Here is a 72,089-nt window from a genome sequence, read left to right on the forward strand (position 1 = left end):
TATTCCCGTTAGCATGCCATCGGAGCACACCTATTCCCGTTAGCATGCCACCGGAGCACACCTTTACCATTAGCATGTGACCGCAGCACATCTTTACCGTTAGAATGCCACTGGAGCACACCTTTACCATTAGCATGCCACCGGAGCACACCTTTTCCCGTTGGCTTGCCACCGGAGCACGCCACTTTCCCGTTGGCTTGCCACCGGAGCACGCCACTTTCCCGTTGGCTTGCCACCGGAGCACGACACTTTCCCGTTGGCTTGCCACCGGAGCACGCCACAGTCCCTTTGGCTTGCCACCGGAGCACGCCACTTTCCCGTTGGCTTGCCACCGGAGCACGCCACTTTCCCGTTGGCTTGCCACCGGAGCACACCACTTTCCCGTTGGCTTGCCACCGAAGCACGCCACTTTCCCGTTGGCTTGCCACCGGAGCACGCCACTTTCCCGTTGGCTTGCCACCGGAGCACGCCACTTTCCCGTTGGCTTGCCACCGGAGCACGCCACTTTCCCGTTGGCTTGCCACCGGAGCACGCCACTTTCCCGTTGGCTTGCCACCGGAGCACGCCTCTTTCCTGTTGGCTTGCCACCGGAGCACGCCACTTTCCCGTTGGCTTGCCACCGGAGCACGCCACTTTCCCGTTGGCTTGCCACCGGAGCACGCCACTGTCCCGTTGGCTTGCCACCGGAGCACGCCACTGTCCCGTTGGCTTGCCACCGGAGCACGCCACAGTCCCGTTGGCTTGCCACCGGAGCACGCCACAGTCCCGTTGGCTTGCCTCCGGAGCACGCCACTTTCCCGTTGGCTTGCCACCGGAGCACGCCACTTTCCCGTTGGCTTGCCACCGGAGCACGCCACTTTCCCGTTGGCTTGCCACCGGAGCACGCCACTTTCCCGTTGGCTTGCCACCGGAGCACGCCACTTTTCCGTTGGCTTGCCACCGGAGCACGCCACTTTCCCGTTGGCTTGCCACCGGAGCACGCCACTTTCCCGTTGGCTTGCCACCGGAGCACGCCACTTTCCCGTTGGCTTGCCACCGGAGCACGCCACTTTCCCGTTGGCTTGCCACCGGAGCACGCCACTTTCCCGCTGGCTTGCCACCGGAGCACGCCACAGTCCCGTTGGCTTGCCACCGGAGCACGCCACAGTCCCGTTGACTTGCCACCGGAGCACGCCACTTTCCCGTTGGCTTGCCACCGGAGCACGCCACTTTCCCGTTGGCTTGCCACCGGAGCACGCCACTTTCCCGTTGGCTTGCCACCGGAGCACGCCACTTTCCCGTTGGCTTGCCACCGGAGCACGCCACTTTCCCGTTGGCTTGCCACCGGAGCACGCCATTTTCCCGCTGGCTTGCCACCGGAGCACGCCACAGTCCCGTTGGCTTGCCACCGGAGCACGCCACTTTCCCGTTGGCTTGCCACCGGAGCACGCCACTTTCCCGTTGGCTTGCCACCGGAGCACGCCACTTTCCCGTTGGCTTGCCACCGGAGCACGCCACTTTCCCGTTGGCTTGCCACCGGAGCACGCCACTTTCCCGTTGGCTTGCCACCGGAGCACGCCACTTTCCCGTTGGCTTGCCACCGGAGCACGCCACTTTTCCGTTGGCTTGCCACCGGAGCACGCCACTTTCCCGTTGGCTTGCCACCGGAGCACGCCACTTTCCCGTTGGCTTGCCACCGGAACACGCCACTTTCCCGTTGGCTTGCCACCGGAGCACGCCACTTTCCCGCTGGCTTGCCACCGGAGCACGCCACAGTCCCGTTGGCTTGCCACCGGAGCACGCCACAGTCCCGTTGGCTTGCCACCGGAGCACGCCACTTTCCCGTTGGCTTGCCACCGGAGCACGCCACTTTCCCGTTGGCTTGCCACCGGAGCACGCCACTTTCCCGTTGGATTGCCACCGGAGCACGCCACTTTCCCGTTGGCTTGCCACCGGAGCACGCCACTTTCCCGCTGGCTTGCCACCGGAGCACGCCACAGTCCCGTTGGCTTGCCACCGGAGCACGCCACTTTCCCGTTGGCTTGCCACCGGAGCACGCCACTTTCCCGTTGGCTTGCCACCGGACCACGCCACTTTCCCGTTGGCTTGCCACCGGAGCACGCCACTTTCCCGTTGGCTTGCCACCGGAGCACGCCACTTTCCCATTGGCTTGCCACCGGAGCACGCCACTTTCCCGTTGGCTTGCCACCGGAGCACGCCACTGTCCCGTTGGCTTGCCACCGGAGCACGCCACAGTCCCGTTGGCTTGCCACCGGAGCACGCCACTTTCCCGTTGGCTTGCCACCGGAGCACGCCACTTTCCCGTTGGCTTGCCACCGGAGCACGCCACTTTCCCGTTGGCTTGCCACCGGAGCACGCCACTTTCCCGTTGGCTTGCCACCGGAGCACGCCACTTTCCCGTTGGCTTGCCACCGGAGCACGCCACTTTTCCGTTGGCTTGCCACCGGAGCACGCCACTTTCCCGTTGGCTTGCCACCGGAGCACGCCACTTTCCCGTTGGTTTGCCACCGGAGCACGCCACTTTCCCGTTGGTTTGCCACCGGAGCACGCCACTTTCCCGTTGGCTTGCCACCGGAGCACGCCACTTTTCCGTTGGCTTGCCACCGGAGCACGCCACTTTCCCGTTGGCTTGCCACCGGAGCACGCCACTTTCCCGTTGGCTTGCCACCGGAGCACCCCACTTTCCCGTTGGTTTGCCACCGGAGCACGCCACTTTCCCGTTGGCTTGCCACCGGAGCACGCCACTTTCCCGTTGGCTTGCCACCGGAGCACGCCACTTTCCCGCTGGCTTGCCACCGGAGCACGCCACAGTCCCGTTGGCTTGCCACCGGAGCACGCCACAGTCCCGTTGGCTTGCCACCGGAGCACGCCACTTTCCCGTTGGCTTGCCACCGGAGCACGCCACTTTCCCGTTGGCTTGCCACCGGAGCACGCCTCTTTCCCGTTGGCTTGCCACCGGAGCACGCCACTTTCCCGTTGGCTTGCCACCGGAGCACGCCACTTTCCCGTTGGCTTGCCACTGGAGCACGCCACTTTCCCGTTGGCTTGCCACCGGAGCACGCCACTTTTCCGTTGGCTTGCCACCGGAGCACGCCACTTTCCCGTTGGCTTGCCACCGGAGCACGCCACTTTCCCGTTGGCTTGCCACCGGAGCACGCCACTTTCCCGTTGGCTTGCCACCGGAGCACGCCACTTTTCCGTTGGCTTGCCACCGGAGCACGCCACTTTCCCGTTGGCTTGCCACCGGAGCACGCCACTTTCCCGTTGGCTTGCCAACGGAGCACGCCACTTTCCCGTTGGCTTGCCACCGGAGCACGCCACTTTCCCTTTGGCTTGCCACCGGAGCACGCCACTTTCCCGTTGGCTTGCCACCGGAGCACGCCACTTTCCCTTTGGCTTGCCTCCGGAGCACGCCACAGTCCCGCTGGCTTGCCACCGAAGCACGCCACAGTCCCGTTGGCTTGCCACCGGAGCACGCCACAGTCCCGTTGGCTTGCCACCGGAGCACGCTACTTTCCCGTTGGCTTGCCACCGGAGCACGCCACTTTCCCGTTGGCTTGCCACCGGAGCACGCCACTTTCCCGTTGGCTTGCCACCGGAGCACGCCACTTTCCCGTTGGCTTGCCACCGGAGCACGCCACTTTCCCGTTGGCTTGCCACCGGAGCACGCCACTTTTCCGTTGGCTTGCCACCGGAGCACGCCACTTTCCCGTTGGCTTGACACCGGAGCACGCCACTTTCCCGTTGGTTTGCCACCGCAGCACGCCACTTTCCCGTTGGCTTGCCACCGGAGCACGCCACTGTCCCGTTGGCTTGCCACCGGAGCACGCCACTGTCCCGTTGGCTTGCCACCGGAGCACGCCACAGTCCCGTTGGCTTGCCACCGGAGCACGCCACAGTCCCGTTGGCTTGCCACCGGAGCACGCCACTTTCCCGTTGGCTTGCCACCGGAGCACGCCACTTTTCCGTTGGCTTGCCACCGGAGCACGCCACTTTCCCGTTGGCTTGCCACCGGAGCACGCCACTTTCCCGTTGGCTTGCCACCGGAGCACGCCACTTTCCCGTTGGCTTGCCACCGGAGCACGCCACTTTCCCGTTGGCTTGCCACCGGAGCACGCCACTTTCCCGTTGGCTTGCCACCGGAGCACGCCACTTTCCCGTTGGTTTGCCACCGGAGCACGCCACTTTCCCGTTGGCTTGCTACCGGAGCACGCCACTTTCCCGTTGGCTTGCCACCGGAGCACGCCACTTTCCCGCTGGCTTGCCACCGGAGCACGCCACAGTCCCGTTGGCTTGCCACCGGAGCACGCCACAGTTCCGTTGGCTTTCCACCGGAGCACGCCACTTTCCCGTTGGCTTGCCACCGGAGCACGCCACTTTCCCGTTGGCTTGCCACCGGAGCACGCCACTTTCCCGTTGGCTTGCCACCGGAGCACGCCACTTTCCCGTTGGCTTGCCACCGGAGCACGCCACTTTCCCGTTGGGTTGCCACCGGAGCACTTCACTTTCCCGTTGGCTTGCACCGGAGCACGCCACTTTCCCGTTGGCTTGCCACCGGAGCACGCCACTTTTCCGTTGGCTTGCCACCGGAGCACGCCACTTTCCCGTTGGCTTGCCACCGGAGCACGCCACTTTCCCGTTGGCTTGCCACCGGAGTACGCCACTTTCCCGTTGGCTTGCCACCGGAGCACGCCACAGTCCCGTTGGCTTGCCACCGGAGCACGCCACTTTCCCGTTGGCTTGCCACCGGAGCACGCCACTTTCTCGTTGGCTTGCCACCGGAGCACGCCACTTTCCCGTTGGCTTGCCACCGGAGCACGCCTCTTTCCCGTTGGCTTGCCACCGGAGCACGCCACTTTCCCGTTGGCTTGCCACCGGAGCACGCCACTGTCCCGCTGGCTTGCCACCGGAGCACGCCACTTTCCAGCTGGCTTGCCACCGGAGCACGCCACTTTCCCGCTGGCTTGCCACCTCAGCACGCCACTTTCCCGCTGGCTTGCCACCGCAGCACGCCACTTTCCCGCTGGCTTGCCACCGCAGCACGCCACTTTCCCGTTGGCTTGCCACCGCAGCACGCCACTTTTCTGTTGGCTTGCCACCGGAGCACGCCACTTTCCCGTTGGCTTGCCACCGGAGCACGCCACTTTCCCGTTGGCTTGCCACCGGAGCACGCCACTTTCCCGCTGGCTTGCCACCGGAGCACGCCACAGTCCCGTTGGCTTGCCACCGGAGCACGCCACAGTCCCGTTGGCTTGCCACCGGAGCACGCCACTTTCCCGTTGGCTTGCCACCGGAGCACGCCACTTTCCCGTTGGCTTGCCACCGGAGCACGCCACTTTCCCGTTGGCTTGCCACCGGAGCACGCCACTTTCCCGTTGGCTTGCCACCGGAGCACGCCACTTTCCCGTTGGCTTGCCATCGGAGCACGCCACTTTCCCGATGGCTTGCCACCGGAGCACGCCACTTTCCCGTTGGCTTGCCACCGGAGCACGCCACTTTTCCGTTGGCTTGCCACCGGAGCACGCCACTTTCCCGTTGGCTTGCCACCGGAGCACGCCACTTTCCCGTTGGCTTGCCACCGGAGCACGCCACTTTCCCGTTGGCTTGCCACCGGAGCACGCCACTGTCCCGTTGGCTTGCCACCGGAGCACGCCACTGTCCCGTTGGCTTGCCACCGGAGCACGCCACAGTCCCGTTGGCTTGCCACCGGAGCACGCCACAGTCCCGTTGGCTTGCCACCGGAGCACGCCACTTTCCCGTTGGCTTGCCACCGGAGCACGCCACTTTCCCGTTGGCTTGCCACCGGAGCACGCCACTTTCCCGCTGGCTTGCCACCGCAGCATGCCACTTTCCCGCTGGCTTGCCACCGCAGCACGCCACTTTCCCGCTGGCTTGCCACCGGAGAACGCCACTTTCCCGCTGGCTTGCCACCTGAGCACGCCACTTTCCCGCTGGCTTGCCACCGGAGCACGCCACTGTCCCGCTGGCTTGCCACCGGAAGCACGCCACTTTCCCGCTGGCTTGCCAAGGGAGCATGCCATCATCCATTTAATAAAATGGGCCACACTTAGCTTTTTTTTTTATATAATGGGCCCATATAGTTTTTCATTGAATATATTGGGCCCTACATAACCTTACATTTAATATATATAATCGTCTTATCATGTCTGTCTGTCTGTCCTTCTGTCCAGGAAGTCCTGCGTCGCTGATTGGTCCGACCGTGGTCAATCAGCGACGTGGGATTTCAGAAAAAGATGGCGGCCATTAACAGCTCATCTGCCGCACGGAGGTCAGCGGCGATGTAGCCGGGAGATGACCGGCGCTAGCCGGTCAACTCCCGGTTGCTCGCAGCAGAAGTACCCCGACCAGCGGCGCCGCTGACCTCCATGCGGCTACCGTCGGGAGATCAGCGGTTAGGGCCGCTGATCTTCCGACGGAAAGTGTGAAGGGAGGACCGGGGAGCGGCGCCACCGGTCGGGATACTTCTGCTGCGATCAGCCGGTCATTTCCCGGCTGCTCGCAGTGGAAGTACCCGCACAGGCAGCGCCGCTCCCCTGTCCTCACTAATACGATTCGGCGGCCACGACCAATCACCGATATTGGCTCCAAATTTAAACACCGCTCTGCATAGAGGTCAGTGGCGATGCAGCCGGTCATCTCCCGGCTGCTTGCAGCAGAAGTACCCCGACCTGCGGCGCCGCTGACCTCCATGCGGCTACCGTCGCTAGATCAGCGGCTAGGGCCGCTGATCTCCCGACGGCAAGTGTGAAGGGAGGATCGGGGAGCGGCGCCGCCGGTTGGGATACTTCTGCTGCGAGCAGCCGGTCATCTCCCGGCTGCTCACAGTGGAAGTACCCGCTCCCCGGTTCTCACTAATATGATTCGCTGATTGGTCGCGGCCGCCATCCGTGACCAATCACCGGTTTTGGCGCCAAATTTAAACATGCTCTCCGGTCCTCACTAACACGGCTCGCTGATTGGTCGCGGCCGGCCGCATACATATTCTAGAATACCCGATGAGTTAGAATCGGGCCACCATCTAGTTTAATATAATGGGCCACAAATTGCCTTCTAGTTATTACAAGAGGTCCTGCATAGTCTTCCATTTATTTTAATAGGCCCCATATAACCATTCAGCATCTGAAACAACGGATACTGAAAGCCTGTGCTAGCATTTCTTCTGCGGTGTTGCTATCAGTGTGTCAAGAGTGGGAGAAGAGGGTTGCATTGACAATCCAACACAATGGGCAGCACTTTAAACACATTTTATAAGTGGTCATAAACTTGTAAAAAATTCATGAAAGAATAAAGTTATGTTAAAACCAAGCACACCATTGTATTTTCTTATGAAATTCTCAATGAGTTTGATGTGTCACATGACCCTCTTCCCATTGAAAAAAATAAAGTTAGATCCAAAATGGCCGACTTCAAAATGGCCGCCATAGTCACCACCCATCTGGAAAAGTTTCCCCCTCCCATATACTAATGTGCCATAAACAGGAAGTTGACATCACCAACCATTCCCATTTAATTTAGGTGTATCCATATAAATAGCCCACCCTGTATTATTACCATTTTTATTATTGCTGTACATACTGTAGCTTTTCATTTAATTTATTGGGCCCCATATAGGCTTCCATTTAATATAATGGGCCCCACATAGCCTTCCATTTAATTTAATGGGGTCCACATAGCCTTCCATTTAATTTAATGGGGTCCACATAGCCTTCCATTTTATTTAATGGGACCCACATATGTTTTTATTTAATATAAAGAGCCCCACATAAGCCCCTAATTAATATAATGGGCCCCACCTTGCTTTCCATATAAAATAATGGGTCCCACATAGCCCTCCCTTTTGTTATGATGAGCCTTACATATCACACCATTTCCCGATGGTCTGCCACCGAAGTACACCATTGGCTGCTGGGGTGCCACTGGAACACACTCTTTACAGTTGGGGTGCCAACAGAGCACACCTTTCACCATTAGCATGCCACCAGAGTACACTTTTTGCCACTGGCATGCCACTGAAGCACACCCTTTACCATTGGAGTACCATCGGGCACACCCTTTACCGTTGTTGTGCCATCGGAGAACTCTATTTCCCGTAGGCCTACCAGAGGGGCCCAATATGTGACCTTTTTTGCTTACCACCGGAGCACCCATCTTGGGCTTTTTAGCTTCCACCGGGGTGCACTCTTTGGCCTTTTAGCTTACCACCGGGGCACCCAACTTGGGCTTTTTAACTGCGACCGGGGTACACTCTGACCATTTTGCTTACCACCGGGGCACTCATTTTAGGCTTTTTTAGCCTGCCACCGGGGTGCACTTTTTGGCCTTATTGCTTACCACTGGGGCGCACTCTAGGGCTTTTTAGCCTACCACCAGGGTACATTCTTTGGCCTTATTGCTTATCACTGGGGCGCACTCTAGGGCTGCTCAGTCTGCCACCAGAGTCTACTCTTTGGCCTTTTTGCCATTGGTGTGCCACCAGAGCACACCCTATGACGTTGGAGTGTCACCGGAGCACACCCTTTAACTTTGGAGTGCCACCGGAACACACAATTTGCCATTGGCAAAAGTATAATGGACCCCCACATAGAATTCTATAAAGTATAATGGCCCCCACATAGCCCTCTATATAGTATAATGAGCCGCACATTGCCTTCTATGTACTATAATTTAATTTATTGGGCTCCACATAGCTTTTCATTTAATTTATTGAACCCCACATAACCGTCAATTTAATATAATAGGCCGCACTGGACTCCATTTAATATATTGGACCTGACATAGCCTTCCATTTAATAAAATGGGGCCAAAATATCCCTCTATTTAATATAATGGGCACCAAAAAGCCTTCCATGTTTTATATTGGGCACCACATAGCCCTCTATTTAATACAATTGGCCCCACTTAACCTTCTATTTAAAATATTGGGCCCCACATAGCTTTACATTTAATTTACTGGGCTCCATATAGGCTTCCATTTAATATAATGGGCCCCACATAACCCTCCATTTAATATAATGGTCCCCACATTGCCTTCCATTTATTATAATGGAGCCAAGATACATCTCTATTTAATATAATGGACAAAACACAGGCTTCCATTTAATATAATTGGCGCTACATAGCCCTTTATTTGATAAATGCGCCTCACATAGCCCTCCATATAATATTATGAGCCCCGCAACGCTTTCCATTTAATTTAATAGGCCTCACATAGCCCTCAATTTAATACAGAGGACCCCACAAAACCTTCCAGATAACATAGTGGGCCCCAATATAGCTTTCTTTTTAATGTATTAGTCCCCACATAGCTCTCTATTTAATATAATGGGCCTCACATAGCCTTCCATTAAATATCATGGGCCCCATATAGAATTTATCATATACGTAGATGTCCCTTTAAGATAACGGGCCCCACATAGCTTTCTCTTTAATAAAATGGGCCCCACATAGCTTTCTCTTTAATATAATGGGCCACACATAGCTTTCCCTTTAATATAATGGGCCCCACATAGCTTTCCCTTTAATATAATGGGCCCCACATAGCTTTCCCTTTAATATAATGGGCCCCACATAGCGTTTTCTTTAATATAATGGGCCCCACATAGCTTTTTCTTTAATATAATGGGCCCCACATAGCTTTCTCTTTAATATAATGGGCCCCACATAGCTTTCTCTTTAATATAATGGGCCGCACATAGCTTTCTCTTTAATATAATGGGCCCCACATAGCTTTCTCTTTAATATAATGGGCCCCACATAGCTTTCTCTTTAACATAATGGGCCCCACATAGCTTTCCCTTTAATATAATGGGCCCCACATAGCTTTCTCTTTAATATAATGGGCCCCACATAGCTTTCTCTTTAATATAATGGGCCCCACATAGCTTTCTCTTTAATATAATGGGCCCCACATAGCTTTCTCTTTAATATAATGGGCCCCACATAGCTTTCCCTTTAATATAATGGGCCCCACATAGCTTTCTCTTTAATATAATGGGCCCCACATAGCTTTCTCTTTAATATAATGGGCCCCACATAGCTTTTTCTTTAATATAATGGGCCCCACATAGCTTTCTCTTTAATATAATGGGCCCCACATAGCTTTCTCTTTAATATAATGGGCCCCACATAGCTTTCCCTTTAATATAACGGGCCCCACATAGCTTTCCCCTTAATATAATTGGCCCCACATAGCTTTCCCTTTAATATAATTGGCCCCACATAGCTTTCCCTTTAATATAATGGGCACCACATAGATTTATTATAATATAATGGGCCCCACATATCCGTCCCTTTAATATTATGGACCCCACATAGATTTATTATAATATTATGGACCCCACATAGATTTATTATAATATAATGGGCCCCACATAGATTTATTATAATATAATGGGCCCCACCTAACCCTCCAGTTTATACACTGCAGTCGCTCTCTTTCTTCTCTTCTTTACCTAGTCCAGTCTTTCGTGACGACTTCCCGCCATGATTCGTCTTTGCAGTTTGCTGTCCAGGTTTCGGCTGCTCCGCACTTTTCAGCAGATCACCGCACTCCTGAAAAACAAAAATGTTACAAATATAAGCGACTTAAATAAATAATGCCGCCCACTGTGCCACCAAATGCAAATATGTGCCACACTGTGCCCATGAGTATATCATTCACCGCAATGAAGTCTGCTCCACTGAGAATATAAATCAGTCACTAGCTTGTGCTCCCATTATAAATAGTGTTGAGCGAGCACTAAAATGCTCGGGTGCTCGAAGCTTGGCCCGAGCTCGCCGTGATACTCGGGTGCTCGACCTGAGCAACGAGCCCATGTTAGTCTATGGGAGACCCGAGCATTTTTGCGGAGGCACCCCCGGCAGTCTGTAGAAAGCCTAAAAAGTGCCCAAAATGATAGTGACAGTGCTCAGATGACATGGGGACAGCATGGGGATCGCCCCAGGAAGCATTTCTGACCCCCAGGTCACTGTTGTCAACAACGTGGTCAGAGGTATTAAGCCACTTTTACAGGCTCATAAGAAAATGTTCAAAAACGAAAGTGAAACTTTTTTCCTGGGAAATATGTTAAGGAATTTCTTTTCCAGGGTAAAGACTTGTGTATAAGGTAAAATAAATAACCAAAAACAAAAATACTCCTCCACACCTTGGGCTATGTTCACAAGTAGCATTTTTTATGCGTTTTTGCACTTTTGTATTGCTTTCAACTGTGACAAATGCATTCACCGGGAAATGTCATTTTAATATTTTACAACCTTATCTGGCCATGTGCTGTGTGACACATGCATATAGTGCTGAAAAGACATGGGAACAGCATGGGGAAGACCCCTGGACGGATCTCTGACTCCCAGGTCACTGCCTAAAAGTGTGCCCATCAGAAGTGATCCTTGCCGCATCAGAAGATGCAGACTTGCAACTATCCCCGTGCAAGTCCTTGTCCCAGGGCAGTGTTCAATTGTACCTCCCCCATTCCTTGCAATGCAAGCGCAAATATGCAGCCAACCACCCACCCACCCCCAGGCTGCAATACCATACTGCTAGCTTGCACTTGAAATTGGGCTTTTTAGTTTTGAGGAGGCCGAAACTGGCCACTACCTCATGGCTGCTTCGGCAGCGAGGTATCCATACTCAGTCCCCAGCCGCCCGGCGGCCGGGTGTCCACACCTGGTCCCCAGCCGCCTGGGGGCGGCCGGGTGTCCATAGACGGTCCCCAGCCACCCCGATTTCTCCGCGGAACATCCCCACACACTTTTCTTAGACTGGCCTGCTTTAGGGCAGCATTGGACGAGCCCACTAGAGAACCCGACTCCATCAGGGGAGGTGAGAATGCCAAGGTGAGGAGCATGATGATGATAGAAGTTAGCATCTGCTTTGTTTTGTTGGAATGCAAGCATAAGTGTGCAACCTGCCACCAACCCACCCCGAGGCTGCAATACCATACTGCTAGCATGCGTGCACTTGAAATTGGGCCTTTTAGGCATGTGGAGGCCAGAGCTGGCCACTACCTCATGGCTGCTTCGGCAGCGAGGTATCGATACTCAGTCCCCAGCCGCCCGGCGGCCGGGTGTCCATGCTCGGTCCCCAGCCGCCAGGGGGCGGCCGGGTGTCCACACTCGGTCCCCAGCCGCCCCGCGGCCAGGTGTCCATAAACGGTTCCAAGCCGCCCCGATTTCTCCGCGGAACATCCCCACACACTTTTCTTAGACTGGCCTGCTTTAGGGCAGCATTGGACGAGCCCACCAAAGAACCCGACTTCTCCGGTGGGCCCTGGCTTCTCTATCAGGGGAGTTGAGAGTGCCAAGGTGAGGAGCATGATGAGGATGATAGAAGTTAGCATCTGCTTTGTTTTCAAGGAATGCAAGCGCATGTATGTAGTAGCGGCTAGGCCTGAGGTGGTCAGCGTTTTGGCGCATATCCTACCTCCTCCGAGGATTGCTGGATGTTTTCCTGCTACTATCCAAGTTCTATGACTCTCGTTAAAACAAAGCTTCAAGTGATAAATGATGGATGAGGTAGTGGCAAAGGAGAAAGAGCAGGAGGAACAGGGACCATTCACATCAATATCAGGCCAGTCAACCACATATGTCTTGTAGGATATGTTTCTGTAACAAAAGGAGCGGTTTGGCTACACAGTTATAGGACATACAGTGAGTGCAATGCCTACCAAAACTTTTGAGGCACTCCAATGCCCCTTGGAAATGACATGGAGGTCAGAGGGCCTTAACTAAACCTTTTTTTCCATTTATGGCAACTGGGTCTCCTGTGCACTGTTGGCCTAAGCAGTGAATGGAAGGCTTTCCAAAAATTATAAGGAACTGCAATGCCCCTGGAAACAGACGTGGATTGCAGCGTACTAAAAACCTTCTACCCATTATTGGGGAGTGTGTCTCCCTTAGTTTTCACCTTTGCATTGAAAAGCAAAAGCTGACTAAAATTAGGAGGAAATGCAATGCCCGTTGGAAGAGTCGTGGAGATTAGAGGTAAGGTAATTAAAAACAACATTTCAATGCCCCTTGGAAGAGCTGTGGAGTTCAGAGTGGCTTAAGAAGACGCTTTTAATGCCCCTTTGAAGAGACGTGGAGGTCACAGTAGCTTAACAAGACGGTTTTAATGCCCCTTACAAGAGCCATACAGTACAGCATCTTAAAAACATTATTCCCATTATTGGGGAGTGGGTCTCCCATAGTATTTGCTTATGTCTTCCAAGCAAAAGCTTCCAAAAATTATGAGGAAATGCAATGCCCGTTCGAAGAGTCGTGGAGGTCCCAGTAGCTTAAGAAGACGCTTTTAATGCCCCTCAAAAGAGAAGTGGAGGTCAGAGTGGCATAACAAGACAGTTTTAATGCCCCTTACAAGACACGTGGAGGTCAGAGTGGTATAACAAGACGCTTTTAATGCCCCTCAGAAGAGACGTGGAGGTCAGAGTGGTATAACAAGACGGTTTTAATGCCCCTTACAAGAGACGTGGAGGTCAGAGTGGTATAACAAGATGGTTTTAATGCCCCTCAGAAGAGACATAGAGGTCAGAGTGGTATAACAAGACGGTTTTAATGCCCCCCTGAAAAGACATGGAGGTCAGAGTGGTATAACAAGACGGTTTTAATGCCCCTTACAAGACACGTGGAGGTCAGAGTGGTATAACAAGACTCTTTTAATGCCCCTTACAAGAGACGCTCATTATTCTGGCATTTGGCAAATATTAAAAATGATGGTAATCCTAATTGACCTAAAATGGGAAAGGTTTATTCTGATTTCATGTCAGATATTGAGAAAAACATGCAGATGTGTCTATTTATACAGTGTATGGAAACTTCTGATTTCAACTGTGTATATATATATATATATATATATATGTGTATAATATATACACGGCGAAGCTCACACAACACAACACCCACAGCAGAGGAACTGGCTGCACACACACCTGCTCCTGTCAGTGCTGTGAGCGCTCCTCATATCGCTGCTGGCTCCGCCCCTCATATCGCTGCTGGCTCCGCCTCTCATATCACTGCTGGCTCCGCCCCTCATGTCGCTGCTGGCTCCGCCCCTCATATCGCTGCTGGCTCTGCCCCTCACATCGCTGCTGGCTCCGCCCATCAGCCGCTCACAGTCCTCAGCAATATGGAGACATCCGCACTGATCAGAATCCTCGGGGGCGTGGCCTGTCACTGTAGTCACACAAGGGTTGTCATGGAGATCTCAAGGGAAGGCAGGTGGGCGGGGCTTAGAGCAGGAAGTAGAAGCCGTGCAGTGTGATTGGCTCCTTACCTTCTGCCAGTAATGGAGCAGATATATGGCTCCTATATAATGGAGGGGGCTCAGGAGGGGTTCCCCACCCTAAAGGTCAGGGGATAAATAATACTGGACATGAGCGAGGGCAGGAGGACATTATTCTATATTGTAAGAAATCTGATTTCTTCTTTCCTCACAGTTTTTCCTGTACAAGGCCACATGTATTGTGCGATAATCTGTGAATATGGGGGGGATCTGCTCCTCACATCCACATCAATCCCCCCACATCTGAGCTCTCCCTTACAGGGGTCTTCTGCTCCGCACACTGATGCCGTATCCATGGAGATGACATCATGGCCGGTACATGCGGATCTCCCCGATGGGACCCTCATGTATCTGGAGGACGAGGCACTGCTGCTCCTCGGGGAGAGGGGGCACAATTCCTGTACACATGATACAGGGGCTTCTGCCATCTCTGGGCTGAGAATAATGCTGGCAGCGCGCAGTCTACATGATGTGAGGATTACAAGTCTGCAGTCACAGAGAGTCACACAGATGACTGCAGCCTTCAGCTTCACACCGGACAATCCCTTTAAATACATGTATATTGGTCTAAAAATACTTTTTACTATTTTGCTTCATGTAACATTTGCTCTGTTCGGCCTTTACCAGCTTTTTGTTTCCCAGCAGCACATTGATGGCTGCAGAATGAGTTAACTTGAGATTCAGTCAGTGAGCTCCTTATGATGTGGAGTTTCCAGCGCTTTTATTTCTGCGATGATTTATGACTGCATCAGAGATCAGCCCAACTTTCATGCTGGTCTGTGAACATAATCAGCACAGAGAAGGTCAGAATGAGCTCACTGATAAATTCTCAGTGAGCTCATTCTGCAACTAGCAATGCAAAGGAAATAAAAAAGCCAAATTGTTTATGAAACGTTATTGAAAAAATATTTGTATGTATATATTTAGCCCAAAATGTCTGAGTGTCCATATCCTTAGTACCAGCACAGCTGAGGATTTGGTATAATCAGGGGCGTACATAGGACGCAGAAGTTCTAATTGGGCCCCCCCCCCCCAGCAACAAAAATGTAAATAATTGTCGGGGTCGCAGAAGATCAGATCTCACAACCTTCCAGCCTTTACATAGTAATTTTCCTCCTGCTGAAGTGCTAGATTCCTTTTTCATTGCCCCATAAAGTGTGGTGCCAACAAAAGTGCCCCCCAAACATGGTATGATACCCCCATGGTGAATTCCTCCATATGCACAGTATAATGACCCTACTGTACCCGACCTCAACTCCCAGGGTAAAGTATGATCCCCCAACTGCCCCACACCTCTCCACACTCCATAGAGTATAATGCACTCAGTATAAGACTCTCGCCATGGTTCTCCACACAGTATAAGGCACTCGCCATGGTCCTCCACGCAGTATAATGCACTCTCTCGTGGTCCTCCACGCAGTATAATGCACTCCCACGTGGTCCGCCACGCAGTATAAAGCACTCCCTCGTGGTCCTCCACACAGTACAATGCACTCCCCGTGGTCCTCCACACAGTATAATGCACTCCCCCATGGTCCTCCACACAGTACCATGCACTCCCCCATGGTCCTCCACACAGTACAATGCACTCCCCCATGGTCCTCCACACAGTACAATGCACTCCCCCATGGTCCTCCACACTGTACAATGTACTCCCCCATGGTCCTCCACACAGTATAAAGCCCCCGTCTCACATAGCGATATCGCTAGCGAGATCGCTGCTGTGTCACGGTTTTGGTGACTCACCAGCGACCTCACCAGCGATGTCGCTATGTGTGACACTTTGCAACGATCAGGCCCCTGCTGTGAGGTTGCTGATCGCTGCAAAGTATCCTGGACCATTTTTTGGTCGTTGGCCTCCCGCTGGCCAGCACACATCGCTGTGTGTGACCAGCGGGACCAACGATCTGGCTGATAACCATGGTAAACATCGGGTTACTAGGGGCACACACGCACTTAGTAACCCGATGTTTACCATAGTTACCAGCCTGCTCCTGCTTAAGCAGCAGGCTGGTGACAGGAGCAGGACATCGTGGAACGATTCTTTCCACGATATCGCTGCTCCCCTGATCGCTGGTGAGCCTGCCTGTTTGACAGCTCCCCAGCGATGTATTAGCGATGCAGCAACGATCCCTGACAGGTCGTATCGTTGTCGGGATCGCTGCTGCATCGCTTAGTGTGACGGGGCCTTAAGACACTCGCCATGGTTCTCCACTCAGTATAATGCATTCCCCCATGGTCCTGTATGCAGTATAATGCAGCCCCCCATAGGGTAAAATGCAGCACCCCCCCACCCGTAGGGTAAAATGCAGCCCCAGTCCTCCAGTATTATCAGTACTCAATGATTTAAAAAATAAATACATACTTACCGCTCCTCGTTCCCTGCTGCTTCAGTCTCTGCAGCTGATCACCTCAGCAGCTGCCAGCTCCACTGTCTGACACAGCGCGGCGCGTCATCATGCTGCTGCGTCAGACGCAGAGGAGGAATGATGGGAGAGGGAGTGTCACATGATGCTCCCTCCTTCAGGTTTTCGTGGGCCCCGGGCGAAAGAGTCTCAGTGGCCCCTTTAACACATCCAACCATTCATGATGTACAGATACAGCAGAGAAATTATAGATATAGTACAATGCCAAAAATTTCACTGACTTCTTACATTTCATGAGTGATATCTTTTGTAAATTCTACAATAGCTCAGAAACCGGTGAATCCTCACAGCGCACAGTGCAGACCGGACAGTATAGTCCTCCATACAGTGTTATGGCACCACATAGTCCTCCATACAGTATTATGAGCCCTATATAATGCTCCATACAAAATACTGGATCCCATATAATTCACCATAGAGAATACTGCCTGGTCCCCATGTAATGCCATATGCAGGCTGGACCCCATACAGAGGCCCCACAAGCCCGCTGCATCCTCCCCGGGGCCCCCACAAGCCGGCTGCAACCCCCCAGGGCCCCCCTCAAGCCTGCATCACCCCCCCCAGAGCCCCCACATGCCTGCAGCATCCCCCCCATAGACCCCACAAGCCTGCAGCATCCCCCCCAGAGCACCCACAAGCCCACAGCATCCCCTCCAGGGCCCCACAAGCCCGCAGAATCCCCCCCAGGGCCCCACAAGCCCGCAGCATCCCCTTAGGGCCCCCACAAGCCCGCAGCATCCCCCCGGGGCCCCCACAAGCACTGGACCGTACCTGCATCACCACCAGTAAAGGTATTGAAGTTTACCCTTGTGTGTGTGCCTGTACTTCCTCTGGGACAGTCCTGCCGTCTCCCTCCTGCTTCCACCATCTTTCTACACCTCTACACTGCCCTGAGGCCTGCTCTACCTGTGGGGAGCCGTTCCATCATAGCTGCCCCTAACATCAGCCTCAGTGGACTGTCGCAGCGCTGGTAACCTCTTACCAGAATCCACAGGTGGCGTCACGACAATTTCCCCTATAAGCATTCCCCCCCACTTTGAGTGACCGCCCTGGGCCACGGACTGGGCCAGCCACCGTGATATCCCCCAGCAACAAGAGGCCCGGCTGCCGAGTGCCCCACGGACCTGGGGGCGAGTCACTATGCACAGTGGTTCATGAATTAATATTCACAGTGACCCTCCATCCTGTGATTAAAAGGGTCCGTACATTTGACACCTCCGTCTGACTCCCACAGTCTCCTCCGCACAGATCGATATTAAGATGGCCACCGCAATGGCATGGGGAGTGCAGCGGTGAGTCCAGAGCGCAGCTCCTCGCTCTAAAATGCCCATCAGAAAGAAGAGGTCAGACATTTATTTTCTATGTGCGCTCTATTATCCTATTTATCAAACATCAGCACTACAAGAATCCGTCCTGAGCCGTGCTGGGATCTTTGAACGTGGGCCCCCGGGAGGATCGGGCCCCTCATGGTGGAGCAGATCACACTCATTATAATCCATCACTGATAGAAGATACATAAACAACAACACAGGATGATTGTAAAACAGTGAGGTAATATTTTATTGAGCCACCAAACACACAATAAACATATCGAACAGTCCCAGCAAATACCTAATATGGTGCAAATTACAGAGTCTCACCCTTCCGCTGACTCGCTGGGATTACAGCAGCTGCCAATCCGAGGGGCTTCTGGGGCTGACTACCCCCACCAATGGCACCCGCACCAAAGAGCACCCACAAAGAGGAGGTAACAACAAGCTTAGAAAGCTGACAGTCCATTGAGGTACGTGGCCAGGAGACCAGAAAGTTCCAACCTGGCTTCTCCGAACATATCCATGGAACTAGGTGACCGGAAGGTCCCGACTTGGCTTTTTCCGAGCATATTCACGAGTTCCAGGTGTCCGGAGTGTCCCAACCTGGCTACTCCAAACATCTCCATGGGACCAGGTGACTGGTGGGTCCCAACCTGGTTTTCCCAGATGTATCCATGGGTTCTATAGTAGTCAATGGAGCAGATCTGTATTCCTCCAGCCAGGGCTGTGGTCCCTTAAGCTGGCATCCTGTAGAAACCAAATCTGTGTCCCTCTTAATGGATTCATGGTGTTCTGTAGAGCTGTCCCATAGAGTGTTCCTGGCAGTGGTTTTGTAAAAAGACTCCTTTATGTAGTTCACAACTGTCCTTCTTCATGACTTCATTCACAGGTCAAGAGAAAGGGGTGGTGTTACTAATTTCCATTACTGGAGCATCCACAGTTCATCCCCCAATGTTGACTTGCAAACATTGCAAACATTGAAGGATAAACTATAAATTCCGAAACAATGCAAGTCAACAAATTGCATGGACTTCTAAAATGGTAATCAACATATTTAGCAAACATCCATTGTTCAAAGAGCCTGCGTACCTGTATTGCAAAGATAACAGTACAATAAACCAGAAGAGTTGATATAAGAGGTAAATAACCATTTATCAATTAACAAATATCACTTCAACCTACAAGATGAGTCAACATTCAGAGTCATGACAAAAGATCATGTGCGTTGACCAACCGAAGAAAGAAACACATAAATTCAATAGTTAATAATTCAGGCAATAGTCTATCATTCTGGGCCTATGGAATTTACATCTGGATAATTACGATTAAATGCTGTGTCGTCACAGGCCCCTTTAGTTTTAGGGACTGGCAGGGGTCCTTTACAGTTGCTCTCCCACTAGTTGATCCTTCTTTCCTTTACTCCGTTTCAATAAAATATTTGGAAATATACAAAGTAAAAACTCAAATATAATTTTTTTTCTTACATTAAAACTAGATTTTATTAAAATAAACCCCCAAAAAACAAGAACAAAAAAACTAAACCTGATTAACATCGCAGAGAACAACAACCCAAACTGTACAACGATCACATGATTTATCCGGCACGAAAAACAGCATCAAGAATAAAATAGTAATAATTAATGGCAAAATTGTAGCTTTTGTTCATTTTGTCTCTATACTGCACGATAAACGCTGGAAAGAAAAAATATAAGAACCATTCCTGGGGTTTTGCCATTGAATGCTGGAAAAAATAAAAAAACATCAGCAGAATTGTTTTTTATTAATCTCACGCAAAAGAAAAATGGAATAAAAATTATAAAAACGTTGTCTGTTCCCCAAAATGTTACCAGTGAATCCTATAGCTGCTCCGCATGGACCCAAACTGGTAAACTAAAAACTCCTGCATGCCCCGTGTGTGTGTATGTATATATATATATATATATATATACATACACATATATATATACTCCTCTGTACTATATGCACGGCAGAGCTCACACACCACAACACGCTCCGCTGCGGCGCCACAAAAAGAGCGGACCTGGCTGCACACACACCTGCTCCTGTCAGCTGTATACACAGTTGAAACCAGAAATTTACATACACTATATAAATGTTAGAACCCTCCTGTTTGTTTTTTCCATCTTGTGTTTTGTGGTCACAAGACCATCTGCCTTTATATTCCAGCTCCGCCCTTTTGGCTGTGTTGGACTTCAGTGTTGTTTGACTGCTTTTCTAGCCAGGTGCTTCTGTGCCTTTCTCTGTCAGTTCGCTTGGTCCTTCTGGGACCTCTAGTACCTTTTTGTCAGTTTATCTTTTTGTGTTCTGTAACAACTTCTCTGTTTAGGAGATGTCCCATTTTTGTTCCAGTCCTTAGTTCTTTTAGGGACCCCTCTCCTTTATGCTATAGGTCTTCGTTCAGACTAGCCGAGGACTAAGGCGGGTCTGTTCGCTAGGAACAGGCAGCCCGCTACATCGTAGGGATTCAGCTTAGTCTTACTGTAGGGATAGCTTTCTCCCTTCTTTCCTTAGTACTTGTTGCAGATCATAACAATAAAAAGACACATCTGCATGTTTTTCTCAATCTCTGACATGAAATCAGAATAAACCTTCACGTTTTAGGTCAATTAGGATTACCATAATTTTTAAGATTTGCCAAATGCCAGAATAATAAGAGAGAGAGAGAATGTTTTAAAGCATTTTTATTACTTACTGCAAAGTCATAAGTTTACATACACTAATATTGCTATACCTTTAAAAAATTCTGGACTGCCCATATGATGATGTCATGTGTTTGGAAACTTCTGATAGTTTTTTTGGCAACATCTCAGTTAATTAGAGACACACCTGTGGATGTATTTTAATGCACACCTGAAACACACTGCTTCTTTGTGTAGCATCATGGGAAAGGCTAAAGAAATCAACCAAGATATCAGGAAGAGAATTGTGGACTTGCACAAGTCTGGCTCATCCTTGGGTACAATTTCAAGATACCTGAAGGTGTCTCGTTAATCTGTACAAACAATTATATGCAAGTACAAACAAGATGGGACTGTCCAGCCATCATACCGCTCAGGAAGGAGACGGGTTCTGTGTCCCAGAGATGAACGTGCTTTGGTCCGATATGTGCATATCAAGGACAAAAGCAAAAGATCTTGTGAAGATGATAGGGGAAGCTGATAAGATTGTGTCTATATCCACAGTGAAATGAGTACTGTATCAATATAGGCTGAAAGACCACTGTGCCAGGAAGAAGCCATTACTCCAAAAGAAAGATAAAAAAGCCAGATTAATGTTTGCAAATGCACACAGGAACAAAGACCTTAATTTTTGGAGACATGTCCCGTGGTCTGATGAAACTAAAACTGAACTTTTTGGGCATAGTGACTATCGTTACTTTTGGAAGAAAAAAGGAGAAGCTTGGAAGCCTAAGAACACCATCCCAACTGTGAAACATGGGGGTGGCAGCATCATGTGGGGTTGATTTCCTGTAGGAGGGACTGGCGATAGCGCCACTCACAGGCATCACGTGACCCCCCGGCAGCAGCCGGCTCTTTCTTCCGCTGATGTCACGTCAAATGAGGGGTGACATTAGTGTCGCGGACCCCGCGGTGGATGCTGGGCTGTGGGCGGGGGTTACCCCGCGCGTCCCACCCAGCATCCTCCGCGCCCCACTCCCAATGAATGAGGAGAGGGAAAGAGGTAAACTTTTGACTTAGCAGTAAGTAATAAAAATGTCCTAAAATATTCTCTCTCTCTCATTATTCTGGCATTTGGCAAATATTAAAAATGATGGTAATCCTAATTGACCGAAAATGGGAAAGGTTTATTCTGATTTCATGTCAGATATTGAGAAAAACCTGCAGATGTGTCTATTTATACAGTGTATGGAAACTTCTGGTTTCAACTGTGTATGTATATACATATATATATATATATATATATATATATATATATATATATATACATACACATATATATGTGTATATTATATACACGGCGAAGCTCACACACCACAACACCCACAGCAGAGGAACTGGCTGCACACACACCTGCTCCTATCAGTGCTGTGAGCGCCCCTCATATCGCTGCTGGCTCCGCCCCTCATATCGCTGCTGGCTCCGCCCCTCATGTCGCTGTTGGCTCAGCCCCTCATATCGCTGCTGGCTCCGCCCCTCACATGCAGTATAATGACCCTACTGTACCCCACCTCAACTCCCAGGGTAAAGTATGATGACACCAACACAGTATGATCCCCCAACTGTCCCACACCTCTCCATACTCCATAGAGTATAATGCACTCGCCATGGTCCTCCACACAGTATAAGACTCTCGCCATGGTCCTCCACACAGTATAAGGCACTCGCCATGGTCCTCCACGCAGTATAATACACTCCCCATGGTCCTCCACGCAGTATAATGCACAACTTCGTGGTCCTCCACGCAGAATAATGCACTCCCTCGTGGTCCTCCACGCAGTATAATGCACTCCCACGTGGTCCTCCACACAGTACAATGCACTCCCCGTGGTCCTCCACACAGTATAATGCACTCCCCCATGGTCCTCCACACAGTACAATGCACTCCCCCATGGTCCTCCAAACAGTACAATGCACTCCCCCATGGTCCTCCACACAGTACAATGCACTCCCCCATGGTCCTCCACACAGTATAAGACACTCGCCATGGCTCCTCACTCAGTATAATGCATTCCCCCATGGTCCTGTACGCAGTATAATGCAGCCCCCCATAGGGTAAAATGCAGCACCCCCACCCGTAGGGTAAAATGCAGCCCCAGTCCTCCAGTATTATCAGTACACAATGATTTAAAAAATAAATACATACTTACCGCTCCTCGTTCCCCGCTGCTTCAGTCTCTGCAGCTGATCACCTCAGCAGCTGCCAGCTCCACTGTCTGACACAGCGCGGCGCGTCATCATGCCGCTGCGTCAGACGCAGAGGAGGAATGATGGGAGAGGGAGTGTCACATGATGCTCCCTCCTCCAGGTTTTCGTGGGCCCCGGGCAAAAGAGTCTCAGTGGCCCCTTTAACACATCCAACCATTCATGATGCACAGATACAGCAGACAAATTATAGATATAGATATAGTACAATGCCAAACATTTCACTGACTTCTTACATTTCATGAGTGATATCTATTGTAAATTCTACAATAGCTCAGAAACCGGTGAATCCTCACAGCGCACAGTGCAGACCGGACAGTATAGTCCTCCATACAGTGTTATGGCACCACTAAGTCCTCCATACAATATTATGGGCACCACATAGTCCTCCATACAGTATTATGAGCCCCATATAATGCTCCATACAAAATGCTGGACCCCATATAATTCACCATAGAGAATACTGCCTGGTCCCCATGTAATGCCATATGCAGGCTGGACCCCATACAGAGGCCCCACAAGCCCGCTGCATCCCCCCCGGGGCCCCCACAAGCCTGCTGCATCCCCCTGGAGCCCCCACAAGCCTGCAGCACCCCCCCCCCAGAGCTCCCACAAGCCTGCAGCATCCCCTCCCAGGGCCCCACAAGCCCGCAGCATCCCCCCCAGGGTCCCACAAGCCCGCAGCATCCCCCCAGAGCACCCACAAGCCCGCAGCATCCCCCCCCCAGAGCACCCACAAGCCCGCAGTATCCCACCAAGGGCCTCCACAAGCCCACAGCATCCCCCCCAGGGCCCCACAAGCCAACAGCATCCCCCTTAGGGCCCCCACAAGCCCACAGCATCCCCCCCAGGGCCCCACAAGCCCACACCATCCCCCTCAGAGCACCCACAAACCCACAGCTTCCCCCCCAGGGCCCCACAAGCCCACAGCAACCCCCCAGGGCCTCACAAGCCCACAGCATTCCGCCCCCAGAGCCCCCACAAGCCCGCAGCATCCCCCACCCCAGGGCCCCACAAGCTCGCAGCATCCCCCCCCCAGGGCCCCCACAAGCCCGCAGCATCCCCCCCAGAGCCCTCATAAGCCCGCAGCATTCCCTTAGGGCCCCCACAAGCACGCATTATCCCTGCATTATTCCCCAGAGCCCCCTAAGATCTCCACAAGCATTAATTAACCCCACCAGACTGCCCTCCAGCATTAACCCCCCAAATCCCTCACTCGCAAGTATCAAGCCCCCTCACCCCAAAAACAACAAGAAGAAAAGACATCAGACCAGCATTTCATAGAACAATCTCCTGTTTCTCAGCTTAGGATACTGACCTCCTCCTGCAGCTTCACCGGCAGCTCTGTCTCTGCATGAGACTCTGGCGTCTGGTGCTGAACTAGAACACGCCCCCGGAAATGACATCACACCTGGAAGGATCCCATACATTCTAGCGTCTAGGGCACGGGAAGAGGTAAGTATTGTGCCCGCCTGCTCAGGGCCCCGCCTCTTGCCTGGGTGCAGGAGAGGGACCCGATGCGGGGGTACACAGTGCAGGCGACTGCTATGGGGCCCCCCCAGCTCACGGGACCCATAGCAGTCGCGTGGCCTGCCGCCATTGGCGGGACGCCACTGGGTACAATGGTGTCTGGCCTGGACAATCCTCTGTAAGGGAAACCAAGTCCAAACTGATAGATTTTCCCTGCACTGATACATTGTAGCAAACGGTCAGGACAGGAGGGGGATCGTCTAGACTGAATACCATTGTAATAAATGCTCCGCTGCTGTCAGGATTAGATTTTTTTCAGGTTCTGGATATTAACAAGAATGATTTTATTCTCAGACAACAAGCAGAGATCTTACAAATGGCAGAAAAGTTGAATAATCCTTCATTGCAGAGAGGAGAACTTTCCTCCTGTATCCGGCGGATCGTCCTGTGGCTGAGAACAGTCTTTGCGGAGCGATTCCTCCCTATGAGGGGAACGTCGGCGCGGTGGAGCTGCTGTATCAGCCACGGAGGGGAATGAAGAGCAAGAAAGATTTATCCCTCATCCTGGAGGATCCGGAGCTGAAGACTGCGGAGATCAAAGCTGAAGGTGAAGCCACATGTGATCTGTATACATCGGCAGAGGGGCCGTCACATGAGGAAATCCCCCCATATATATGGAGATGGCGATCTGTGGGGGCCGGACACAGAATGGGTGTGTGGTGTAACCAAAGAGAACACTAAGTCAGCACAGGAGCTGTGTACACAAAACGGAAGCATTCTGCAAAGTTACTTTATTCTCTTTATCCCCTTCCCGACATCCGCAGAATTTAAGTGTCGCAATTCCAATGAGTTGTGGATTTTTGGTTCAAGTTGCCCAACGGGAGCAAAAAATAATGTGATAGAAAAGGATTAAAATTGAAATTTATATATATAAAAAAAATCCTTTTAAATTTCCTACCTCCATTTGTCAATACAAAGCAAGACTAAAAGATTATATATATATATTTATTTATTTAGTATTGACACACTGACAAAAAGTCCAATCTATCAAATCATAAATATATTAACCCCTACAGCAAATGCCCAACAGCAAAGATAATCTAAACACCCAATTTTTTTTCTTTTTGGGTAATTTTACCTCCCAAAAAATGCATCAAAAAGAGATGAAAAGTTTGTAGACAGCAGAGAATGGCATCAATAACCCCCGCAGGTCGGCGAGCAGAAAGCGAACCTCGCCCAGATTCATCAGCAGAAACATAGAACAAATGCAGGGTCTCACAAAATGGTGACACAATACCGGGTTATTTATTACTGTTTGGTGACACCATAATACGGCAATTCTGGCTTCTTAATTTATTTTTCCGCTATTTAACGTGCGGTTTAAATAATTTGGGCTTTGATAGGTCGGACTTTTACAGACATGACAATATAAAATGTTTCTTTTTTAATTTCTTTTTTTCTACCTTGGAAAATAGGGGTGATTTAACATTTTTGTTTATTTTTTTTCCTTTGTAAAACTTTTTTCTTTTTTTTCCATTTTTACTTTATTTTTTTATGTCCCCTTAGGGCACTTGAACCTGCGATCTCTTGACTGCTTATTCTATATACAGTAATCCTCTAGTAATGCAGTATACAGTTTATAAGATTAAGTCCAGACTGTGGATGAACTTCACAGGAGTACCAAGATGGCAGCCATGCAGGCCTTCACCATTCCCCTGACTGCCATTGTCATCCATTTCCTGGCGATAGCGCAATATAAATGCCGCTGTTGGCTCAGGTGGCCACAGTCTACTCAAGCCGCTGCTGTCGGCTCATGTCACCGCTGTTCTGGGCTGGCTGGCAAATTGCACACAGTAGCAACCCATCCTTATTGAGTTTTATCTGTGGCTGATTCATAAAGTGAGTAAAGGTTACAAAGCTTTAAAAAGATAAAGCCGGTGTTATGATGTAATAGTTGAGGTCAAATGCCGACTAGATTCTCATCCACTTCTATCAGTGGGCTACTCAGAGAGGTGTCTGAGACTCTAGCCAGCATGTGACCAGGCTCGGACTGGCCTGCTGGGGAATTCCCCGGTGGGCCCCACTGCAGGGCCAGAACTGACAAGAGAAGGAAGGCTCCTCCCACTCCTACCCTACCACAGCTATGCACTTGTCTATATACTGTATGCTGTGTGTGTGGGGGTGTGTGGTTTGACTTGTCTATATACTGTATGCTGTGTGTGTGTGGGGGGGACTTGTCTGTATACCGTGTGTGGGATGTGGGGGACTTGTCTATATACTGTATGCTGTGTGTGGGGAACTTGTCTATATACTGTATGCTGTGTGTGGGGGACTTGTCTATATACTGTATGCTGTGTGTGGGGGACTTGTCTATATACTGTATGCTGTGTGGGGGACTTATCTATATACCGTATGCTGTGTGTGGGGGGGGGAGGGGGTGGGGGACTTGTCTATATACTGTATGCTGTGTGTGTGGTGGACTTGTCTATATACTGTATGCTGTGTGTAGGGGACTTGTCTATATACCGTATGCTGTGTGTGGGGGACTTGTCTATATACCGTATGCTGTGTGGGGACTTGTCTATATACTGTATGCTGTGTGGTGGGGACTTGTCTATATACCGTATGCTGTGTATGGGGGACTTGTCTATATACTGTATGCTGTGTATGGGGGACTTGTCTATATACCGTATGCTGTGTGGGGGACTTGTCTATATACTGTCTGCTCTGTGTGGGGAACTTGTCTATATACTGTATGCTGTGTGTGGGGGACTTGTCTATATACTGTATGCTGTGTGGGGGACTTGTCTATATACCGTATGCTGTGTGTGGGGGGGGAGGGGGTGGGGGACTTGTCTATATACTGTATGCTGTGTCTGGGGAACTTGTCTATATACTGTATGCTGTGTGTGTGTGGGGGGGGGGGACGACTTGTCTATATACTGTATGCTGTGTGGTGGTGGACTTGTCTATATACCGTATGCTGTGTGGGGGACTTGTCTATATACCGTATGCTGTGTATGGGGGACTTGTCTATATACCGTATGCTGTGTGTGGGGGACTTGTCTATATACCGTATGCTGTGTGTGGGGGACTTGTCTATATACTGTATGCTGTGTGTGGGGGACTTGTCTATATACCGTATGCTGTGTGGAGGACTTGTCTATATACCGTATGCTGTGTGTGGGGGACTTGTCTATATACCGTATGCTGTGTGTGGGGGACTTGTCTATATATCGTATGCTGTGTGGGGGACTTGTCTATATACCGTATGCTGTGTGTGAGGGACTTGTCTATATACTGTATGCTGTGTGGGGGTCTTGTCTATATACCGTATGCTGTGTGTGGGGGACTTGTCTATATACCGTATGCTGTGTGTGGGGGACTTGTCTATATACCGTATGCTGTGTATGGGGGACTTGTCTATATACCGTATGCTGTGTGTGGGGGACTTGTCTATATACTGTATGCTGTGTGTGGGTGACTTGTCTATATACTGTATGCTGTGTTGGGGGTGACTTGTCTATATACCGTATGCTGTGTGTGGGGAAGACTTGTCTATATACCGTATGCTGTGTGGGGGGACTTGTCTATATACTGTATGCTGTGTGTGGGGGACTTGTCTATATACTGTATGCTGTGTGTGGCGGACTTGTCTATATACTGTATGCTGTGTGTGGGGGACTTGTCTATATACCGTATGCTGTGTGTGGGGGACTTGTCTATATACCGTATACTGTGTGTGGGGGACTTGTCTATATACCGTATGCTGTGTATGGGGGACTTGTCTATATACCGTATGCTGTGTGTGGGGGACTTGTCTATATACCGTATGCTGTGTGGGGGACTTGTCTATATACCGTATGCTGTGTGTAGGGGACTTGTCTATATACCGTATGCTGTGTGGGGGACTTGTCTATATACCGTATGCTGTGTGGGGCGGGACTTGTCTATATACTGTATGCTGTGTGGGGGGGGGACTTGTCTATATACCGTATGCTGTGTGGGGGACTTGTCTATATACTGTATGCTGTGTGGGGTACTTGTCTATATACCGTGTGCTGTGTGTGGGGGACGTGTCTATATACCGTATACTGTGTGTGGGGGATTTGTCTATATACTGTATGCTGTGTAGGGGACTTGTCTATATACTGTATGCTGTGTGTGGGGGACTTGTCTATATACCGTATGCTGTGTGGGGGACTTGTCTATATACCGTATGCTGTGTGGGGGACTTGTCTATATACTGTATGCTGTGTGTGGGGGACTTGTCTATATACTGTATGCTGTGTATGGGGGACTTGTCTATATACCGTATGCTGTGTGTGGGGGGGACTTGTCTATATACTGTATGCTGTGTGTGGGGGATTTGTCTATATACTGTATGCTGTGTATGGGGGACTTGTCTATATACCGTATGCTGTGTGTGGGGGGGACTTGTCTATATACCGTATGCTGTGTGTGGGGGGGACTTGTCTATATACCGTATGCTGTGTGTGGGGGGGACTTGTCTATATACCGTATGCTGTGTGTGGGGGGGACTTGTCTATATACTGTATGCTGTGTGTGGGTGACTTGTCTATATACCGTATGCTGTGTGTGTGGGGGACTTGTCTATATACCTTATGCTGTGTGAGGGACTTGTCTATATACCGTATGCTGTGTGGGGGACTTGTCTATATACCGTATGCTGTGTGGGGTACTTGTCTATATACCGTATGCTGTGTGTGGGGGACTTGTCTATATACCGTATGCTGTGTGTGGGGGACTTGTCTATATACCGTATGCTGTGTGTGGGGGACTTGTCTATATATCGTATGCTGTGTGGGGGACTTGTCTATATACCGTATGCTGTGTGTCAGGGACTTGTCTATATACTGTATGCTGTGTGGGGGTCTTGTCTATATACCATATGCTGTGTGTGGGGGACTTGTCTATATACCGTATGCTGTGTGTGGGGGACTTGTCTATATACCGTATGCTGTGTATGGGGGACTTGTCTATATACCGTATGCTGTGTGTGGGGGACTTGTCTATATACTGTATGCTGTGTGTGGGTGACTTGTCTATATACTGTATGCTGTGTTGGGGGTGACTTGTCTATATACCGTATGCTGTGTGTGGGGAAGACTTGTCTATATACCGTATGCTGTGTGGGGGGGACTTGTCTATATACTGTATGCTGTGTGTGGGGGACTTGTCTATATACTGTATGCTGAGTGTGGCGGACTTGTCTATATACTGTATGCTGTGTGTGGGGGACTTGTCTATATACCGTATGCTGTGTGTGGGGGACTTGTCTATATACCGTATACTGTGTGTGGGGGACTTGTCTATATACTGTATGCTGTGTAGGGGACTTGTCTATATACTGTATGCTGTGTAGGGGACTTGTCTATATACTGTATGCTGTGTGTGGGGGACTTGTCTATATACTGTATGCTGTGTGTGGGGGACTTGTCTATATACCGTATGCTGTGTGTGTGGGGGACTTGTCTATATATCGTATACTGTATGTGGGGGACTTGTCTATATACTGCATGCTGTGTAGGGGACTTGTCTATATACTGTATGCTGTGTGTGGGGGACTTGTCTATATACCGTATGCTGTGTGTGGGGGACTTGTCTATATACCGTATGCTGTGTGTGGGGGACTTGTCTATATACTGTATGCTGTGTGTGGGGGACTTGTCTATATACCGTATGCTGTGTGTGGGGGACTTGTCTATATACCGTATGCTGTGTGTGGGGGACTTGTCTATATACTGTATGCTGTGTGTGGGGGACTTGTCTATATACTGTATGCTGTGTGTAGGGGACTTGTCTATATACCGTATGCTGTGTGGGGGACTTGTCTATATACCGTATGCTGTGTGGGGCGGGACTTGTCTATAGACCGTATGCTGTGTGTGGGGGGGGACTTGTCTATATACCGTATGCTGTGTGGGGGACTTGTCTATATACTGTATGCTGTGTGGGGGACTTGTCTATATACCGTATGCTGTGTGGGGTACTTGTCTATATACTGTATGCTGTGTGTGGGGGACTTGTCTATATACCGTATGCTGTGTGTGGGGGACTTGTCTATATACCGTATGCTGTGTGTGGGGGGGACTTGTCTATATACCGTATGCTGTGTGGGAGGGACTTGTCTATATACCGTATGCTGTGTGGGGGACTTGTCTATATACCGTATGCCGTGTGGGGTACTTGTCTATATACTGTATGCTGTGTGTGGGGGACTTGTCTATATATACCGTATGCTGTGTGTGGGGGACTTGTCTATATACCGTATGCTGTGTGTGGGGGACTTGTCTATATACTGTATGCTGTGTGTGGGGGACTTGTCTATATACTGTATGCTGTGTGTAGGGGACTTGTCTATATACCGTATGCTGTGTGGGGGACTTGTCTATATACCGTATGCTGTGTGGGGGACTTGTCTATATACCGTATGCTGTGTGGGGTACTTGTCTATATACCGTATGCTGTGTGTGGGGGACTTGTCTATATACCGTATGCTGTGTGTGGGGGACTTGTCTATATACCGTATGCTGTGTGTGGGGGGGACTTGTCTATATACCGTATGCTGTGTGGGGGACATGTCTATATACCGTATGCTGTGTGGGGTACTTGTCTATATACCGTATGCTGTGTGTGGGGGACTTGTCTATATACCGTATGCTGTGTGTGGGGGACTTGTCTATATACCGTATGCTGTGTGTGGGGGACTTGTCTATATACTGTATGCTGTGTGTGGGGGACTTGTCTATATACTGTATGCTGTGTGTGGGGGACTTGTCTATATACCGTATGCTGTGTGTGGGGGACCTGTCTATATACCGTATGCTGTGTGTGGGGGACTTGTCTATATACCGTATGCTGTGTGTGGGGGACTTGTCTATATACCGTATGCTGTGTGTGGGGGACTTGTCTATATACCGTATGCTGTGTGTGGGGGACTTGTCTATATACTGTATGCTGTGTGTGGGGGACTTGTCTATATACCGTATGCTGTGTATGGGGGACTTGTCTATATACCGTATGCTGTGTGTGGGGGACTTGTCTATATACCGTATGCTGTGTGGGGGACTTGTCTATATACCGTATGCTGTGTGTAGGGGACTTGTCTATATACCGTATGCTGTGTGGGGGACTTGTCTATATACCGTATGCTGTGTGGGGCGGGACTTGTCTATATACCGTATGCTGTGTGGGGGGGGGACTTGTCTATATACCGTATGCTGTGTGGGGGACTTGTCTATATACTGTATGCTGTGTGGGGTACTTGTCTATATACCGTGTGCTGTGTGTGGGGGACGTGTCTATATACCGTATACTGTGTGTGGGGGACTTGTCTATATACTGTATGCTGTGTAGGGGACTTGTCTATATACTGTATGCTGTGTGTGGGGGACTTGTCTATATACCGTATGCTGTGTGGGGGACTTGTCTATATACCGTATGCTGTGTGGGGGACTTGTCTATATACTGTATGCTGTGTGTGGGGGACTTGTCTATATACTGTATGCTGTGTATGGGGGACTTGTCTATATACCGTATGCTGTGTGTGGGGGGGACTTGTCTATATACTGTATGCTGTGTGTGGGGGATTTGTCTATATACTGTATGCTGTGTATGGGGGACTTGTCTATATACCGTATGCTGTGTGTGGGGGGGACTTGTCTATATACCGTATGCTGTGTGTGGGGGGGACTTGTCTATATACCGTATGCTGTGTGTGGGGGGGACTTGTCTATATACCGTATGCTGTGTGTGGGGGGGACTTGTCTATATACTGTATGCTGTGTGTGGGTGACTTGTCTATATACCGTATGCTGTGTGTGTGGGGGACTTGTCTATATACCGTATGCTGTGTGGGGGACTTGTCTATATACCGTATGCTGTGTGGGGGACTTGTCTATATACTGTATGCTGTGTGTGGGGGACTTGTCTATATACTGTATGCTGTGTATGGGGGACTTGTCTATATACCGTATGCTGTGTGTGGGGGGGACTTGTCTATATACTGTATGCTGTGTGTGGGGGATTTGTCTATATACTGTATGTTGTGTGTGGGGGACTTGTCTATATACTGTATGTTGTGTGTGGGGGACTTGTCTATATACCGTATGCTGTGTGTGGGGGACTTGTCTATATACCGTATGCTGAGTATATAGACAAGTCCCCCACACACAGCATACGGTATATAGACAAGTCCCCCATACACAGCATACAGTATATAGACAAGTCCCCCACACACAGCATAGAGTATATAGACAAGTCCCCCACACACAGCATACAGTATAAAGACAAGTCCCCCACACACAGCATACGGTATATAGACAAGTCCCCCCCACACAGCATACAGTATATAGACAAGTCCCCCACACACAGCATACGGTATATAGACAAGTCCCCCACACAGCATACGGTATATAGACAAGTCCCTCCCACACAGCATACAGTATATAGACAAGTCCCCCACACACAGCATACGGTATATAGACAAGTCCCCCACACACAACATACAGTATATAGACAAGTCCCCCACACACAGCATACGGTATATAGACAAGTCCCCCACACACAGCATACGGTATATAGACAAGTCCCCCACACACAGCATACGGTATATAGACAAGTCCCCCACACACAGCATACGGTATATAGACAAGTCCCCCACACACAGCATACGGTATATAGACAAGTCCCCCACACACAGCATACGGTATATAGACAAGTCCCCCACACACAGCATACGGTATATAGACAAATACCCCACACAGCATACGGTATATAGACAAGTCCCCCACACACAGCATACGGTATATAGACAAATACCCCACACAGCATACGGTATATAGACAAGTCCCCCACACAGCATATGGTATATAGACAAGTCCCTCCCACACAGCATACGGTATATAGACAAGTCCCCCCCACACACAGCATACAGTATATAGACAAGTCCCCCACACACACAGCATACAGTATATAGACAAGTCCCCCCCACACAGCATACAGTATATAGACAAGTCCCCTACCTCCCACACACGGTATACAGACAAGTCCCCCCCCCACACACACACAGCATACAGTATATAGACAAGTCCCCCACACACAGCATACAGTATATAGACAAGTCCCCCACACACAGCATACGGTATATAGACAAGTCCCCCACACACAGCATACGGTATATAGACAAGTCCCCCACACACACAGCATACGGTATATAGCCAAGTCCCCCACACACAGCATACAGTATATAGACAAGTCCCCCACACACAGCATACGGTATATAGACAAGTCCCCCACACACAGCATACGGTATATAGGCAAGTCCCCCACACACAGCATACGGTATATAGACAAGTCCCCCACACACAGCATACGGTATATAGACAAGTCCCCCACACACAGCATACGGTATATAGACAAGTCCCCCACACACAGCATACGGTATATAGACAAATACCCCACACAGCATACGGTATATAGACAAGTCCCCCACACACAGCATACGGTATATAGACAAATACCCCACACAGCATACGGTATATAGACAAGTCCCCCACACAGCATATGGTATATAGACAAGTCCCTCCCACACAGCATACGGTATATAGACAAGTCCCCCCCACACACAGCATACAGTATATAGACAAGTCCCCCACACACACAGCATACAGTATATAGACAAGTCCCCCCCACACAGCATACAGTATATAGACAAGTCCCCCACCTCCCACACACGGTATACAGACAAGTCCCCCCCCCACACACACACAGCATACAGTATATAGACAAGTCCCCCACACACAGCATACAGTATATAGACAAGTCCCCCACACACAGCATACGGTATATAGACAAGTCCCCCACACACAGCATACGGTATATAGACAAGTCCCCCACACACACAGCATACGGTATATAGCCAAGTCCCCCACACACAGCATACAGTATATAGACAAGTCCCCCACACACAGCATACGGTATATAGACAAGTCCCCCACACACAGCATACGGTATATAGACAAGTCCCTCACACACAGCATACGGTATATAGACAAGTCCCCCACACACAGCATACGGTATATAGACAAGTCCCCCACACACAGCATACGGTATATAGACAAGTCCCCCACACAGCATACGGTATATAGACAAGTTCCCCACACACAGCATACGGTATATAGACAAGTCCCCCACACAGCATACGGTATATAGACAAGTCCCCCACACACAGCATACGGTATATAGACAAGTCCCCCACACACAGCATACGGTATATAGACAAGTCCCCCATACACAGCATACAGTATATAGACAAGTCCCCCACACACAGCATACAGTATATAGACAAGTCCCCCACACACAGCATACAGTATAAAGACAAGTCCCCCACACACAGCATACGGTATATAGACAAGTCCCCCACACAGCATACGGTATATAGACAAGTCCCTCCCACACAGCATACAGTATATAGACAAGTCCCCCACACACAGCATACGGTATATAGACAAGTCCCCCACACACAACATACGGTATATAGACAAGTCCCCCACACACAGCATACGGTATATAGACAAGTTCCCCACACACAGCATACGGTATATAGACAAGTCCCCCACACACAGCATACGGTATATAGACAAGTCCCCCACACACAGCATACGGTATATAGACAAGTCCCCCACACACAGCATGCGGTATATAGACAAGTCCCCCACACACAGCATACGGTATATAGACAAGTCCCCCACACACAGCATACGGTATATAGACAAGTCCCCCACACACAGCATACGGTATATAGACAAGTCCCCCACACACAGCATACGGTATATAGACAAATACCCCACACAGCATACGGTATATAGACAAGTCCCCCACACACAGCATACGGTATATAGACAAATACCCCACACAGCATACGGTATATAGACAAGTCCCCCACACAGCATACGGTATATAGACAAGTCCCTCCCACACAGCATATGGTATATAGACAAGTCCCCCCCACACACAGCATACAGTATATAGACAAGTCCCCCACACACACAGCATACAGTATATAGACAAGTCCCCCACACACAGCATACGGTATATAGACAAGTCCCCCACCTCCCACACACGGTATACAGACAAGTCCCCCCCACACACACACACAGCATACAGTATATAGACAAGTCCCCCATACACAGCATACGGTATATAGACAAGTCCCCCACACACAGCATACGGTATATAGACAAGTCCCCCACACAGCATACGGTATAAAGACAAGTCCCCCACCTCCCACACACGGTATACAGACAAGTCCCCCCCAAACACACACAGCATACAGTATATAGACAAGTGCATAGCTGTGCTAGGGTAGGAGTGGGAGGAGCCTTCCTTCTCTTGTCAGTTCTGGCCCTGCAGTGGGACCCACCGGGGAATTCCCCAGCAGGCCAGTCCGAGCCTGGTCACATGCTGGCTAGAGTCTCAGACACCTCTCTGAGTAGCCCACTGATAGAAGTGGATGAGAATCTAGTCGGCATTTGACCTCAACTATTACATCATAACACCGGCTTTATCTTTTTAAAGCTTTGTAACCTTTACTCACTTTATGAATCAGCCACAGATAAAACTCAATAAGGATCGGTTGCTACTGTGTGCAATTTGCCAGCCAGCCCAGAACAGCGGTGACCTGAGCCGACAGCAGCGACTTGAGTAGACTGTGGCCACCTGAGCCAACAGCGGCATTTATATTGCGCTATCGCCAGGAAATGGATGAGAATGGCAGTCAGGGGAATGGTGAAGGCCTGCATGGCTGCCATCTTGGTACTCCTGTGAAGTTCATCCACAGTCTGAACTTAATCTTATAAACTGTATACTGCATTACTAGAGGATTACTGTATATAGAATAAGCAGTCAAGAGATCGCAGGTTCAAGTGCCCTAAGGGGACATAAAAAAATAAAGTAAAAATGGAAAAAAAAGAAAAAAGTTTTACAAAGGAAAAAAAATAAACAAAGATGTTAAATCACCCCTTTTTTCCAAGGTAAAAAAAAAGAAATTAAAAAAGAAACATTTTATATTGTCGTGTCTGTAAAAGTCCGACCTATCAAAGCCCAAATTATTTAAACCGCACGTTAAATAGCGGAAAAATAAATTAAGAAGCCAGAATTGCCGTATTATGGTGTCACCAAACAGTAATAAATAACCCGGTATTGTGTCACCATTTTGTGAGACCCGGCATTTGTTCCATGTTTCTGCTGATGAATCTGGGCGAGGTTCGCTTTCTGCTCGGCGACCTGCGGGGGTTATTGATGCCATTCTCTGCTGTCTACAAACTTTTCATCTCTTTTTGATGCATTTTTTGGGAGGTAAAATTACCCAAAAAGAAAAAAAAATTGGGTGTTTAGATTATCTTTGCTGTTGGGCATTTGCTGTAGGGGTTAATATATTTATGATTTGATAGATTGGACTTTTTGTCAGTGTGTCAATACTAAATAAATAAATATATATATATAATCTTTTAGTCTTGTTTTGTATTGACAAATGGAGGTAGGAAATTTAAAAGGATTTTTTTTATATATATAAATTTCAATTTTAATACTTTTCTATCACATTATTTTTTGGTCCCGTTGGGCAACTTGAACCAAAAATCCACAACTCATTGGAATTGCGACACTTAAATTCTGCGGATGTCGGGAAGGGGATAAAGAGAATAAAGTAACTTTGCAGAATGCTTCCGTTTTGTGTACACAGCTCCTGTGCTGACTTAGTGTTCTCTTTGGTTACACCACACACCCATTCTGTGTCTGGCCCCCACAGATCGCCATCTCCATAGATATGGGGGGATTTCCTCATGTGACGACCCCTCTGCCGATGTATACAGATCACATGTGGCTTCACCTTCAGCTTTGATCTCCGCAGTCTTCAGTTCCGGATCCTCCAGGATGAGGGATAAATCTTTCTTGCTCTTCATTTCCCTCCGTGGCTGATACAGCAGCTCCACCGCGCCGACGTTCCCCTCATAGGGAGGAATCGCTCCGCAAAGACTGTTCTCAGCCACAGGACGATCCGCCGGATACAGGAGGAAAGTTCTCCTCTCTGCAATGAAGGATTATTCAACTTTTCTGCCATTTGTAAGATCTCTGCTTGTTGTCTGAGAATAAAATCATTCTTGTTAATATCCAGAACCTGAAAAAAATCTAATCCTGACAGCAGCGGAGTATTTATTACAATGGTATTCAGTCTAGACGATCTCTCTCCTGTCCTGACGGTTTGCTACAATGTATCAGTGCAGGGAAAATCTATCAGTTCGGACTTGGTTTCCCTTACAGAGGATTGTCCAGGCCAGACACCATTGTACCGAGTGGCGTCCCGCCAATGGCGGCAGGCCACGCGACTGCTATGGGGCCCGTGAGCTGGGGGGGCCCCATAGCAGTCGCCTGCAATGTGTACCCCCGCATCGGGTCCCCCTCCTGCACCCAGGTAAGCGGCGGGGCCCTGAGCAGGCGGGGGGCTTACTCGCCGTCGGGCATCCCGGCGAGCTATGCGCCACCCCCGCCTGCTCAGGGCCCCGGCCGGCACAATACTTACCTCTTCCCGTGCCCTAGACGCTAGAATGTATGGGATCCTTCCAGGTGTGATGTCATTTCCGAGGGCGTGTTCTAGTTCAGCACCAGACGCCAGAGTCTCATGCAGAGACAGAGCTGCCGGTGAAGCTGCAGGAGGAGGTCAGTATCCTAAGCTGAGAAACAGGAGATTGTTCTATTAATTGCTGGTCTGATGTCTTTTCTTCTTGTTGTTTTTGGGGTGAGGGGGCTTGATACTTGCGAGTGAGGGATTTGGGGGGGGTTAATGCTGGAGGGCAGTCTGGTGGGGTTAATTAATGCTTGTGGAGATCTTAGGGGGCTCTGGGGAATAATGCAGGGATAATGCGTGCTTGTGGGGGCCCTAAGGGAATGCTGCGGGCTTATGAGGGCTCTGGGGGGGATGCTGCGGGCTTGTGGGGGCCCTGGGGGGGGGATGCTGCGAGCTTGTGGGGCCCTGGGGTGGGGGGATGCTGCGGGCTTGTGGGGGCTCTGGGGGCGGAATGCTGTGGGCTTGTGAGGCCCTGGGGGGGATGCTGTGGGCTTGTGGGGCCCTGGGGGGGATGCTGTGGGTTTGCGGGTGCTCTGAGGGGGATGGTGTGGGCTTGTGGGGCCCTGGGGGGGGGATGCTGTGGGCTTGTGGGGACCCTAGGGGGGATGCTGTTGGCTTGTGGGGCCCTGGGGGGATGCTATGGGCTTGTGGGGGCCCTTGGTGGGATACTGCAGGCTTGTGGGTGCTCTGGGGGGGATGCAGTGGACTTGTGGGACCCTGGGGGGGATGCTGCGGGCTTGTGGGGCCCTGGGAGGGATGCTGTGGGCTTGTGGGTGCTCTGGGGGGGGATGCTGCGGGCTTGTGGGTGCTCTGGGGGGATGCTGCGGGCTTGTGGGGGCTCTGGGGGGGATGCTGCAGGCCTGTGGGAGCTCTGGGGGGGATGCTGCAGGCTTGTGGGAGCTCTGGGGGGAGGTGCTGCAGGCTTGTGGGGGCTCCAGGGGGATGCAGCAGGCTTGTGGGGGCCCCGGGGGGGATGCAGCGGGCTTGTGGGGCCTCTGTATGGGGTCCAGCCTGCATATGGCATTACATGGGGACCAGGCAGTATTCTCTATGGTGAATTATATGGGGTCCAGCATTTTGTATGGAGCATTATATGGGGCTCATAATACTGTATGGAGGACTATGTGGTGCCCATAATATTGTATGGAGGACTTAGTGGTGCCATAACACTGTATGGAGGACTATACTGTCCGGTCTGCACTGTGCGCTGTGAGGATTCACCGGTTTCTGAGCTATTGTAGAATTTACAGTAGATATCACTCATGAAATGTAAGAAGTCAGTGAAATGTTTGGCATTGTACTATATCTATATCTATAATTTGTCTGCTGTATCTGTGCATCATGAATGGTTGGATGTGTTAAAGGGGCCACTGAGACTCTTTCGCCCGGGGCCCACGAAAACCTGGAGGAGGGAGCATCATGTGACACTCCCTCTCCCATCATTCCTCCTCTGCGTCTGACGCAGCGGCATGATGATGCGCCACGCTGTGTCAGACAGTGGAGCTGGCAGCTGCTGAGGTGATCAGCTGCAGAGACTGAAGCAGCGGGGAACGAGGAGCGGTAAGTATGTATTTATTTTTAAATCAGTGTGTACTGATAATACTGGAGGACTGGGGCTGCATTTTACCCTACGGGTGGGGGTGCTGCATTTTACCCTATGGGGGGCTGCATTATACTGCGTACAGGACCATGGGGGAATGCATTATACTGAGTGAGGAGCCATGGCGAGTGTCTTATACTGTGTGGAGGACCATGGGGGAGTGCATTGTACTGTGTGGAGGACCATGGGGGAGTGCATTGTACTGTTTGGAGGACCATGGGGGAGTGCATTGTACTGTGTGGAGGACCATGGGGGAGTGCATTATACTGTGTGGAGGACCACGGGGAGTGCATTGTACTGTGTGGAGGACCACGTGGGAGTGCATTATACTGCGTGGAGGACCACGAGGGAGTGCATTATTCTGCGTGGAGGACCACGAAGTTGTGCATTATACTGCGTGGAGGACCATGGGGAGTGTATTATACTGCGTGGAGGACCATGGCGAGTGCCTTATACTGTGTGGAGGACCATGGCGAGAGTCTTATACTGTGTGGAGGACCATGGCGAGTGCATTATACTCTATGGAGTATGGAGAGGTGTGGGACAGTTGGGGGATCATACTGTGTTGGTGTCATCATACTTTACCCTGGGAGTTGAGGTGGGGTACAGTAAGGTCATTATACTGCATGTGAGGGGCGGAGCCAGCAGCGATATGAGGGGCTGAGCCAACAGCGACATGAGGGGCGGAGCCAGCAGCGATATGAGGGGCGGAGCCAGCAGCGATATGAGGGGCGCTCACAGCACTGACAGGAGCAGGTGTGTGTGCAGCCAGTTCCTCTGCTGTGGGTGTTGTGGTGTGTGAGCTTCGCCGTGTATATAATATACACATATATATATATATATATATATATATATATATATATATATATACATACACAGTTGAAACCAGAAGTTTCCATACACTGTATAAATAGACACATCTGCAGGTTTTTCTCAATATCTGACATGAAATCAGAATAAACCTTTCCCATTTTCGGTCAATTAGGATTACCATCATTTTTAATATTTGCCAAATGCCAGAATAATGAGAGAGAGAGAATGTTTTAGGACATTTTTATTACTTACTGCTAAGTCAAAAGTTTACCTCTTTCCCTCTCCTCATTCATTGGGAGTGGGGCGCGGAGGATGCTGGGTGGGACGCGCGGGGTAACCCCCGCCCACAGCCCAGCATCCACCGCGGGGTCCGCGACACTAATGTCACCCCTCATTTGACGTGACATCAGCGGAAGAAAGAGCCGGCTGCTGCCGGGGGGTCACGTGATGCCTGTGAGTGGCGCTATCGCCAGTCCCTCCTACAGGAAATCAACCCCACATGATGCTGCCACCCCCATGTTTCACAGTTGGGATGGTGTTCTTAGGCTTCCAAGCTTCTCCTTTTTTCTTCCAAAAGTAACGATAGTCACTATGCCCAAAAAGTTCAGTTTTAGTTTCATCAGACCACGGGACATGTCTCCAAAAATTAAGGTCTTTGTTCCTGTGTGCATTTGCAAACATTAATCTGGCTTTTTTATCTTTCTTTTGGAGTAATGGCTTCTTCCTGGCACAGTGGTCTTTCAGCCTATATTGATACAGTACTCATTTCACTGTGGATATAGACACAATCTTATCAGCTTCCCCTATCATCTTCACAAGATCTTTTGCTTTTGTCCTTGATATGCACATATCGGACCAAAGCACGTTCATCTCTGGGACACAGAACCCGTCTCCTTCCTGAGCGGTATGATGGCTGGACAGTCCCATCTTGTTTGTACTTGCATATAATTGTTTGTACAGATTAACGAGACACCTTCAGGTATCTTGAAATTGTACCCAAGGATGAGCCAGACTTGTGCAAGTCCACAATTCTCTTCCTGATATCTTGGTTGATTTCTTTAGACTTTCCCATGATGCTACACAAAGAAGCAGTGTGTTTCAGGTGTGCATTAAAATACATCCACAGGTGTGTCTCTAATTAACTGAGATGTTGCCAAAAAAACTATCAGAAGTTTCCAAACACATGACATCATCATATGGGCAGTCCAGAATTTTTTAAAGGTATAGCAATATTAGTGTATGTAAACTTATGACTTTGCAGTAAGTAATAAAAATGCTTTAAAACATTCTCTCTCTCTCTTATTATTCTGGCATTTGGCAAATCTTAAAAATTATGGTAATCCTAATTGACCTAAAACGTGAAGGTTTATTCTGATTTCATGTCAGATATTGAGAAAAACATGCAGATGTGTCTTTTTATTGTTATGATCTGCAACAAGTACTAAGGAAAGAAAGGAGAAAGCTATCCCTACAGTAAGACTAAGCTGAATCCCTACGATGTAGCGGGCTGCCTGTTCCTAGCGAACAGACCCGCCTTAGTCCTCGGCTAGTCTGAACGAAGACCTATAGCATAAAGGAGAGGGGTCCCTAAAAGAACTAAGGACTGGAACAAAAATGGGACATCTCCTAAACAGAGAAGTTGTTACAGAACACAAAAAGATAAACTGACAAAAAGGTACTAGAGGTCCCAGAAGGACCAAGCGAACTGACAGAGAAAGGCACAGAAGCACCTGGCTAGAAAAGCAGTCAAACAACACTGAAGTCCAACACAGCCAAAAGGGCGGAGCTGGAATATAAAGGCAGATGGTCTTGTGACCACAAAACACAAGATGGAAAAAACAAACAGGAGGGTTCTAACATTTATATAGTGTATGTAAATTTCTGGTTTCAACTGTGTATACAGGTGACAGGAGCAGGTGTGTGTGCAGCCAGGTCCGCTCTTTTTGTGGCGCCGCAGCGGAGCGTGTTGTGGTGTGTGAGCTCTGCCGTGCATATAGTACAGAGGAGTATATATATATGTGTATGTATATATATATATATATATATATATATATATATACACACACACGGGGCATGCAGGAGTTTTTAGTTTACCAGTTTGGGTCCATGCGGAGCAGCTATAGGATTCACTGGTAACATTTTGGGGAACAGACAACGTTTTTATAATTTTTATTCCATTTTTCTTTTGCGTGAGATTAATAAAAAACAATTCTGCTGATGTTTTTTTATTTTTTCCAGCATTCAATGGCAAAACCCCAGGAATGCTTCTTATATTTTTTCTTTCCAGCGTTTATCGTGCAGTATAGAGACAAAATGAACAAAAGCTACAATTTTGCCATTAATTCTTACTATTTTATTCTTGATGCTGTTTTTCGTGCCGGATAAATCATGTGATCGTTGTACAGTTTGGGTTGTTGTTCTCTGCGATGTTAATCAGGTTTAGTTTTTTTGTTCTTGTTTTTTGGGGGTTTATTTTAATAAAATCTAGATTTAATGTAAGAAAAAAAATTATATTTGAGTTTTTACTTTGTATATTTCCAAATATTTTATTGAAACGGAGTAAAGGAAAGAAGGATCAACTAGTGGGAGAGCAACTGTAAAGGACCCCTGCCAGTCCCTAAAACTAAAGGGGCCTGTGACGACACAGCATTTAATCGTAATTATCCAGATGTAAATTCCATAGGCCCAGAATGATAGACTATTGCCTGAATTATTAACTATTGAATTTATGTGTTTCTTTCTTCGGTTGGTCAACGCACATGATCTTTTGTCATGACTCTGAATGTTGACTCATCTTGTAGGTTGAAGTGATATTTGTTAATTGATAAATGGTTATTTACCTCTTATATCAACTCTTCTGGTTTATTGTACTGTTATCTTTGCAATACAGGGACGCAGGCTCTTTGAACAATGGATGTTTGCTAAATATGTTGATTACCATTTTAGAAGTCCATGCAATTTGTTGACTTGCATTGTTTCGGAATTTATAGTTTATCCTTCAATGTTTGCAATGTTTGCAAGTCAACATTGGGGGATGAACTGTGGATGCTCCAGTAATGGAAATTAGTAACACCACCCCTTTCTCTTGACCTGTGAATGAAGTCATGAAGAAGGACAGTTGTGAACTACATAAAGGAGTCTTTTTACAAAACCACTGCCAGGAACACTCTATGGGACAGCTCTACAGAACACCATGAATCCATTAAGAGGGACACAGATTTGGTTTCTACAGGATGCCAGCTTAAGGGACCACAGCCCTGGCTGGAGGAATACAGATCTGCTCCATTGACTACTATAGAACCCATGGATACATCTGGGAAAACCAGGTTGGGACCCACCAGTCACCTGGTCCCATGGAGATGTTTGGAGTAGCCAGGTTGGGACACTCCGGACACCTGGAACTCGTGAATATGCTCGGAAAAAGCCAAGTCGGGACCTTCCGGTCACCTAGTTCCATGGATATGTTCGGAGAAGCCAGGTTGGAACTTTCTGGTCTCCTGGCCACGTACCTCAATGGACTGTCAGCTTTCTAAGCTTGTTGTTACCTCCTCTTTGTGGGTGCTCTTTGGTGCGGGTGCCATTGGTGGGGGTAGTCAGCCCCAGAAGCCCCTCGGATTGGCAGCTGCTGTAATCCCAGCGAGTCAGCGGAAGGGTGAGACTCTGTAATTTGCACCATATTAGGTATTTGCTGGGACTGTTCGATATGTTTATTGTGTGTTTGGTGGCTCAATAAAATATTACCTCACTGTTTTACAATCATCCTGTGTTGTTGTTTATGTATCTTCTATCAGTGATGGATTATAATGAGTGTGATCTGCTCCACCATGAGGGGCCCGATCCTCCCGGGGGCCCACGTTCAAAGATCCCAGCACGGCTCAGGACGGATTCTTGTAGTGCTGATGTTTGATAAATAGGATAATAGAGCGCACATAGAAAATAAATGTCTGACCTCTTCTTTCTGATGGGCATTTTAGAGCGAGGAGCTGCGCTCTGGACTCACCGCTGCACTCCCCATGCCATTGCGGTGGCCATCTTAATATCGATCTGTGCGGAGGAGACTGTGGGAGTCAGACGGAGGTGTCAAATGTACGGACCCTTTTAATCACAGGATGGAGGGTCACTGTGAATATTAATTCATGAACCACTGTGCATAGTGACTCGCCCCCAGGGCCGTGGGGCACTCGGCAGCCGGGCCTCTGGTTGCCGGGGGATATCACGGTGGCTGGCCCAGTCCGTGGCCCAGGGCGGTCACTCAAAGGGGGGGGGAATGCTTATAGGGGAAATTGTCGTGACGCCACCTGTGGATTCTGGTAAGAGGTTACCAGCGCTGCGACAGTCCACTGAGGCTGATGTTAGGGGCAGCTATGATGGAACGGCTCCCCACAGGTAGAGCAGGCCTCAGGGCAGTGTAGAGGTGTAGAAAGATGGTGGAAGCAGGAGGGAGACGGCAGGACTGTCCCAGAGGAAGTACAGGCACACACACAAGGGTAAACTTCAATACCTTTACTGGTGGTGATGCAGGTACGGTCCAGTGCTTGTGGGGGCCCCGGGGGGATGCTGCGGGCTTGTGGGGGCCCTAAGGGGATGCTGCGGGCTTGTGGGGCCCTGGGGGGGATTCTGCGGGCTTGTGGGGCCCTGGAGGGGATGCTGTGGGCTTGTGGGTGCTCTGGGGGGGATGCTGCAGGCTTGTGGGGTCTATGGGGGGGATGCTGCAGGCATGTGGGGGCTCTGGGGGGGGTGATGCAGGCTTGAGGGGGGCCCTGGGGGGTTGCAGCCGGCTTGTGGGGGCCCCGGGGAGGATGCAGCGGGCTTGTGGGGCCTCTGTATGGGGTCCAGCCTGCATATGGCATTACATGGGGACCAGGCAGTATTCTCTATGGTGAATTATATGGGATCCAGTATTTTGTATGGAGCATTATATAGGGCTCATAATACTGTATGGAGGACTATGTGGTGCCATAACACTGTATGGAGGACTATACTGTCCGGTCTGCACTGTGCGCTGTGAGGATTCACCGGTTTCTGAGCTATTGTAGAATTTACAAAAGATATCACTCATGAAATGTAAGAAGTCAGTGAAATTTTTGGCATTGTACTATATCTATAATTTCTCTGCTGTATCTGTACATCATGAATGGTTGGATGTGTTAAAGGGGCCACTGAGACTCTTTCGCCCGGGGCCCACGAAAACCTGAAGGAGGGAGCATCATGTGACACTCCCTCTCCCATCATTCCTCCTCTGCGTCTGACGCAGCAGCATGATGACGCGCCACGCTGTGCCAGACAGTGGAGCTGACAGCTGCTGAGGTGATCAGCTGCAGAGACTGAAGCAGCGGGGAACGAGGAGCGGTAAGTATGTATTTATTTTTTAAATCATTGAGTACTGATAATACTGGAGGACTGGGGCTGCATTTTACCCTACGGGTGGGGGGGTGCTGCATTTTACCCTATGGGGGGCTGCATTATACTGCATACAGGACCATGGGGGAATGCATTATACTGAGTGGAGAACCATGGCGAGTGTCTTAAGGCCCCGTCACACTAAGCGATGCAGCAGCGATCCCGACAACGATACGACCTGTCAGGGATCGTTGCTGCATCGCTAATACATCGCTGGTGAGCTGTCAAACAGGCAGGCTCACCAGCGATCAGGGGAGCAGCGATATCGTGGAAAGAATCGTTCCACGATGTCCTGCTCCTGTCACCAGCCTGCTGCTTAAGCAGGAGCAGGCTGGTAACTATGGTAAACATCGGGTTACTAAGTGCGTGTGTGCCCCTAGTAACCCGATGTTTACCATGGTTATCAGCCAGATCGTTGGTCCCGCTGGTCACACACAGCGATGTGTGCTGGCCAGCGGGAGGCCAATGACCAAAAAATGGTCCAGGACACTTTGCAGCGATCAGCAACCTCACAGCAGGGGCCTGATCGTTGCAAAGTGTCACACATAGCGACATCGCTGGTGAGGTCGCTGGTGAGTCACCAAAACCGTGACACAGCAGCGATCTCGCTAGCGATATCGCTATGTGAGACGGGGGCTTTATACTGTGTGGAGGACCATGGGGGAGTACATTGTACAGTGTGGAGGACCATGGGGGAGTGCATTGTACTGTGTGGAGGACCATGGGGGAGTGCATTGTACTGTGTGGAGGACCATGGGGGAGTGCATGGTACTGTGTGGAGGACCATGGGGGAGTGCATTATACTGTGTGGAGGACCACGGGGAGTGCATTGTACTGTGTGGAGGACCACGAGGGAGTGCTTTATACTGCGTGGCGGACCACGTGGGAGTGCATTATACTGCGTGGAGGACCACGAGAGAGTGCATTATACTGCGTGGAGGACCATGGCGAGTGCCTTATACTGTGTGGAGAACCATGGCGAGAGTCTTATACTGAGTGCATTATACTCTATGGAGTGTGGAGAGGTGTGGGGCAGTTGGGGGATCATACTTTACCCTGGGAGTTGAGGTCGGGTACAGTAGGGTCATTATACTGTGCATATGGAGGAATTCACCATGGGGGTATCATACCATGTTTGGGGGGCACTTTTGTTGGCACCACACTTTATGGGGCAATGAAAAAGGAATCTAGCACTTCAGCAGGAGGAAAATTACTATGTAAAGGCTGGAAGGTTGTGAGATCTGATCTTCTGCGACCCCGACAATTATTTACATTTTTGTTGCTGGGGGGGGGGGGCCTAATTAGAACTTCTGCGTTCTATGTACGCCCCTGATTATACCAAATCCTCAGCTGTGCTGGTACTAAGGATATGGACACTCAGACATTTTGGGCTAAATATATACATACAAATATTTTTTCAATAACGTTTCATAAACAATTTGGCTTTTTTATTTCCTTTGCATTGCTAGTTGCAGAATGAGCTCACTGAGAATTTATCAGTGAGCTCATTCTGACCTTCTCTGTGCTGATTATGTTCACAGACCAGCATGAAAGTTGGGCTGATCTCTGATGCAGTCATAAATCATCGCAGAAATAAAAGCGCTGGAAACTCGACATCATAAGGAGCTCACTGACTGAATCTCAAGTTAACTCATTCTGCAGCCATCAATGTGCTGCTGGGAAACAAAAAGCTGGTAAAGGCCGAACAGAGCAAATGTTACATGAAGCAAAATAGTAAAAAGTATTTTTAGACCAATATACATGTATTTAAAGGGATTGTCCGGTGTGAAGCTGAAGGCTGCAGTCATCTGTGTGACTCTCTGTGACTGCAGACTTGTAATCCTCACATCATGTAGACTGCGCGCTGCCAGCATTATTCTCAGCCCAGAGATGGCAGAAGCCCCTGTATCATGTGTACAGGAATTGTGCCCCCTCTCCCCGAGGAGCAGCAGTGCCTCGTCCTCCAGATACATGAGGGTCCCATCGGGGAGATCCGCATGTATCGGCCATGATGTCATCTCCATGGATACGGCATCAGTGTGCAGAGCAGAAGACCCCTGTAAGGGAGAGCTCAGATGTGGGGGGATTGATGTGGATGTGAGGAGCAGATCCCCCCCATATTCACAGATTATCGCACAATACATGTGGCCTTGTACAGGAAAAACTGTGAGGAAAGAAGAAATCAGATTTCTTACAATATAGAATAATGTCCTCCTGCCCTCATTCATGTCCAGTATTATTTATCCCCTGACCTTTTGGGTGGGGAACCCCTCCTGAACCCCCTCCATTATATAGGAGCCATATATCTGCTCCATTACTGGCAGAAGGTAAGGAGCCAATCACACTGCACGGCTTCTACTTCCTGCTCTAAGCCCCGCCCACCTGCCTTCCCTTGAGATCTCCATGACAACCCTTGTGTGACTACAGTGACAGGCCACGCCCCCGAGGATTCTGATCAGTGCGGATGTCTCCATATTGCTGAGGACTGTGAGCGGCTGATGGGCGGAGCCAGCAGCGATGTGAGGGGCAGAGCCAGCAGCGATATGAGGGGCGGAGCCAGCAGCGACATGAGGGGCGGAGCCAGCAGTGATATGAGAGGCGGAGCCAGCAGCGATGAGGGGCGGAGCCAGCAGCGATATGAGGAGCGCTCACAGCACTGACAGGAGCAGGTGTGTGTGCAGCCAGTTCCTCTGCTGTGGGTGTTGTGTTGTGTGAGCTTCGCCGTGTATATATTATACACATATATATATATATATATATATATACACAGTTGAAATCAGAAGTTTCCATACACTGTATAAATAGACACATCTGCAGGTTTTTCTCAATATCTGACATGAAATCAGAATAAACCTTTCCCATTTTAGGTCAATTAGGATTACCATCATTTTTAATATTTGCCAAATGCCAGAATAATGAGCGTCTCTTGTAAGGGGCATTAAAAGAGTCTTGTTATACCACTCTGACCTCCACGTGTCTTGTAAGGGGCATTAAAACCGTCTTGTTATACTACTCTGACCTCCACGTGTCTTGTAAAGGGCATTAAAACCGTCTTGTTATACCACTCTGACCTCCATGTCTTTTCAGAGGGGCATTAAAACCGTCTTGTTATACCACTCTGACCTCCATGTCTCTTCTGAGGGGCATTAAAACCATCTTGTTATACCACTCTGACCTCCACGTCTCTTGTAAGGGGCATTAAAACCGTCTTGTTATACCACTCTGACCTCCACGTCTCTTCTGAGGGGCATTAAAAGCGTCTTGTTATACCACTCTGACCTCCACGTGTCTTGTAAGGGGCATTAAAACTGTCTTGTTATGCCACTCTGACCTCCACTTCTCTTTTGAGGGGCATTAAAAGCGTCTTCTTAAGCTACTGGGACCTCCACGACTCTTCGAACGGGCATTGCATTTCCTCATAATTTTTGGAAGCTTTTGCTTGGAAGACATAAGCAAATACTATGGGAGACCCACTCCCCAATAATGGGAATAATGTTTTTAAGATGCTGTACTGTATGGCTCTTGTAAGGGGCATTAAAACCGTCTTGTTAAGCTACTGTGACCTCCACGTCTCTTCAAAGGGGCATTAAAAGCGTCTTCTTAAGCCACTCTGAACTCCACAGCTCTTCCAAGGGGCATTGAAATGTTGTTTTTAATTACCTTACCTCTAATCTCCACGACTCTTCCAACGGGCATTGCATTTCCTCCTAATTTTAGTCAGCTTTTGCTTTTCAATGCAAAGGTGAAAACTAAGGGAGACACACTCCCCAATAATGGGTAGAAGGTTTTTAGTACGCTGCAATCCACGTCTGTTTCCAGGGGCATTGCAGTTCCTTATAATTTTTGGAAAGCCTTCCATTCACTGCTTAGGCCAACAGTGCACAGGAGACCCAGTTGCCATAAATGGAAAAAAAGGTTTAGTTAAGGCCCTCTGACCTCCATGTCATTTCCAAGGGGCATTGGAGTGCCTCAAAAGTTTTGGTAGGCATTGCACTCACTGTATGCCCTATAACTGTGTAGCCAAACCGCTCCTTTTGTTACAGAAACATATCCTACAAGACATATGTGGTTGACTGGCCTGATATTGATGTGAATGGTCCCTGTTCCTCCTGCTCTTTCTCCTTTGCCACTACCTCATCCATCATTTATCACTTGAAGCTTTGTTTTAACGAGAGTCATAGAACTTGGATAGTAGCAGGAAAACATCCAGCAATCCTCGGAGGAGGTAGGATATGCGCCAAAACGCTGACCACCTCAGGCCTAGCCGCTACTACATACATGCGCTTGCATTCCTTGAAAACAAAGCAGATGCTAACTTCTATCATCCTCATCATGCTCCTCACCTTGGCACTCTCAACTCCCCTGATAGAGAAGCCAGGGCCCACCGGAGAAGTCGGGTTCTTTGGTGGGCTCGTCCAATGCTGCCCTAAAGCAGGCCAGTCTAAGAAAAGTGTGTGGGGATGTTCCGCGGAGAAATCGGGGCGGCTTGGAACCGTTTATGGACACCTGGCCGCGGGGCGGCTGGGGACCGAGTGTGGACACCCGGCCGCCCCCTGGCGGCTGGGGACCGAGCATGGACACCCGGCCGCCGGGCGGCTGGGGACTGAGTATCGATACCTCGCTGCCGAAGCAGCCATGAGGTAGTGGCCAGCTCTGGCCTCCACATGCCTAAAAGGCCCAATTTCAAGTGCACGCATGCTAGCAGTATGGTATTGCAGCCTCGGGGTGGGTTGGTGGCAGGTTGCACACTTATGCTTGCATTCCAACAAAACAAAGCAGATGCTAACTTCTATCATCATCATGCTCCTCACCTTGGCATTCTCACCTCCCCTGATGGAGTCGGGTTCTCTAGTGGGCTCGTCCAATGCTGCCCTAAAGCAGGCCAGTCTAAGAAAAGTGTGTGGGGATGTTCCGCGGAGAAATCGGGGTGGCTGGGGACCGTCTATGGACACCCCGCCGCCCCCAGGCGGCTGGGGACCAGGTGTGGACACCCGGCCGCCGGGCGGCTGGGGACTGAGTATGGATACCTCGCTGCCGAAGCAGCCATGAGGTAGTGGCCAGTTTCGGCCTCCTCAAAACTAAAAAGCCCAATTTCAAGTGCAAGCTAGCAGTATGGTATTGCAGCCTGGGGGTGGGTGGGTGGTTGGCTGCATATTTGCGCTTGCATTGCAAGGAATGGGGGAGGTACAATTGAACACTGCCCTGGGACAAGGACTTGCACGGGGATAGTTGCAAGTCTGCATCTTCTGATGCGGCAAGGATCACTTCTGATGGGCACACTTTTAGGCAGTGACCTGGGAGTCAGAGATCCGTCCAGGGGTCTTCCCCATGCTGTTCCCATGTCTTTTCAGCACTATATGCATGTGTCACACAGCACATGGCCAGATAAGGTTGTAAAATATTAAAATGACATTTCCTGGTGAATGCATTTGTCACAGTTGAAAGCAATACAAAAGTGCAAAAACGCATAAAAAATGCTACTTGTGAACATAGCCCAAGGTGTGGAGGAGTATTTTTGTTTTTGGTTATTTATTTTACCTTATACACAAGTCTTTACCCTGGAAAAGAAATTCCTTAACATATTTCCCAGGAAAAAAGTTTCACTTTCGTTTTTGAACATTTTCTTATGAGCCTGTAAAAGTGGCTTAATACCTCTGACCACGTTGTTGACAACAGTGACCTGGGGGTCAGAAATGCTTCCTGGGGCGATCCCCATGCTGTCCCCATGTCATCTGAGCACTGTCACTATCATTTTGGGCACTTTTTAGGCTTTCTACAGACTGCCGGGGGTGCCTCCGCAAAAATGCTCGGGTCTCCCATAGACTAACATGGGCTCGTTGCTCAGGTCGAGCACCCGAGTATCACGGCGAGCTTGGGCCGAGCTTCGAGCACCCGAGCATTTTAGTGCTCGCTCAACACTATTTATAATGGGAGCACAAGCTAGTGACTGATTTATATTCTCAGTGGAGCAGACTTCATTGCGGTGAATGATATACTCATGGGCACAGTGTGGCACATATTTGCATTTGGTGGCACAGTGGGCGGCATTATTTAAGTCGCTTATATTTGTAACATTTTTGTTTTTCAGGAGTGCGGTGATCTGCTGAAAAGTGCGGAGCAGCCGAAACCTGGACAGCAAACTGCAAAGACGAATCATGGCGGGAAGTCGTCACGAAAGACTGGACTAGGTAAAGAAGAGAAGAAAGAGAGCGACTGCAGTGTATAAACTGGAGGGTTAGGTGGGGCCCATTATATTATAATAAATCTATGTGGGGCCCATTATATTATAATAAATCTATGTGGGGTCCATAATATTATAATAAATCTATGTGGGGTCCATAATATTAAAGGGACGGATATGTGGGGCCCATTATATTATAATAAATCTATGTGGTGCCCATTATATTAAAGGGAAAGCTATGTGGGGCCAATTATATTAAAGGGAAAGCTATGTGGGGCCAATTATATTAAGGGGAAAGCTATGTGGGGCCCGTTATATTAAAGGGAAAGCTATGTGGGGCCCATTATATTAAAGAGAAAGCTATGTGGGGCCCATTATATTAAAGAGAAAGCTATGTGGGGCCCATTATATTAAAGAAAAAGCTATGTGGGGCCCATTATATTAAAGAGAAAGCTATGTGGGGCCCATTATATTAAAGAGAAAGCTATGTGGGGCCCATTATATTAAAGGGAAAGCTATGTGGGGCCCATTATATTAAAGAGAAAGCTATGTGGGGCCCATTATATTAAAGAGAAAGCTATGTGGGGCCCATTATATTAAAGAGAAAGCTATGTGGGGCCCATTATATTAAAGAGAAAGCTATGTGGGGCCCATTATATTAAAGGGAAAGCTATGTGGGGCCCATTATGTTAAAGAGAAAGCTATGTGGGGCCCATTATATTAAAGAGAAAGCTATGTGGGGCCCATTATATTAAAGAGAAAGCTATGTGCGGCCCATTATATTAAAGAGAAAGCTATGTGGGGCCCATTATATTAAAGAGAAAGCTATGTGGGGCCCATTATATTAAAGAGAAAGCTATGTGGGGCCCATTATATTAAAGAAAAAGCTATGTGGGGCCCATTATATTAAAGAAAACGCTATGTGGGGCCCATTGTATTAAAGGGAAAGCTATGTGGGGCCCATTATATTAAAGGGAAAGCTATGTGGGGCCCATTTTATTAAAGAGAAAGCTATGTGGGGCCCGTTATCTTAAAGGGACATCTACGTATATGATAAATTCTATATGGGGCCCATGATATTTAATGGAAGGCTATGTGAGGCCCATTATATTAAATAGAGAGCTATGTGGGGACCAATACATTAAAAAGAAAGCTATATTGGGGCCCACTATGTTATCTGGAAGGTTTTGTGGGGTCCTCTGTATTAAATTGAGGGCTATGTGAGGCCTATTAAATTAAATGGAAAGCGTTGCGGGGCCCATAATATTATATGGAGGGCTATGTGAGGCGCATTTATCAAATAAAGGGCTATGTAGCGCCAATTATATTAAATGGAAGCCTGTGTTTTGTCCATTATATTAAATAGAGATGTATCTTGGCTCCATTATAATAAATGGAAGGCAATGTGGGGACCATTATATTAAATGGAGGGTTATGTGGGGCCCATTATATTAAATGGAAGCCTATATGGAGCCCAGTAAATTAAATGTAAAGCTATGTGGGGCCCAATATTTTAAATAGAAGGTTAAGTGGGGCCAATTCTATTAAATAGAGGGCTATGTGGTGCCCAATATAAAACATGGAAGGCTTTTTGGTGCCCATTATATTAAATAGAGGGATATTTTGGCCCCATTTTATTAAATGGAAGGCTATGTCAGGTCCAATATATTAAATGGAGTCCAGTGCGGCTTATTATATTAAATTGACGGTTATGTGGGGTTCAATAAATTAAATGAAAAGCTATGTGGAGCCCAATAAATTAAATTATAGTACATAGAAGGCAATGTGCGGCTCATTATACTATATAGAGGGCTATGTGGGGGCCATTATACTTTATAGAATTCTATGTGGGGGTCCATTATACTTTTGCCAATGGCAAATTGTGTGTTCCGGTGGCACTCCAAAGGTAAAGGGTGTGCTCCGGTGACACTCCAACGTCATAGGGTGTGCTCTGGTGGCACACCAATGGCAAAAAGGCCAAAGAGTAGACTCTGGTGGCAGACTGAGCAGCCCTAGAGTGCGCCCCAGTGATAAGCAATAAGGCCAAAGAATGTACCCTGGTGGTAGGCTAAAAAGCCCTAGAGTGCGCCCCAGTGGTAAGCAATAAGGCCAAAAAGTGCACCCCGGTGGCAGGCTAAAAAAGCCTAAAATGAGTGCCCCGGTGGTAAGCAAAATGGTCAGAGTGTACCCCGGTCGCAGTTAAAAAGCCCAAGTTGGGTGCCCCGGTGGTAAGCTAAAAGGCCAAAGAGTGCACCCCGGTGGAAGCTAAAAAGCCCAAGATGGGTGCTCCGGTGGTAAGCAAAAAAGGTCACATATTGGGCCCCTCTGGTAGGCCTACGGGAAATAGAGTTCTCCGATGGCACAACAACGGTAAAGGGTGTGCCCGATGGTACTCCAATGGTAAAGGGTGTGCTTCAGTGGCATGCCAGTGGCAAAAAGTGTACTCCGGTGGCATGCTAATGGTGAAAGGTGTGCTCTGTTGGCACCCCAACTGTAAAGAGTGTGTTCCAGTGGCACCCCAGCAGCCAATGGTGTACTTCGGTGGCAGACCATCGGGAAATGGTGTGATATGTAAGGCTCATCATAACAAAAGGGAGGGCTATGTGGGACCCATTATTTTATATGGAAAGCAAGGTGGGGCCCATTATATTAATTAGGGGCTTATGTGGGGCTCTTTATATTAAATAAAAACATATGTGGGTCCCATTAAATAAAATGGAAGGCTATGTGGACCCCATTAAATTAAATGGAAGGCTATGTGGACCCCATTAAATTAAATGGAAGGCTATGTGGGGCCCATTATATTAAATGGAAGCCTATATGGGGCCCAATAAATTAAATGAAAAGCTACAGTATGTACAGCAATAATAAAAATGGTAATAATACAGGGTGGGCTATTTATATGGATACACCTAAATTAAATGGGAATGGTTGGTGATGTCAACTTCCTGTTTATGGCACATTAGTATATGGGAGGGGGAAACTTTTCCAGATGGGTGGTGACTATGGCGGCCATTTTGAAGTCGGCCATTTTGGATCTAACTTTATTTTTTTCAATGGGAAGAGGGTCATGTGACACATCAAACTCATTGAGAATTTCATAAGAAAATACAATGGTGTGCTTGGTTTTAACATAACTTTATTCTTTCATGAATTTTTTACAAGTTTATGACCACTTATAAAATGTGTTTAAAGTGCTGCCCATTGTGTTGGATTGTCAATGCAACCCTCTTCTCCCACTCTTGACACACTGATAGCAACACCGCAGAAGAAATGCTAGCACAGGCTTTCAGTATCCGTTGTTTCAGATGCTGAATGGTTATATGGGGCCTATTAAAATAAATGGAAGACTATGCAGGACCTCTTGTAATAACTAGAAGGCAATTTGTGGCCCATTATATTAAACTAGATGGTGGCCCGATTCTAACTCATCGGGTATTCTAGAATATGTATGCGGCCGGCCGCGACCAATCAGCGAACCGTGTTAGTGAGGACCGGAGAGCATGTTTAAATTTGGCGCCAAAACCGGTGATTGGTCACGGATGGCGGCCGCGACCAATCAGCGAATCATATTAGTGAGAACCGGGGAGCGGGTACTTCCACTGTGAGCAGGAGGAGATGACCGGCTGCTCGCAGCAGAAGTATCCCAACCGGCGGCGCCGCTCCCCGATCCTCCCTTCAGACTTGCCGTCGGGAGATCAGCGGCCCTAGCCGCTGATCTAGCGACGGTAGCCGCATGGAGGTCAGCGGCGCCGCAGGTCGGGGTACTTCTGCTGCAAGCAGCCGGGAGATGACCGGCTGCATCGCCACTGACCTCTATGCAGAGCGGTGTTTAAATTTGGAGCCAATATCGGTGATTGGTCGTGGCCGCCGAATCGTATTAGTGAGGACAGGGGAGCGGCGCTGCCTGTGCGGGTACTTCCACTGCGAGCAGCCGGGAAATGACCGGCTGATCGCAGCAGAAGTATCCCGACCGGTGGCGCCGCTCCCTGGTCCTCCCTTCACACTTTCCGTCGGAAGATCAGCGGCCCTAACCGCTGATCTCCCGACGGTAGCCGCATGGAGGTCAGCGGCGCCGCTGGTCGGGGTACTTCTGCTGCGAGCAACCGGGAGTTGACCGGCTAGCGCCGGTCATCTCCCGGCTACATCGCCGCTGACCTCCGTGCGGCAGATGAGCTGCTAATGGCCGCCATCTTTTTCTGAAATCCCACGTCGCTGATTGACCACGGTCGGACCAATCAGCGACGCAGGACTTCCTGGACAGAAGGACAGACAGACAGACATGATAAGACGATTATATATATTAAATGTAAGGTTATGTAGGGCCCAATATATTCAATGAAAAACTATATGGGCCCATTATATAAAAAAAAAAGCTAAGTGTGGCCCATTTTATTAAATGGATGATGGCATGCTCCCTTGGCAAGCCAGCGGGAAAGTGGCGTGCTTCCGGTGGCAAGCCAGCGGGACAGTGGCGTGCTCCGGTGGCAAGCCAGCGGGAAAGTGGCGTGCTCCGGTGGCAAGCCAGCGGGAAAGTGGCGTTCTCCGGTGGCAAGCCAGCGGGAAAGTGGCGTGCTGCGGTGGCAAGCCAGCGGGAAAGTGGCGTGCTGCGGTGGCAAGCCAGCGGGAAAGTGGCGTGCTGCGGTGGCAAGCCAGCGGGAAAGTGGCGTGCTCCGGTGGCAAGCCAGCGGGAAAGTGGCGTGCTCCGGTGGCAAGCCAGCGGGACAGTGGCGTGCTCCGGTGGCAAGCCTGCGGGAAAGTGGCGTGCTCCGGTGGCAAGCCAACGGGAAAGTGGCGTGCTCCGGTGGCAAGCCAACGGGACAGTGGCGTGCTCCGGTGGTAAGCCAACGGGAAAGTGGCGTGCTCCGGTGGCAAGCCAACGGGAAAGTGGCGTGCTCCGGTGGCAAGCCAACGGGAAAGTGGCGTGCTCCGGTGGCAAGCCAACGGGACTGTGGCGTGCTCCGGTGGCAAGCCAAAGGGAAAGTGGCGTGCTCCGGTGGCAAGCCAACGGGAAAGTGGCGTGCTCCGGTGGCAAGCCAACGGGAAAGTGGCGTGCTCCGGTGGCAAGCCAACGGGAAAGTGGCGTGCTCCGGTGGCAAGCCAACGGGAAAGTGGCGTGCTCCGGTGGCAAGCCAGCGGGAAAGTGGCGTGCTCCGGTGGCAAGCCAGCGGGAAAGTGGCGTGCTCCGGGGGCAAGCCAGCGGGAAAGTGGCGTGCTCCGGCGGCAAGCCAACGGGAAAGTGGCGTGCTCCGGCGGCAAGCCAATGGGAAAGTGGCGTGCTCCGGTGGCAAGCCAACGGGAAAGTGGCGTGCTCCGGTGGCAAGCCAACGGGAAAGTGGCGTGCTCCGGAGGCAAGCCAACGGGAAAGTGGCGTGCTCCGGCGGCAAGCCAACGGGAAAGTGGCGTGCTCCGGTGGCAAGCCAACGGGAAAGTGGCGTGCTCCGGTGGCAAGCCAACGGGAAAGTGGCGTGCTCCGGTGGCAAGCCAACGGGAAAGTGGCGTGCTCCGGTGGCAAGCCAACGGGAAAGTGGCGTGCTCCGGTGGCAAGCCAACGGGAAAGTGGCGTGCTCCGGTGGCAAGCCAACGGGAAAGTGGCGTGCTCCGGTGGCAAGCCAACGGGAAAGTGGCGTGCTCCGGTGGCAAGCCAGCGGGAAAGTGGCGTGCTCCGGTGGCAAGCCAACGGGAAAGTGGCGTGCTCCGGTGGCAAGCCAACGGGACTGTGGCGTGCTCCGGTGGCAAGCCAACGGGAAAGTGGCGTGCTCCGGTGGCAAGCCAACGGGAAAGTGGCGTGCTCCGGTGGCAAGCCAACGGGAAAGTGGCGTGCTCCGGTGGCAAGCCAACGGGACAGTGGCGTGCTCCGGTGGCAAGCCAACGGGACAGTGGCGTGCTCCGGTGGCAAGCCAACGGGAAAGTGGCGTGCTCCGGTGGCAAGCCAACGGGAAAGTGGCGTGCTCCGGTGGCAAGCCAACGGGAAAGTGGCGTGCTCCGGTGGCAAGCCAACGGGACTGTGGCGTGCTCCGGTGGCAAGCCAACGGGACTGTGGCGTGCTCCGGTGGCAAGCCAACGGGACTGTGGCGTGCTCCGGTGGCAAGCCAACGGGAAAGTGGCGTGCTCCGGTGGCAAGCCAACGGGAAAGTGGCGTGCTCCGGTGGCAAGCCAACGGGAAAGTGGCGTGCTCCGGTGGCAAGCCAACGGGAAAGTGGCGTGCTCCGGTGGCAAGCCAACGGGAAAGTGGCGTGCTCCGGTGGCAAGCCAGCGGGAAAGTGGCGTGCTCCGGTGGCAAGCCAGCGGGAAAGTGGCGTGCTCCGGTGGCAAGCCAACGGGAAAGTGGCGTGCTCCGGTGGCAAGCCAACGGGACTGTGGCGTGCTCCGGTGGCAAGCCAACGGGACTGTGGCGTGCTCCGGTGGCAAGCCAACGGGACTGTGGCGTGCTCCGGTGGCAAGCCAACGGGAAAGTGGCATGCTCCGGTGGCAAGCCAACGGGAAAGTGGCGTGCTCCGGTGGCAAGCCAACGGGAAAGTGGCGTGCTCCGGTGGCAAGCCAACGGGAAAGTGGCGTGCTCCGGTGGCAAGCCAACGGGAAAGTGGCGTGCTCCGGTGGCAAGCCAACGGGAAAGTGGCGTGCTCCGGTGGCAAGCCAACGGGAAAGTGGCGTGCTCCGGTGGCAAGCCAGCGGGAAAGTGGCGTGCTCCGGTGGCAAGCCAGCGGGAAAGTGGCGTGCTCCGGTGGCAAGCCAACGGGAAAGTGGCGTGCTCCGGTGGCAAGCCAACGGGACTGTGGCGTGCTCCGGTGGCAAGCCAACGGGACTGTGGCGTGCTCCGGTGGCAAGCCAACGGGAAAGTGGCGTGCTCCGGTGGCAAGACAACGGGACTGTGGCGTGCTCCGGTGGCAAGCCAACGGGAAAGTGGCGTGCTCCGGTGGCAAGCCAACGGGAAAGTGGCGTGCTCCGGTGGCAAGCCAACGGGAAAGTGGCGTGCTCCGGTGGCAAGCCAACGGGAAAGTGGCGTGCTCCGGTGGCAAGCCAACGGGAAAGTGGCGTGCTCCGGTGGCAAGCCAACGGGACTGTGGCGTGCTCCGGTGGCAAGCCAACGGGATTGTGGCGTGCTCCGGTGGCAAGCCAACGGGACTGTGGCGTGCTCCGGTGGCAAGCCAACGGGACTGTGGCGTGCTCCGGTGGCAATCCAACGGGACAGTGGCGTGCTCCGGTGGCAAGCCAACGGGAAAGTGGCGTGCTCCGGTGGCAAGCCAACGGGAAAGTGGCGTGCTCCGGTGGCAAGCCAACGGGAAAGTGGCGTGCTGCGGTGGCAAGCCAACGGGAAAGTGGCGTGCTCCGGTGGCAAGCCAACGGGAAAGTGGCGTGCTCCGGTGGCAAGCCAACGGGAAAGTGGCGTGCTCCGGTGGCAAGCCAACGGAACTGTGGCGTGCTCCGGTGGCAAGCCTACGGGAAAGTGGCGTGCTCCGGTGGCAAGCCAACGGGAAAGTGGCGTGCTCCGGTGGCAAGCCAACGGGAAAGTGGCGTGCTCCGGTGGCAAGCCAGCGGGAAAGTGGCGTGCTCCGGTGGCAAGCCAACGGGAAAGTGGCGTGCTCCGGTGGCAAGCCAACGGGACTGTGGCGTGCTCCGGTGGCAAGCCAACGGGAAAGTGGCGTGCTCCGGTGGCAAGCCAACGGGAAAGTGGCGTGCTCCGGTGGCAAGCCAACGGGAAAGTGGCGTGCTCCGGTGGCAAGCCAACGGGAAAAGTGGCGTGCTCCGGTGGCAAGCCAACGGGAAAGTGGCGTAATCCGGTGGCAAGCCAACGGGAAAGTGGCGTGCTCCGGTGGCAAGCCAACGGGAAAGTGGCGTGCTCCGGTGGCAAGCCAACGGGAAAGTGGCGTGCTCCGGTGGCAAGCCAACGGAAAAGTGGCGTGCTCCGGTGGCAAGCCAACGGGAAAGTGGCGTCCTCCGGTGGAAAGCCAACGGGAAAGTGGCGTGCTCCGGTGGCAAGCCAACGGGAAAGTGGCGTGCACCGGTGGCAAGCCAACGGGAAAGTGGCGTGCTCCGGTGGCAAGCCAACGGGAAAGTGGCGTGCTCCGGTGGCAAGCCAACGTGAAAGTGGCGTGCTCCGGTGGCAAGCCAACGGGAAAGTGGCGTGCTCCGGTGGCAAGCCAACGGGAAAGTGGCGTGCTCCGGTGGCAAGCCAACGGGAAAGTGGCGTGCTCCGGTGGCAAGCCAACGGGAAAGTGGCGTGCTCCGGTGGCAAGCCAACGGGAAAGTGGCGTGCTCCGGTGGCAAGCCAACAGGACTGTGGCGTGCTCCGGTGGCAAGCCAACGGGAAAGTGGCGTGCTCCGGTGGCAAGCCAACGGGAAAGAGGCGTGCTCCGGTGGCAAGCCAACGGGAAAGTGGCGTGCTCCGGTGGCAAGCCAACGGGAAAGTGGCGTGCTCCGGTGGCAAGCCAACGGGAAAGTGGCGTGCTCCGGTGGCAAGCCAACGGGACAGTGGCGTGCTCCGGTGGCAAGCCAACGGGACAGTGGCGTGCTCCGGTGGCAAGCCAACGGGACAGTGGCGTGCTCCGGTGGCAAGCCAACGGGACAGTGGCGTGCTCTGGTGGCAAGCCAACGGGACTGTGGCGTGCTCCGGTGGCAAGCCAACGGGAAAGTGGCGTGCTCCGGTGGCAAGCCAACGGTAAAGTGGCGTGCTCCGGTGGCAAGCCAACGGGAAAATGGCGTGCTCCGGTGGCAAGCCAACGGGAAAGTGGCGTGCTCCGGTGGCAAGCCAGCGGGAAAGTGGCGTGCTCCGGTGGCAAGCCAACGGGAAAGTGGCGTGCTCCGGTGGCAAGCCAACGGGAAAGTGGCGTGCTCCGGTGGCAAGCCAACGGGAAAGTGGCGTGCTCCGGTGGCAAGCCAACGGGACTGTGGCGTGCTCCGGTGGCAAGCCAACGGGAAAGTGGCGTGCTCCGGTGGCAAGCCAACGGGAAAGTGGCGTGCTCCGGTGGCAAGCCAACGGGAAAGTGGCGTGCTCCGGTGGCAAGCCAACGGGACTGTGGCGTGCTCCGGTGGCAAGCCAACGGGAAAGTGGCGTGCTCCGGTGGCAAGCCAACGGGAAAGTGGCGTGCTCCGGTGGCAAGCCAACGGGAAAGTAGCGTGCTCCGGTGGCAAGCCAACGGGACTGTGGCGTGCTCCGGTGGCAAGCCAACGGGAAAGTGGCGTGCTCCGGTGGCAAGCCAACGGGAAAGTGGCGTGCTCCGGTGGCAAGCCAACGGGAAAGTGGCGTGCTCCGGTGGCAAGCCAACAGGACTGTGGCGTGCTCCGGTGGCAAGCCAACGGGAAAGTGGCGTGCTCCGGTGGCAAGCCAACGGGAAAGAGGCGTGCTCCGGTGGCAAGCCAACGGGAAAGTGGCGTGCTCCGGTGGCAAGCCAACGGGAAAGTGGCGTGCTCCGGTGGCAAGCCAACGGGAAAGTGGCGTGCTCCGGTGGCAAGCCAACGGGACAGTGGCGTGCTCCGGTGGCAAGCCAACGGGACAGTGGCGTGCTCCGGTGGCAAGCCAACGGGACAGTGGCGTGCTCCGGTGGCAAGCCAACGGGACAGTGGCGTGCTCCGGTGGCAAGCCAACGGGACTGTGGTGTGCTCCGGTGGCAAGCCAACGGGAAAGTGGCGTGCTCCGGTGGCAAGCCAACGGTAAAGTGGCGTGCTCCGGTGGCAAGCCAACGGGAAAGTGGCGTGCTCCGGTGGCAAGCCAACGGGAAAGTGGCGTGCTCCGGTGGCAAGCCAGCGGGAAAGTGGCGTGCTCCGGTGGCAAGCCAACGGGAAAGTGGCGTGCTCCGGTGGCAAGCCAACGGGAAAGTGGCGTGCTCCGGTGGCAAGCCAACGGGAAAGTGGCGTGCTCCGGTGGCAAGCCAACGGGACTGTGGCGTGCTCCGGTGGCAAGCCAACGGGAAAGTGGCGTGCTCCGGTGGCAAGCCAACGGGAAAGTGGCGTGCTCCGGTGGCAAGCCAACGGGAAAGTGGCGTGCTCCGGTGGCAAGCCAACGGGACTGTGGCGTGCTCCGGTGGCAAGCCAACGGGAAAGTGGCGTGCTCCGGTGGCAAGCCAACGGGAAAGTGGCGTGCTCCGGTGGCAAGCCAACGGGACTGTGGCGTGCTCCGGTGGCAAGCCAACGGGAAAGTGGCGTGCTCCGGTGGCAAGCCAACGGGAAAGTGGCGTGCTCCGGTGGCAAGCCAACGGGAAAGTGGCGTGTTCTGGTGGCAAGCCAACGGGACAGTGGCGTGCTCCGGTGGCAAGCCAACGGGACAGTGGCGTGCTCCGGTGGCAAGCCAACGGGACAGTGGCGTGCTCCGGTGGCAAGCCAACGGGACAGTGGCCTGCTCCGGTGGCAAGCCAACGGGAAAGTGGCGTGCTCCGGTGGCAAGCCAACGGGAAAGTGGCGTGCTCCGGTGGCAAGCCAACGGGAAAGTGGCGTGCTCCGGTGGCAAGCCAACGGGAAAGTGGCGTGCTCCGGTGGCAAGCCAACGGGAAAGTGGCGTGCTCCGGTGGCAAGCCAACGGGAAAAGTGGCGTGCTCCGGTGGCAAGCCAACGGGAAAGTGGCGTGCTCCGGTGGCAAGCCAACGGGAAAGTGGCGTGCTCCGGTGGCAAGCCAACGGGAAAGTGGCGTGCTCCGGTGGCAAGCCAACGGGAAAGTGGCGTGCTCCGGTGGCAAGCCAACGGGACTGTGGCGTGCTCCGGTGGCAAGCCAACGGGACTGTGGCGTGCTCCGGTGGCAAGCCAACGGGACTGTGGCGTGCTCCGGTGGCAAGCCAACGGGAAAGTGGCGTGCTCCGGTGGCAAGCCAACGGGAAAGTGGCGTGCTCCGGTGGCAAGCCAACGGGAAAGTGGCGTGCTCCGGTGGCAAGCCAACGGGAAAGTGGCGTGCTCCGGTGGGAAGCCAACGGGAAAGTGGCGTGCTCCGGTGGCAAGCCAACGGGAAAGTGGCGTGCTCCGGTGGCAAGCCAACGGGAAAGTGGCGTGCTCCGGTGGCAAGCCAATGGGAAAGTGGCGCGCTCCGGTGGCAAGCCAACGGGAAAGTGGCGCGCTCCGGTGGCAAGCCAACGGGAAAGTGGCGTGCTCCGGTGGCAAGCCAACGGGAAAAGTGGCGTGCTCCGGTGGCAAGCCAACGGGAAAGTGGCGTGCTCCGGTGGCAAGCCAACGGGAAAGTGGCGTACTCCGGTGGCAAGCCAACGGGAAAGTGGCGTGCTCCGGTGGCAAGCCAACGGGAAAGTGGCGTGCTCCGGTGGCAAGCCAACGGGACTGTGGCGTGCTCCGGTGGCAAGCCAACGGGACTGTGGCGTGCTCCGGTGGCAAGCCAACGGGACTGTGGCGTGCTCCGGTGGCAAGCCAACGGGACTGTGGCGTGCTCCGGTGGCAATCCAACGGGACAGTGGCGTGCTCCGGTGGCAAGCCAACGGGAAAGTGGCGTGCTCCGGTGTCAAGCCAACGGGAAAGTGGCGTGCTCCGGTGGCAAGCCAACGGGAAAGTGGCGTGCTCCGGTGGCAAGCCAACGGAAAAGTGGCGTGCTCCGGTGGCAAGCCAACGGGAAAGTGGCGTCCTCCGGTGGAAAGCCAACGGGAAAGTGGCGTGCTCCGGTGGCAAGCCAACGGAAAAGTGGCGTGCACCGGTGGCAAGCCAACGGGAAAGTGGCGTGCTCCGGTGGCAAGCCAACGGGAAAGTGGCGTGCACCGGTGGCAAGCCAAAGGGAAAGTGGCGTGCTCCGGTGGCAAGCCAACGGGAAAGTGGCGTGCTCCGGTGGCAAGCCAACGGGAAAGTGGCGTGCTCCGGTGGCAAGCCAACGGGAAAGTGGCGTGCTCCGGTGGCAAGCCAACGGGAAAGTGGCGTGCTCCGGTGGCAAGCCAACGGGAAAGTGGCGCGCTCCGGTGGCAAGCCAACGGGAAAGTGGCGTGCTCCGGTGGCAAGCCAACGGGAAAAGTGGTGTGCTCCGGTGGCAAGCCAACGGGAAAGTGGCGTGCTCCGGTGGCAAGCCAACGGGAAAGTGGCGTACTCCGGTGGCAAGCCAACGGGAAAGTGGCGTGCTCCGGTGGCAAGCCAACGGGAAAGTGGCGTGCTCCGGTGGCAAGCCAACGGGACTGTGGCGTGCTCCGGTGGCAAGCCAACGGGACTGTGGCGTGCTCCGGTGGCAAGCCAACGGGACTGTGGCGTGCTCCGGTGGCAAGCCAACGGGACTGTGGCGTGCTCCGGTGGCAATCCAACGGGACAGTGGCGTGCTCCGGTGGCAAGCCAACGGGAAAGTGGCGTGCTCCGGTGTCAAGCCAACGGGAAAGTGGCGTGCTCCGGTGGCAAGCCAACGGGAAAGTGGCGTGCTCCGGTGGCAAGCCAACGGAAAAGTGGCGTGCTCCGGTGGCAAGCCAACGGGAAAGTGGCGTCCTCCGGTGGAAAGCCAACGGGAAAGTGGCGTGCTCCGGTGGCAAGCCAACGGAAAAGTGGCGTGCACCGGTGGCAAGCCAACGGGAAAGTGGCGTGCTCCGGTGGCAAGCCAACGGGAAAGTGGCGTGCTCCGGTGGCAAGCCAACGTGAAAGTGGCGTGCTCCGGTGGCAAGCCAACGGGAAAGTGGCGTGCTCCGGTGGCAAGCCAACGGGAAAGTGGCGTGCTCCGGTGGCAAGCCAACGGGAAAGTGGCGTGCTCCGGTGGCAAGCCAACGAGAAAGTGGCGTGCTCCGGTGGCAAGCCAACGGGAAAGTGGCGTGCTCCGGTGGCAAGCCAACGGGAAAGTGGCGTGCTCCGGTGGCAAGGCAACGGGAAAGTGGCGTGCTCCGGTGGCAAGCCAACGGGAAAGTGGCGTGCTCCGGTGGCAAGCCAACGGGAAAGTGGCGTGCTCCGGTGGCAAGCCAACGGGAAAGTGGCGTGCTTCGGTGGCAAGCCAACGGAAAAGTGGCGTGCTCCGGTGGCAAGCCAACGGGAAAGTGGCGTGCACCGGTGGCAAGCCAACGGGAAAGTGGCGTGCTCCGGGGGCAAGCCAACGGGAAAGTGGCGTGCTCCGGTGGCAAGCCAACGTGAAAGTGGCGTGCTCCGGTGGCAAGCCAACGGTAAAGTGGCGTGCTCCGGTGGCAAGCCAACGGGAAAGTGGCGTGCTCCGGTGGCAAGCCAACGGGAAAGTGGCGTGCTCCGGTGGCAAGCCAACGGGAAAGTGGCGTGCTCCGGTGGCAAGCCAACGAGAAAGTGGCGTGCTCCGGTGGCAAGCCAACGGGAAAGTGGCGTGCTCCGGTGGCAAGCCAACGGGAAAGTGGCGTGCTCCGGTGGCAAGCCAACGGGAAAGTGGCGTGCTCCGGTGGCAAGCCAACGGGAAAGTGGCGTGCTCCGGTGGCAAGCCAACGGGAAAGTGGCGTGCTCCGGTGGCAAGCCAACGGGAAAGTGGCGTGCTCCGGTGGCAAGCCAACGGGACTGTGGCGTGCTCCGGTGGCAATCCAACGGGACTGTGGCGTGCTTCGGTGGCAAGCCAGCGGGAAAGTGGCGTGCTCCGGTGGCAAGCCAATGGGAAAAGGTGTGCTGCGGTCACATGCTAATGGTAAAGGTGTGCTCCGGTGGCATGCTAACGGGAATAGGTGTGCTCCGATGGCATGCTAACGGGAATAGGTGTGCCCGGTGGCATACTAACGGGAAAAAGTGTGCTACGGTGGCATGCTAGCGGGAAATGGTGTGCTTCGGTGGCATGATAACGAGAAAAGGGGTACTCCATTGGCACCACAATGGTCAAGGGACTTGGAAATGTCACATGTGAAGTCATACTCGCATAGTGTCTGTTGTTGCAGGGATCAAAAGAGCGACCCGGTGGAACAAGATGTGGACACTGTGCGGCAGATGGTGGTTTAAGGACAGCAAACAGCAAAATAAGACCAAGCAACAGCAAGAAAACAATCCAAGAATTACCGCAGCAGACAAGTAAGTGATTGTGATTCTTTTAAACGGTGACGTATGATCAGATGAAGTGGAATGCAGTAAGTTTGGAAATATGATTAACATGTTAATAAAGTGTCTGAAATGTATGAGCGAGAAAGAGAAAAAGGTGGATTGTTACAAGGGGACAGCTGAGAGTAGGGAGTTGCAGAGAAAGTCCTTGTGACAGGTTTAGGATGTATACGGCTGTTTATTGCCTCCTCCACATACAAAGGCAGGAGATGAGACTATCAAACTATTGAACTTGGAGTTGTCAGTAATGTTGGAGGTGAAATTAATAAAGCAAGTAAAATGGGAAAGAAAAAAAGGGGTTGTATGTTTGCCTGGTCAGAGGGATGTTTGCCTGGTCATGGGGATGTTTGTCTGGTCAGAGGGATGTTTGCCTGGTCAGAGGGATGTTTGCCTGGTCAGGGGGATGTTTGCCTGGTCAGGGGGATGTTTGTCTGGTCAGGGGGATGTTTGTCTGGTCAGAGGGATGTTTGCTTCACGTTGGGGAAGAGGAAAAGGACTGAATGATCCGGCACCTGTCCTATCCACAGGATGGTCAGCTAGTGCCGCCATTGGGAAAGAGCTGACCTAGTGTCACTATCAATCATCAGAGTCTGCAGTACAACTGATTAGGGGTCCAGCAGGGGGGCGCTGATGACACAGGTGGACCTTGGGGCGGTTTTCCGGTTGCGGACGCTGCACCTAGAGGGTTTTCTTCATGTAATTATCCTCCTCACATTGCAGACTTGTGAACTTTATAAATTTTCTTCATTTGCTTATTTTCTTCCTTCTCTCCCAAACACGTTGCTGAAGTGCTGTCTCACCCCCACTGCCCCCATCCAGAAGCTTCTTGTGGCTGCTGTTCAGTGAGATTTGTCCTCTATATACCAGCAGTCTGTGTATGGGCCTGTCTCTGTCTGATCCTCTCTGCTCTCCACCCCTGCACTCAGACATGGGAAACCCTGTACTCGGATTACTTCACATCTTGGTGAACAACAGCTGAAAGGACCCTATAAAGGAGCCTGTACCAGGCAGGTGACAGCGGTGCAGCATTGTGCTTGTGGGGGCAATCGGGCGGTGGAGTCAGAAATTGGGGAATACTTGGGTGCTCTCTGGACGGACAATATTAGTGCTGCAGTAATTTCCCACAAGTTTTTGCACAGAGCGGCCACTAATATAGACTAAAGTAAAACAATTGTGCTCTGTAAATAATGGCTGTGCTTTGCTACAAATGCTTCATGTTTGCAGGAGGTTTTTTTTTCTTTAATAAATTTTATTTAGTTTATAATTGATTTTTTCTCCTTCTGCTAGATATCAGCACATGATAGAGGCCGTACGGGACTGGTATAAGAAGTTCTTGGCTGAGAAGGAAAGAAGCTTCATTCCTCCATGAGCTGCAGTTCTTTGTGTCCAGTCGGGAACTCTATTAGTAAGTAGATTTTATCACCGGCGCAGACATTTCCGGGAAGGTTCCAATTGGCCGAATACAAGACGTTCATTAAACTCTTCATTTGAAATAAACGTCTGGTTATCATCCACAATATTTAATACCGGTCACTTGTCACAAATTTGTATATTTTTACCTGTTATAAAATGCTGCTCATCCCTTGAATCTTTTCTTTTTTTTTGTCATTTTAGACAAAACATTACATATTTCTGACAAGTCCCAGGTCTTTTCACACCACTCGTTTTGCAGGTTCTTTAATGCTACAGCACTTATGTTATTGGGGTCATTTTTGTGCAGTTTGCAGTTACATGATTTTTTATACATGTTTTTTTTTAGCTTTGTCTTGTTATTACATCACATTCATCTTTTTCCTCTCTTGCTTTCCTGGACTGAAGGAAACATATCTCCAAGTCACTCTGAGCTGCCGGCAGGAGAGATGGACCCTCAGGAGCCTCCTAGTCTTCAGAATCCACATGAAGGAGAAGTCCAAGAACAAGAAAGGCCTCCGACAGCAGAGCAACCTGTCCGCCAAAAAGTCCCAGAAGAAGAAGCGATGGTCCCGCAGCTCATCTGTGTTTTTCCTAAATGTGGTTTATACTTTTACTGATTGTAATTTTCTTGGTCGATACCAGATAAAGTTTTGGATGACAACTGTCTGAACTTGTGTCTTATTTTACATTTCTCCTTTTTTCTTCTTGCTTCCCCTCCAGTGAGATCTGGCTTAGGTGATAAAAGCCTTTCTCTATCCGGTATTTTTGCAGCAGGCTGGAGAATGACTTTCTGGATGATAACTTGCCTTAGTCTCAGATGCCCATACACTAGTTAGCTTTAGACCGGACGCTTGTCCACACAACACATCCCGACTCCCCCATATACATGAATGTGGTTATATGTGTGGGGGAGATGGCCCCATACACAGCATATGGTCGGCTGCTCCAGCAAAAATCCTTGGGTTTGACCTACCTTCCTGTAATATATATGGGGGGCCATTAGTTGGATGTTTGCAGGACCCCTCTTTGTCCGACAGCTTCCCTCCCCCACACATAGCAAGCAGTGTACAGACAAGCTCCCTTCCCGCACATACAGCATATATATCATATAAAGAAAAAACCTAGAAGTCTGAACTGAAACATAAATTGATGTGCATGCAAAATGTAAATGCATGTTCACACACGGCCACTAGACAAAGAAAAACCAAAGACAAGCAAAATACCCAAGTAACTGGAAGTAAATGGGTAAATCGCACAGTGCAAAAATAATAAATAATGAAGGGTATTTAGTTAACATAATTTTGATCAAAATAATGTAAAAGCTATCCCGCCACATCACGGCAACCCTTATGGGACAGTCCTAACTCTAATATTAAAACCTTACCATTTGTCAAGTGACGTACATATGGATAAGGGCAGAGAGACTGACCCCCTAGTAGAAGCATAGACCTGAGGCAGAATAAACATTTCAGCTCAGACAAAGGGTGGCCACACCCTAATATGTACTAAAGCACACTGAACTACAAAGAAAAAACCTAGAAGTCTGAACTGAAACATAAATTGATGTGCATGCAAAATGTAAATGCATGTTCACACAAGGACACTAGACAAAGAAAAACCAAAGGCAAGCAAAATACCCAAGTAACTAGAAGTAAATGGGTAAATCGCAAAGTGCAAAAATAATAAATAATGAAGGGTATTTAGTAGTGAAGAGCGAGCACTAAAATGCTCGGATGCTCAAAGTTCGGGCCGAGCTCGCCATGATACTCGGTTGCTCGACCTGAGCCACGAGCCCAATGTTAGTCTATGGGAGACCCGAGCATTTTCGCGGCGGCATCCCCGGCTGTCTTTTAAAAGCCTAACAAGTGCCCAAAACGATAGTGACAGTGCTCAAATGACATGGGGACAGCATGGGGATCGCCCCAGGAAGCATTTCTGACCCCCAGGTCACTTCTGTCAACAACGTGGTCAGAGGTATTAAGCCACTTTTAAGGGCTCACAATAAAACGTTCAAAAACTAAACTGAAACTGCTTTCCTGTGAAATATGTTAAGGAAGTTCCTTTCCAGGGTAAAGACTTGTGTATAAGGAAAAATAAATAACAAAAAAAAAAAAAAATACTCCTCCACACCTTGGGCTATGTTCACAAGTAGCATTTTTAATGTGTTTTTGCACTTTTGTATTGCTTCAACCGTGACAAATGCCTTCACCGGGAAATGTCATTTTAACATTTTACAACCTTATCTGGCCATGTGCTGTGTGACACATGCATACAGTGCTGAAAAGACATGGGGACAGCATGGGGAAGACCCCTGGAAGCATCTCTGACTCCCCGGTCACTGCCTAAAAGTGTGCCCATCAGAAGTCATCCTTGCAGCATCAGAAGATGCAGACTTGCAACTATCCCCGTGCAAGTTCTTGTCCCAGGGCAGGGTTCAATTGTACCTCCCCCATTCCTTGCAATGCAAGCGCAAATATGCAGCCAACCACCCACCCACCCCCAGGCTGCAATACCATACTGCTTGCTTGCACTTGAAATTGGGCCTTTTAGGCATGTGGAGGCGGAATCTGGCCACCATGTCAAGGCAGCGTTGGCGGCCTGGTATCCATACTCAGTCCCCAGCCGCCCGGCGGCGGGGTGTCCACATTCGGTCCCCAACCGCCAGGGGGCGGCCGGGTGTCCATACTCGGTCGCCAGCCGCCTGGGGGCAGCCGGGTGTCCATAAACGGTCCCCAGCCACCCCTATTTCTCCTTGGAACATCCACCCACACACTTTTCTTAGCCTGGCCTACTTTAGGGCAGCATTGGACGAGCCCACCAGAGAACCAGACTAAACCGGTGGGCCCTGGCTTCTCCATCAGGGGAGTTGAGAGTGCCAAAGTGAGGACCATGATGATGATACAAGTTAGCATCTGCTTTGTTTTGTTGGAATGCAAGCGCATGTATGTAGTAGCGGCAAGGCCTGAGGTGGTCAGCGTTTTGACGCATATCCTACCTCCTCCGAGGATTGCTGGATGTTTTCCTGCTACTATCCCAGTTCTATGACTCCCGTTAAAACAAAGCTTCAGGTGATGAATGATGGATGAGGTGGTGGCAAAGGAGAGCAGGAGGAACAGGGACCATTCACATCAATATCAGGCCAGTCAACCACATATGTCTTGTAGGATATGTTTCTGTAACAAAAGGAGCGGTTTGGCTACACAGTTATAGGGCATACAGTGAGTGCAATGCCTACCAAAAATTTCGAGGCACTCCAATGTACCTTGGAAATGACATGGAGGTCAGAGGGCCTTAACTAAACAGTTTTTTCCATTTATAGCAACTGGGTCTCCTGTACACTGTTGGCCTAAACAGTGAATGGAAGGCTTTCCAAAAATTATGAGGAACTGCAATGCCCCTTGAAACAGACGTGGATTACAGCGTACTAAAAACCTTCTACCCACTATTGGGGAGTGGGTCTCCCTTAGTATTCGCCTTTGCATTGAAAAGCAAAAGCTGACTAAAATTAGGAGGAAATGCAATGTCCGTTGGAAGAGTTGTGGAGGTTAGAGGTAATTAAAAACAACATTTCAATGCCCCTAGGAAGAGCTGTGGAGTTCAGAGTGGCTTAAGAAGACTGTTTTAATGTCCCTTTGAAGAGACATGGAGGTCACAGTAGCTTAACAAGATGGTTTTAATGCCCCTCGCCTTCCAAGCAAAAGCTGCCAAAAATTGGGACGGAGGAACTTGCAATGCCCCTTACAAGAGCCATGCAGTACAGCATATTCCAAACATTATTCCCATTATTGGGGAGTGGGTCTCCCATAGTCTTTGCTTATGCCTTCCAAGCAAAAGCTGCCAAAAATTAGGACGAAGGAGCTTGCAATGCCCCTTACAAGAGCCATGCAGTACAGCATATTACAAACATTATTCCCATTATTGGGGAGTAGGTCTCCCATAGTATTTGCTTATGCCTTCCAAGAAAAAGCTGCCAAAAATTAAGAGGAACTGCAATGCCCGTTCGAAGAGTCGTGGAGGTTAGAGTTAATTAAAAACAACATATCAATGCCCCTTGGAAGAGCAGTGGAGTTCAGAGTGGTTTAACAAGACGCTATTAATGCCCCTCAAAAGAGATGTGGAGGTCCCAGTAGCTTAACAAGATGGTTTTAATACCCCTTGGAAAAGTGGTGGAGGTCCCAGTAGCTTAACAAGACGGTTTTAATACCCCTCGGAAAAGTGGTGGAGGTCACAGTAGCTTAAGAAGACGCTTTTAATGCCCCTCAGAAGAAACGTGGAGATCCCAGTAGCTTAACAAGACGGTTTTAATGCCCCTTGGAAAAGTGGTGGAGGTCGCAGTAGCTTAACAAGACGCTATTAATGCCCCTCAGAAGAGACGTGGAGGTCCCAGCAGCTTAACAAGACGGTTTGAATGCCCCTTGGAAGAGACGTGGATGTCACAGTAGCTTAACAAGACGCTATTAATGCCCCTCAGAAGAGACGTGGAGGTTCCAGCAGCTTAACATGACGGTTTTAATGCTTCTCAGAAAAGTGGTGGAGGTCCCAGTAGCTTAACAAGATGGTTTTAATGCCCCTCAGAAACGTAGTGGAGGTCCCAGTAGCTTAACAAGACTGTTTGAATGCCCCTTGGAAGAGACGTGGAGGTCCCAGTAGCTTAACTGGCCGGTTTAAATGCCCCTTGGAAAAGTGGTGGAGGTCACAG

Source organism: Phyllobates terribilis, unplaced genomic scaffold (assembly GCF_046119375.1).
Source record: "Phyllobates terribilis strain yellow unplaced genomic scaffold, ASM4611937v1 Scaffold_241__1_contigs__length_2998254, whole genome shotgun sequence".
NCBI lineage: Eukaryota > Metazoa > Chordata > Amphibia > Anura > Dendrobatidae > Phyllobates > Phyllobates terribilis.